The sequence below is a fragment of the Leptodactylus fuscus genome, chromosome 8, assembly GCF_031893055.1.
Source record: "Leptodactylus fuscus isolate aLepFus1 chromosome 8, aLepFus1.hap2, whole genome shotgun sequence".
Classification (NCBI taxonomy): domain Eukaryota; kingdom Metazoa; phylum Chordata; class Amphibia; order Anura; family Leptodactylidae; genus Leptodactylus; species Leptodactylus fuscus.
This window is the reverse complement of record NC_134272.1, coordinates 80,338,855-80,410,943: the sequence shown is the minus strand read 5'-3', so window position 1 is coordinate 80,410,943 and position 72,089 is coordinate 80,338,855.

Below are 72,089 nucleotides of genomic sequence, written 5' to 3'. Positions count from 1 at the left end.
GGTCAAAAAGGGTGTGCAATAAAAAATAAAACATATTCAGCTGTCTCTGGCGCTCCACTGCTGGTGTCGATTTGGTCGATTTCGATGGCAGAAGTCCTTGACCTCACCCCCAAAAGCTGAGACCAATCAGGAGCCTCAGAGGTTGCCGGCAAGGATCGGTTGAGTTACAGTCCTATGAAAAAGTTTGGGCACCCCTATTAATCTTAATCATTTTTAGTTCTAAATATTTTGGTGTTTGCAGCAGCCATTTCAGTTTGATATATCTAATAACTGATGGACACAGTAATATTTCAGGATTGAAATGAGGTTTATTGTACTAACAGAAAATGCGCAATATGCATTAAACCAAAATTTGACCGGTGCAAAAGTATGGACACCCTTATCATTTTATTGATTTGAATACTCCTAACTACTTTTTACTGACTTACTGAAGCACAAAATTGGTTTTGTAACCTCAGTGAGCTTTGAACTTCATAGCCAGATGTATCCAATCATGAGAAAAGGTATTTAAGGTGGCCAATTGCAAGTTGTTCTACTATTTGAATCTCCTCTGAAGAGTGGCATCATGGGCTACTCAAAACAACTCTCAAATGATCTGAAAACAAAGATTGTTCAACATAGTTGTTCAGCGGAAGGATACAAAAAGTTGTCTCAGAGATTTAACCTGTCAGTTTCCACTGTGAGGAACATAGTAAGGAAATGGAAGACCACAGGGACAGTTCTTGTTAAGCCCAGAAGTGGCAGGCCAAGAAAAATATCAGAAAGGCAGAGAAGAAGAATGGTGAGAACAGTCAAGGACAATCCACAGACCACCTCCAAAGAGCTGCAGCATCATCTTGCTGCAGATGGAGTCACTGTGCATCGGTCAACTATACAGTGCACTTTGCACAAATAGAAGCTGTATGGGAGAGTGATGAGAAAGAAGCCGTTTCTGCACGTACGCCACAAATAGAGTTGCCTGAGGTATGAAAAAGCACATTTGGACAAGGCAGCTTCATTTTGGAAACAAAAATTGAGTTGTTTGGTTATAAAAAAAAAGGCGTTATGCATGGTGTCCAAAAAGAAACAGCATTCCAAGAAAAACACATGCTACCCACTGTAAAATTTGGTGGAGGTTCCATCATGCTTTGGGGCTGTGTGGCCAATGCCGGCATCGGGAATCTTGTTAAAGTTGAGGGTTGCATGGATTCCACTCAGTATCAGCAGATTCTTGAGAATAATGTTCAAGAATCAGTGACGAAGTTGAAGTTACGCCGGGGATGGATATTTCAGCAAGACAATGATCCAAAACACCGCTCCAAATCCTCAGGCATTCATGCAGAGGAACAATTACAATGTTCTGGAATGGCCATCCCAGTCCCCAGACCTGAATATCATTGAACATCTGTGGGATGATTTGAAGCGGGCTGTCCATGCTCGGCGACCATCTAACTTAACTGAACTTGAATTGTTTGTCCAAAATACCTTTATCCAGGATCCAGGAACTGATTAAAAGCTACAGGAAGCGACTAGAGGCTGTTATCTTTGCAAAAGGAGGATGTACTAAATATTAATGTCACTTTTCTGTTGAGGTGCCCATACTTTTGCACCGGTCAAATTTTGGTTTAATGCATATTGCGCATTTTCTGTTAGTACAATAAACCTCATTTCAATCCTGAAATATTACTGTGTCCATCAGTTATTAGATATATCAAACTGAAATGGCTGTTGCAAACACCAAAATATTTAGAACTAAAAATGATTAAGATTAATAGGGGTGCCCAAACTTTTTCATAGGACTGTATGTAAGTGATATCAACAGGTCCTCCCCAGTGACCAATCAGGAGCTTCAGTGGTTGCCGGCAAGGATCGGTTGACGTATGTAAGTGATATCACTAGGTCCTTCTCAGTCACCACTGACGATACTGATTGGTCTCTACAGTTAGGTGAGACTGAGGCCTTCTGGCAGTCCGAAGGGACACCCACGGTGGACAATTGAGCTCCGGGACATGCTTTATTTTTTTATTTTACACCTCCCAGACCTGGACAATGTGAATTCTGCATCACTTCCATAGTCATGACCTATGAATATGAATGCAAGGTTCTTAGCGCGCACTTTGATCATATTGTGAGAGCCCATCTGCCCTGATAAGGCGCCCTCATTCACATGGGAATCTACTCTCTACAGACACAGCTACCTTGTGCCTTCATCTGGGTTCTGCAAAATGACATCTTCCCCCTCCTAGATAACTGGTCGTACCCTTTAAGACGCCGCACACTTTAATGCATATTCGCTCCTTTCCGGAATATTATGCTTCCCAATGTAAGATGATATATTGCTGTTGACACTCTTGGCATCTCAATCTGTAAATGTAATTTCTTAATGTAATGATGTGTTCAGTAAACACGACGGAGACATTGACTCTGATACATTCATCCACCGGGGCTGGCAATGGACTAATCTTGTTTGTGGTCAATATAACTCGCTTCCCGGCCACTTACGATGCGATGGGAATGTAAAGTACTTGGAGGCTGCACACGGCGGCTCTCACTGGACATCTCTGGGATCTCTGCAGGATTGCAGGTTAATTGTAACACGGAAACAAAGAAAACTTGTTTGTCGGCTACACTTACACCAGGCCATTATGTCGGCCGGTCGGCTCTGCAGTTTATTGTAAATTGTCTTTATGTTTATTGCTTTTTCTTGCCCTGTAAATCCCGTTATTACGATAGGAGAACATTACGAGGACCTCGGACCTATAAAATATCTGGTTTCCTTTGTCAATGTTTTTGTAACATTTTACAAACTTTTTTGATCTATAAAACAGTCAAAAAAAGTCATCAAAAGTTCTAAAAGTGATAAAAAACTACAAAACACAAAATCTAAGCCTAGAACAGAATGTGGGTCAGGGATCACACAGGACGTACACGCAGCAGGTTAGCAGCCATGAACTCGCCGCCGGCTGACCGCTGTGTTGTACGGTATCGAATGCAAGGCTAAAAACCGCCGAGGTTACAGGAGTGGCCAAAAACACGTAGCTGAATATCTATGATGGAAATTCAGTCTTAAAGGGGTTTACCATTAGAAGCGATAAGTTATGCCATAAACGTCTGAACAGAAGGGGTTAAGACTTCCAGACTACTGCTCCATTCAGAACGGGGGTGAAAGTCCCCTGTTGCCAAGGTCAGCAGTCGGACCCCCAGTGATCTGACAGTTCTCCCTTTCCATAGGGATATCTGGTTTTCTGGGACTGAAGGAAAGGGTAGACCATCAATATGAGATTTCAGAGTATGTCATCCGAACCCTATAAACCAGGGGGAGGGAACATATGGCTCTCCAGCTGTTGCAAAACTACAACTCCCAGCATGCATACTGGCTCTGCTGTTCTTGGAATTCCCATGGAAGTGAATGGAGCATGCTGGGAGTTGTAGTTTCACAGCAGCTGGAGAGCCGAAGGTTCCCTACCCCTGCTATAGACTCTCCAAGTATGTGGGCAACTTCAATGGGAGCTTCTGATGCCTTATAGTATTGCCAACCTCACTGTGAATGTGGGTTATCTGCAAGCTATACCGCCATCACTGAGCGTGCCTCCTGCTCATAAGAGGGTGTCTGCCAGTTCTGGATATTGGAGCCCCGGGCCCCATACAGCTCTGGACCCAACAATCCTTATTATCATCCACAGCAGGCAGCAGAAATACAATACTCCATTACCGTCTTACCAGGACGTGTAAAACAGCTTGTTCTCAGCAAATGTATCCTGGAAATAACCCTTATATATTACACAAGCAGAAGAAGACTGAAGCTGACACCCCAAGTGTATAAAACTATACAAAGTATACATCATACACCATACATGACTTACATCATATACACCGATACATCATACACATTCATCACATACATATGTATCATACATGTCTCTATGTGCTGCATGTTATTTTCCATGAACAAGATGTATGCAAATAAATGGCACCTAGAGGCCCGACCTGTCCTACCCCCAATTTCATGGTCACAATGATATATCGTTATCGTGATGTTTTGTTTTTTTTCACATTACATTTCCTATTTGATCTTCTGTAGATTTAAACATTTATGGAGAATTACTTTTTTTTATCAAGCTTTATGTAAAACTTAAAAAAAAAATTTTTTGACGAGGTTTGTTGTTTTTTTCAATTTCCATTTTTCCATCTATATTTGAAAAAAAATGACTAAAAATCTTGCATTTCAGACTTTGGCCACTAAGCCAAATAATAGGCTGAGACATGATTTTCTGTAGATCTCTTTGCAGCAGTGACCTCACTTACAGCACACTGGTGATCACAGCGATCACGTCTATGTAGATAAGACGCAGAATCCAGCAGTCACAATAGGTGATGTCACATGTTAGCTACACAATTACTTCTATAGGAACACACCCTATTGAAAAGGGTAATGGTAGCGCCCAGTTGTCAATTTATTTAGACATTTTCAGGAGGAGTAACAGAGGAACGGCGGAATGCAGAGTAAACCCACTTTTCCTGAAGGGGATGATGCTGCAATCTGTGTGACTCTGCATATCTGATACTGGTCCGGGCTCACAGCACAGCTCTCAGATCCACTGCCAGGATGGTCCGGGCTCACAGCACAGCTCTCAGACCCTCTACCAGGATGGTCCGGGCTCACAGCACAGCTCTCAGACCCTCTACCAGGATGGTCCGGGCTCACAGCACAGCTCTCAGACCCACTGCCAGGATGGTCCGGGCTGACAGCACAGCTCTCAGACCCACTGCCAGGATGGTCCGGGCTCACAGCATAGCTCTCAGACCCTCTACCAGGATGGTCCGGGCTCACAGCATAGCTCTCAGACCCTCTACCAGGATGGTCCGGGCTCACAGCACAGCTCTCAGACCCACTGCCAGGATGGTCCGGGCTAACAGCACAGCTCTCAGACCCACTGCCAGGATGGTCCGGGCTCACAGCATAGCTCTCAGACCCTCTACCAGGATGGTCCGGGCTCACAGCATAGCTCTCAGACCCTCTACCAGGATGTTCCGGGCTCACAGCACAGCTCTCAGACCCTCTACCAGGATGGTCCGGGCTCACAGCACAGCTCTCAGACCCACTGCCAGGATGGTCCGGGCTCACAGCACAGCTCTCAGACCCACTGCCAGGATGGTCCGGGCTCACAGCACAGCTCTCAGACCCTCTACCAGGATGGTCCGGGCTCACAGCACAGCTCTCAGACCCTCTACCAGGATGGTCCGGGCTCACAGCACAGCTCTCAGACCCTCTGCCAGGATGGTCCGGGCTCACAGCACAGCTCTCAGACCCTCTGCCAGGATGGTCCGGCTCACTTAGCACAGTTATAGGGAGGAAACACCTTGATCCTTAGAATCATGTCCAGGTAAATAGATAGAGACGTCCTGGACACCTTTCCTCTACCCTGACATGTGGTTGTCTCATTATTTGCAGTTTTGCAGCCATTATACAACATTTTCCAAGAATAATAATTGTAAATCTGTAACTTTTGAGCCGAGCGATACCAATTACCGGGCTTCACAGCTCTGTCTGCTCCATGGTGGGTGAACCTCTCATTTACTTACCCGGTCAGTTGTATCTATTGGATGATTGTTCAGTTTTTTGTTTAATTGTGCCATCCATCTGAACTCCAGGTCAAGGATACGTCTTCCGGGGAGAACATCAAAATGAATACATTTCAAAGCGAAATAATTTGTCTCGGTTTGGACTTGAGCCGACCCCGGGTCACTTCACAGTTTGCTGAATTCCTTCCAGTTCCTTACTCTATTGAATTACACATGACTTAATATTAGAGTTTTGTATAAAGTGAGTTCCTCTTGGACTATTTTTAACTGTTACACAATTTTTGTGGACTTCTGCCCATATTCATGAGTTACCGTATTCTTATCTTTAGATATTTTTTAAAAACGTTGCCAAGATGATTTGGAACATTTGTCGTGTTCTGAGAACTTATTATACTTTCCAATCGCTTCTATCTGACTATGGCGGTCAGCTACGGAGGATTCGAAGTCGGAGTAGGTGTTAGGGTTGGATTGTGGAGACATAGAGGAGCTGGAGTTGGTGCTTTGGCCTAACATAGTCCTGATGGTCATCTACTCAGTCTACTTTTCTTAGTGGTCTCTATTGTATTCTTTGTACTCCTTCCGTGCTTTGTTGGAGGTGGACACCCTGAACTGCTCAGTCCAAAAGTAGCTACTATGCCTACTACTCTGGTAGTCACGCCCATGAGGAAGGAATTATCTAACGTACACATTCATTGCACCCCTATCTTATGTCTAAAGGCACAGGAGGGTCGACTTCATACAAAGTTCCTTGATGATATCAGTTCTCCGAAGCTTCAGACTATAGCTGTTGATACACAATACATGACTGTTGACAAACCCCCATTAGATGATTGTTGGCCAACACTCCGCTATCAGCTAAAGCAATGGGCAGAGGGATTAAAACATGTCCAATCCTTTTGTTCTCAGGAAGGATAAGAACATAGATATGCTTGGCCAAGCCAAACCTTGGGTTGGGAGCAATATTGGACTGGTCTACCAAAGTACCAGAAGATTCTCCAGTGGTCTAGGCGTTATCAAAATAATGGTCGAGCAGAATATCTCCAAATGTGAAGGCTACTATAGTCTTTGTCCTAGATGGAGAGGGAATCCCAAAATGGTGGGCCCGAAGAACCTCATTTCAACCCAGGTTAGGTAGCATTCGGTCAACAAACTTGACCCATGAAAGTTCAAGGTCTGCAGAGTAGCTTTGTCACCGAGGCACAAAGTTTATCCTAGTCTGAGTATATATTTTGGACCAATGCCCCAAAGTTATTTCCACTTGAAGATTAGCTGTTTATAGCTACAAGTCTGACTTAGGTTGTGTGGGGTATGAATTATGTACATGGAGATTTCCTTCATCCAAGGTCAGGCATTGAAAATACAAAGCCCCGGCCAAGTCTCTAAACTTTACAGTTCCCTTGTAAGTCATTAAATCATATTGCAAGGTTTATAACAAGCTTCAATTGTCCTGGATGAAGGCTCATGTCTAAAGTTCAAGGATATGTGATCCCATTTTCTGTCTCTTTGGGAGACATTTAATCTATTTAGCAGAGAGAAACATGTAAGGTGAGACTACGGCTCGGGACAGTCAGCACCTAGATCCATCACATCTGTCTGACTTTTACCATCATTAGACAAGAGGTAGACTACAGCACCTGATTTATGGCACCTTGTCCACCCATCGCAATTCTTTAACATGTCATCAGTTCTGGAAACTTTTTTTATTATCTGAGAAGAGGGAATTAACTTCCCAGAAAGGAAAATAATGAAGACTGACTTGTGAGCCGAAAGAACTTTTTTAACAAGATATATTGTATATCCTATTCCGTTCATAGTCGCCCAACTATTAGAAGGCAGAGCTAAATGTGGACTGGGGGAGTGAATGGGCGAATGGTGATGAGCTGCCGTACCAGACATAACCCATGGGGAAGATGTCATACCATTTTATACATAGAAGCCAAAAATACCAATGGGCAATGGGAACAGGGTGGGGAATGGGCAATGGGAACAGGGTGGGGAATGGGCAATGGGAACAGGACGGGGAATGGGCAATGGGAACAGGGTGGGGAATGGGCAATGGGAACAGGACGGGGAATGGGCAATGGGAACAGGACGGGGAATGGGCAATGGGAACAGGGTGGGGAATGGGCAATGGGAACAGGACGGGGAATGGGCAATGAGAACAGGATGGGGAATGGGCAATGGGAACAGGACGGGGAATGGGCAATGGGAACAGGACGGGGAATGGGCAATGGGAACAGGACGGGGAATGGGCAATGGGAACAGGGTGGGGAATGGGCAATGGGAACAGGACGGGGAATGGGCAATGGGAACAGGATGGGGAATGGGCAATGGGAACAGGATGGGGAATGGGCAATGGGAACAGGGTGGGGAATGGGCAATGGAAACGGGACGGTAAATGGGAACAGGGTGGGGAATGGGCAATGGGAACGGGACGGTAAATGGGAACAGGGTGGGGAATGGGCAATGGGAATAGGACGGGGAATGGGCAATGAGAACAGGATGGGAAATGGGCAATGGAAACAGGATGGAAATTGACAATGGGAACAGGATGGGGAATGGGCAATGGAAACGGGACGGTAAATGGGAACAGGATGGGGAATGGGCAATGGGAACAGGGTGGGGAATGGGCAATGGGAACAGGACGGGGAATGGGCAATGGAAACAGGATGGGGAATGGGCAATGGGAACAGGGTGGGGAATGGGCAATGGGAACAGGACGGGGAATGGGCAATGGAAACAGGACGGGGAATGGGCGATGGGAACAGGACGGGAAATGGGCAATGGAAACAGGACGTGGAATTGGCAATGGAAACAGGATGGAAATTGACAAAGGGAACAGGACGGGGAATTGGCAATGGAAACAGGACGGTAAATGGGAACAAGACGGAAATGGGCAATCGGAACAGGACCAATGGTTGTCTTTCACCCATTACGGGTCAAGAAGTTGTTATGTTGTATATAGTTTTTTTTTATGTTAACACAAGATGTCCCATGGATGAGGACATAGATATGGATGGAGGAGGAGCAACCATTTTTTCTCCAGTGCATCCTATTAATATTATAAATGTGAAATGTTTGTGAGTTTGTGACTTTGGATGTTCGGATGTTTGGCGGTCAATCACGCAAAAACCGCTCCACCGATTTGGCTGAAATTTTCCACAAACATAGTCACTACACTCGATTGCGCAATAGGCTACTTTTTGTCACAATAGCGCACATACGTTTTTCCCAGGACCCCCACAAAATCCAAACTCAGATCACTATCTCTGCAATCTCACACACTTTGGACCATAGCAAGCCACAAAATTCATATTACCCCCTACAGCAGAGGTCAGCAACCCCTGGCACACATGCCAAGAGTGGCACTCCTGCCATATTTCACTGGCACGCCAGCAGCACAGGACCTGCAAGAGTTAAATGAAGTCTCTGCTAGAGCTAAGGCATAAGGACACTCCCCTTTGAGAGGGGTGCAGGAAACCCAGGGGGTGGAGCTTAATCGCTCAGGTCTCTGCCTGCTATAGTGATAGCTCCTGCCGAAGTTGCTAGCAAACTGAAAGTAAGAAACACACAGCTCCCTTCCTTTACTTCCTATTCTCATTAATGTCAGGCATTTGGGGTTATTAGTTTAGTGTTAGTAACTCCATGTGCCTCACATTAATAGGAATAAACCCCATCATGTCCCTCATATTAACCCTTGTGTGCCCCATATAAAGATTACTAATATGTGAGACATATGGAGGGACTAATAAAAGACCTCAGTAATGAAGATACTTAATTATTACCTCCAAGTCTCTCACATATCAGTAACTAGAGATGAGCGAGTACTGTTGGGATCAGCCGATCCGAACAGCACGCTCCATAGAAATGAATGGATGCACCTGGTACTTCCGCTTGGACGTAGCCAGCGCGCTTAACGCCCGCGTGCCGGCTATGTCCATTCATTTCTATGCAAGCGTGCTGTTCGGATCGGCTGATCCCAACAGTACTCGCTCATCTCTATCAGTAACTCTTACACTGGGGTTAATGTGAGGGACATGATGGGGTTAATTGCTATTAATTAGAGGCGCTTGGAGTTACTAAACTGTCATGCACAGGGCCAGACTTTATGTTGCTTACTCAAGAGTATCCTGTGCCCAAAACTTACATGTACTGGCGCAAAATAACAACTCATACAATGTCGTATATCAAAGTATATTAACCTGAAATACTTCTGTCCCAAAGACACTATGTACAGTTTATACCAACACCGTATAGCGGCTGAAATACAAATTACATTCAACACAAAAGTCTCACGTATTCTCAGAATTACAGCAAAAACAACAAGATACACAGTTACATTTCATATCCCATCCCTTATACACAGTACGAAAACCTTACCCGCGCCTGTATATACCCACTACTACAATCACCGCAGACGAAGTCGCGGGTACCAGCTAGTCTGAAATAAAGTTAAAAAAAAGTTGCCAATGGTCTTATTGAAATATTTCTGTTTTATACATTTGTCTCTATGGTAACAGACTACAAACTGTAGTCTGATACACAAGACACTTCTAATATGTTCTTACTAACTTCTTGTAAGCCCTAATTTTTTTGTCCTCCCATCCCCAATATCTATTTATCTATCTATCTATCTATCTATCTATCTATCTATCTATCTATCTATCTATCTATCTCTCATACAGTGGGGCAAAAAAGTATTTAGTCAGTCACCAATAGTGCAAGTTCCACCACTTACAAAGATGAGAGGCGTCTGTAATTGACATCATAGGTAGACCTCAACTATGAGAGACAAAATGAGAAAACAAATCCAGAAAATCACATTGTCTGATTTTGTAAGAATTTATTTGCAAATTATGGTGGAAAATAAGTATTTGGTCAGTAACAAAATTTCATCTCAATACTTTGTTCTCTCTCCTTTGTTGGCAATGACAGAGGTCAGACGTTTTCTGTAAGTCTTCACAAGGTTGGCACACACTGTTGTTGGTATGTTGGCCCATTCTTCCATGCAGATCTCCTCTAGAGCAGTGATGTTTTGGGGCTGTAGCTTGACAACACGGACTTTCAACTCCCTCCAAAGGTTTTCTATAGGGTTGAGATCTGGAGACTGGCTAGGCCACTCCAGGACCTTGAAATGCTTCTTACAAAGCCACTCCTTCGTTGCCCTGGCGGTGTGCTTTGGATCATTGTCATGTTGAAAGACCCAGCCACGTTTCATCTTCAATGCCCTTGCTGATGGAAGGAGGTTTGCACTCAAAGTCTCACGATACATGGCCCCATTCATTCTTTCATGTACCCGGATCAGTCGTCCTGGCCCCTTTGCAGAGAAACAGCCCCAAAGCATGATGTTTCCACCCCCATGCTTTACAGTAGGTATGGTGTTTGATGGATGCAACTCAGTATTCTTTTTCCTCCAAACACGTAAAGTTGTGTTTCTACCAAACAGTTCCAGTTTGGTTTCATCAGACCATAGGACATTCTCCCAATACTCTTCTGGATCATCCAAATGCTCTCTAGCAAACTTCAGACGGGCCCGGACATGTACTGGCTTAAGCAGTGGGACACGTCTAGCACTGCAGGATCTGAGTCCCTGGTAGCGTAGTGTGTTACTGATGGTAGGCTTTGTTACATTGGTCCCAGCTCTCTGCAGTTCATTCACTAGGTCCCCCCGCGTGGTTCTGGGATTTTTGCTCACCGTTCTTGTGATCATTTTGACCCCACGGGGTGAAATTTTGTGTAGAGCCCCAGATCGAGGGAGATTATCAGTGGTCTTGTATGTCTTCCATTTTCAAATTATTGCTCCCACAGTTGATTTCTTCAATCCAAGCTGGTTGCCTATTGCAGGTTCAGTCTTCCCAGCCTGGTGCAGGGCTACAATTTTGTTTCTGGTGTCCTTTGACAGCTCTTTGGTCTTCGCCATAGTGGAGTTTGGAGTCTGACTGTTTGAGGGTGTGCACAGGTGTCTTTTTATAGTGATAACAAGTTTAAACAGGTGCCATTACTACAGGTAATGAGTGGAGGAAAGAGGAGACTCTTAAAGAAGAAGTTACAGGTCTGTGAGAGCCAGAAATCTTGATTGCTTGTAGGTGACCAAATACTTATTTTCCACCATAATTTGCAAATAAATTCTTACAAAATCAGACAATGTGATTTTCTGGATTTGTTTTCTCATTTTGTCTCTCATAGTTGAGGTCTACCTATGATGTAAATTACAGACGCCTCTCATCTTTTTAAGTGGTGGAACTTGCACTATTGGTGACTGACTAAATACTTTTTTGCCCCACTGTATCTATCTGTCTGTCTGTCTGTCTGTCTATCTATCTATCTATCTATCTATCTATCTATCTATCTATCTATCTATTTATCTCATATCTATCTATCTATCTATCTATCTATCTGTCTGTCTGTCTGTCTGTCTATCTATCTATCTATCTATCTATCTATCTATCTATCTATCTATTGAGTGTAGGAGGAAACATATGCAAACACAAGGAGAACATACAAACTCCTTGCAGATAGATTTGAACCCGGGACTCCAGTGCTAACCACTGAGCCACCCAACAGGGGGAAATTTTCAATTACATTTGCAAAGCTGCTTCATTTTGCACTGCACATATGACATCATGCACTGGAGCAATAAAACCATCCCTGTTATCCTCCACTAGTCCCTCCATATTCTTTATAATATCCTTATTGACTATTCCTGCACTTTCTGAACTTGCTATAAACTTAGTCTAGTCCTTCATAGCTTCAAAGACAATATTTCACTCTATTCAGAATTTCATTGTGCAAATATTACATAGAAATCCGGGAGGAGCATGCGGGAGATAAAACTAACCTTGTAAGCACCATGTATTGGGAGTTGAATGTTATTTGAGGGTCACGGAGCGCGTGCCATGGGTCATTGGCTCAGCTGCCAAGTTTTTATCTCATGGCTTTATTGCTGATGATAATTTTATTTTTGTCCTCTTATTTGCATATTTTGAAGGCTCTGAATAATAATTCTAATTAAAAGTGGACGTTCTACCATGGGGACCGAGAAACAGAAGACAAGAAACATAAGACGTTCACTGCTCTGATTCAAGGCTTTTATAAGCAGAAGGAACTCCGGAGAAGCAACGTTGTTTTGGATTCTGGAGGTCCCAAGTGCCGTGAGTGCGCTGTTGTTTCCCCCTTTCCCTGTTTATCTATGTATGAGTGAAAAGGGCTGAGCTGCAATACCCCACTAAACCTGTACACAAGTGTGGCGCTGTTTTTGTAAGAAAGCCGCTATGTTTTTCCAATCTTGCACAGCCCCTTTGATATTTATTAAAACCCATAAATTTGTTGTATCTTTATGATGACTCCGGTAGCTACAAAGTCGTGTCCTGATCTGTGACAAGGGGATTATGCAAATAGTATTAAGCGTCTCAGACTACTATAAAAGGAAACAAAGAGAAATCTTGGCAAGCAAATATTGTCTAGTAACATAGCTGGCATGACATAAAAGGAGCAGATGAGCCCTACCGATAAAGCTGTCCGCTGACAGGCACACAGAAGCCATAAAGCACAGTAAACAGTTTACAGAACCAGACGTCCCAGCTATACCAGAAGAAGGAACTGTCCAAGTGCTGATCACAACCAAGAGTCAGCTACATATACTCAAGAAAGGGATCTCCAATCTTGGGTGCTGCTAAATAAGACCTTTCACCACTAGGTCACAGCATTCATCTCTATAGAAGTCTATGGAGAGGGGAGAGGAAGATAATACATGACAGACTGATTTTAGTCTGATCCTAGGGCTTTCTCTTATAGGCAAAGCAACTTACTCACATCAGTGCAGGCCAGTAATTCTCTATATATGTCTTGCATGGGGTAGCTATAGAGCAGATTCTCCTTTACATACTGTATGCAGCATATGGCAGCCAGTCTCTACCCATCAGTTCAGGGACAACTGCAAACTACAGATAAAGCATGTCAAGGGGAAACCCGCACAATATAAGTCTGCACATTGTATACAGCTTACTGTCTTCACACTGTAGCAGTGGCACTGGGAACTGCTGCACTTGAATAGGAGCAGAGCTGATCGGTGAGGGGTCTAAGTATCTGATCGCAACCAATCTCATACAGATGACCTATCCTGTTCCATAAAAGTGAATATGGCAGTCGTGCATCGATGAGCAGTTGCTCCATTGATACAGAGGACCCTTGTTCTTGTGATCCTAGTAGCTGGGCTCTTCCAAGTATATAGCCATACCCTATTAAAATTACCTATAAATTTACATCTATGCAGGAGATTTGGAGCTCCGTATACTGCAATGTGACTGATACAAACTTACTGCAGTGACCTTTGGTGTTAAAAGGTGAAGATTGATTTTGGAGCACCCATGATAAACCCCCCCCCCCCCGTGTATAATATATACCTGTATTACCCAGATGACATCTCCTATCTCCAATATTCCAGGCTGGCGGCATGAGTTAAACTCTTGTCCCCTGTTTTTCTAGGGTTGCATTATTTATTACCCGGGCCGATAGAAGTCTCCACTATAAAGTATGTATGCCGCTTACTTTGTGTTATTATCCAGAGGACTGACAGGACTGAGGCGGCTGACTGACGTTTTATATCCACCGAAATTCATGAGATTCAACGCGAGGCTTAAACTGTTACAGAACTAACTAAAGGTCATTCTTTATATGAGGATTATCTGATTTTTCTTGACAGCGTGGTATACACATGAAACGCAAAGGGAAGGAAATCTTGACAAGAATGTTTCAACGTTTCACCAAAGTATTGGAAACAATGGACTTTACAGTGAGGGAAATGAGGTGAAACAGAACGTGTCGTCTTTAATTGTTACAGTGGCGAATGGAACGCAGATGAGTCATTTATCCCAGAGACGGCCATTAAGGAAGGTTACACTGAGATACAGAAGACTGGAAGCAAAGAGAGATACATTGTAAGGTCCCAGAGCAGTGACTTGGAGTTAAAGGGAGTGTATACCCAGAGTCAGCATATCACCCCAGCCCTGCAGATAGATAGGTTAGTGTCACCAGAGTCAGCATATCACCCAGCCCTGCAGATAGATAGGTTAATGTCACCAGAACCAGCATATCACCCCAGCCCTGCAGATAGATAGGTTAGTGTCACCAGAGTCAGCATATCACCCAGCCCTGCAGATAGATAGGTTAATGTCACCAGAACCAGCATATCACCCCAGCCCTGCAGATAGATAGGTTAGTGTTACCAAAACCAGCATATCACCCCAGCCCTGCAGATAGATAGGTTACTGTCACCAGAACCAGCATATCACCCCAGTCCTGCAGATAGATAGGTTACTGTCACCAGATCCAGCATATCACCCCAGCCCTGCAGATAGATAGGTTAGTGTCACCAGAACCAGCATATCACCCCAGCCCTGCAGATAGATAGGTTAGTGTCACCAGAACCAGCATATCACCCCAGCCCTGTAGATAGATAGGTTACTGTCACCAGAACCAGCATATCACCCCAGCCCTGCAGATAGAGAGGTTAGTGTCACCAGAACCAGCATATCACCCCAGTCCTGCAGATAGATAGGTTACTGTCACCAGAACCAGCATATCACCCCAGCCCTGCAGATAGAGAGGTTAGTGTCACCAGAACCAGCATATCACCCCAGCCCTGCAGATAGATAGGTTAGTGTCACCAGAACCAGCATATCACCCCAGCCCTGCAGATAGATAGGTTACTGTCACCAGAACCAGCATATCACCCCAGCCCTGCAGATAGATAGGTTACTGTCACCAGAACCAGCATATCACAGCAGCCCTGCAAATAGATAGGTTAGTGTGCTTTGCAATGATATTATTGATGGAGGAAGGGGTTCCAGAGGTGAAGATCCTTACCAGTTATTGACACGTAAAGGATCAATGGGATAGTAATTCTCTGTCAAGTTCACTTATGGAAAATTCTGAATGAAGTGGACAATGATCATATATATATATATATATATATATATATATATATATATATATATATATCTTATAGGGTCACGGTGTACCGCAGGGCAGTCAATGTCTTACGGGGATCTCAGTTCATGGACCGTCTCCAGTAGAATCTTTTGACCATCTCAATAGAAGATGTTGAAAGGTGAACATAGCCATGAGATTCAATAACTATGAGCACATTCCCTCATCTCTCAGCCTGGCGTATTATTTCAGGCAGTATACATTTACTTTTTTCTCTTTTCTGACACTTGGTTTCTAGTGTGGGCAAAAGAAAAAGATTCCCATCTGTATGTGTAAAAAGAGTTTCCATTCATCCGCCCATCATTAGTTGTGTGCACGGTTCTCTTATTTTAGCCGTCATGCACTTCCATTTATTGTGCTCTCATGTGCCAGATAATTTTACTGACAAGAGCCCCGAGGTCTAGAGCAAGTCTGATCAATTATCTGATGCTCTGCTAGACATCACAGTGTATTCTGCAGTGCAAGCATTCTCAGCTCCACATCAGCACTTCACTTCCTTTGAACATCATGGCTGTCAGAACTGCTGGAGCTGCCATATTAACAATAAGTAATACAAACTTTACTTTACTTTGACTCAACGTATTTAAGTTACAATAAATGTCATTCACTATTATCCTCAGCATCCACCGGATTAGCTATGGAAGTGTTGTACTAGTTACTTAATGCAAGGAATGCCCTTAAAGCGAACATGTCAGGTGACTCCTGCTGCAAAGCAATATATGATATAAGGAGAGAAGCTGAGCTCTGTGATATATAGGGTTATATGATAGAGGAGAGAAGCTGAACTGTGTGATATATAGGGGTATATGATAGAGGAGAGAAGCTGAGCTCTGTGATATATAGGTTATATGATAGAGGAGAGAAGCTGAGCTCTGTGATATATAGGGTTATATGATAGAGGAGAGAAGCTGAGCTCTGTGATATATAGGGTTATATGATAGAGGAGAGAAGCTGAGCTCTGTGATATATAGGTTATATGATAGAGGAGAGAAGCTGAGCTCTGTGATATATAGGTGTATATGATAGAGGAGAGAAGCTGAGCTCTGTGATATATAGGTTATATGATAGAGGAGAGAAGCTGAGCTCTGTGATATATAGGTGTATATGATAGAGGAGAGAAGCTGAGCTCTGTAATATATAGGGTTATATGATAGAGGAGAGAGGCTGAGCTCTGTGATATATAGGGTTATATGATAGAGGAGAGAAGCTGAGCTCTGTGATATATAGGGTTATATGATAGAGGAGAGAGGCTGAGCTCTGTGATATATAGGGTTATATGATAGAGGAGAGAAGCTGACCTCTGTGATATATAGGGTTATATGATAGAGGAGAGAAGCTGAGCTCTGTGATATATAGGGTTATATGATAGAGGAGAGAAGCTGAGCTCTGTGATATATAGGGTTATATGATAGAGGAGAGAGGCTGAGCTCTGTGATATATAGGGTTATATGATAGAGGAGAGAAACTTTTCTTCATTTTGTAATTGACAAAAATACACTATCAACCCTTCTATTTTTTTTAATCTTTTTTTTTTTTACAGCATTTTTACGCACGTATGCCTAGAGGTAGAAGTTTTCTTTGCGGTAGATAACACCTCTATAGATAACACCACTGCCCCATCATTGCATCCACTACTGACAATACATTAGATCATAGTTTATCTATTCTCCCCTAGACCTCAATGAATCGCTGTCAGACTATTCCTGCCTGTGGCTATAAGACTGCAGTAAAGCATATCATTAAATGCTGTAAAAGAGAAACAGAGTGGCTCAGACAAGATGGCCGCCCCCATAATCATGAATAGAAAATAGAATAAAAAATCTACAGTAAAGAAAAACAGATTTTAAAAAAAAGTAATCGATTCATTTTCTGATTATAATAAGTAGACTTTTTCCAGTAATCTGTGAGGATTTTCCCATCTCTCCACATTGTCCTTGTTTATCGTCCCCTGAGCGGTGGGCAGTCGCCCCGTAACAGGTTTCTTCATGACTCACTGTTGATATTGGTCCTGCAGCTTGTGGCGGCCACCATGGGTAAACCTCCCACCCGTGCTGTGTAAACACTTCATCCTGGTTCACTAAGCTAAAATTTTAATTAGAAGACACAGCGAGCGCTCCTGCCATGTCCAATATAGGATGCCGCGCATTCCAGACTCCAAATATTTTATGCTTCTTACCCCTCACCTCACATCCACTTCATGAGTTGACAAAGCATGCTGTGTACACAAACCTCTAAGACATCTTGCCTTGTGTAAAACGGTAGAAGATTCCAGAATACTAAAGCAAGATCAGGTGCCGTAAGTTTCGTAAAGTGTCTAGCACCAGATATACTGTTAAAGGGGTGCTCCAGAGTACAGGGGGAGGTCCAGACTACTCAACCAGTCTGCTGTTAAAGGGATTCTATAGTTAGAATCCCGTTTTAAGCTAAACCCACGTCGGAATAGCCTTAAGAAAGACTGTTCTTCCCCTACCTTTAGATATCTTCTCCGCACCACCGTTCCTTAGATATCCCTGTTTTCGTCCACACGCTAATTTGTTTTCTTGCAGCACTGTGGGTGTCCCCAATGCTGCGAGAGAACTCGGCAGTGCCGCCTCCATCTTCTTCAGGAATGGTCTCTCCTTGTGTCTTCTTCTGGCGGTGGCTTCAAACTTCTAGGCCTCAGGCCTAGGGCAAAGCTGACGGCACATGTCCACGGCCACAAGAAAATGGCCGCTTACACAGTATTTTAAGTGCCCGTTTTCCTTTGGCCAGCAGGCATGCACAATTGGCTTTGCCCAAGTTTGAAGCCACCGCCAGAAAAAGACACGTGAAGAGCCATTCCTGAAGAAGGTGGAGGCGGTGCTGGAGAGTTCTCTCGCAGCATTGGGGACACCCCCAGTGCTGTTTGAGCGCTGAGGACCGCCCCCAGTGCTGCGAGAGAACTCATTTGCATATCGACGAAAACTTGATTATATACCGAATGGCGGCGCAGAGAAGACATCTAAAGGTAGGAGAAGAATAGCCTTTCCTAAGGCTATTCCTACGTATTAGGGACAAAAAAATTACTCTTAATGATAGGATCCCTTTAAGGCTATTCCTACGTAGGTTTAGCTAAAAACGGGATTCTAATGATAGAATCCCTTTACGGGGGAACTCCAGACTATACTATCAGACTTCTGTTATAGGTGGAGATTTAGGTTACATATTCAGATTCTCTCCCTACAGGACAGATTGCTCTTATGGGTGCGGTTATAGAGGGGGCGGTCCAGACTACACCACTACACTGCTGATAGGATGATACTAGAGAACACAAACACAACCCAAAACCTTAAAAAATATACTTTATACTATATTTCCTTACAGTAGATGTGATTCAGTAAACCATAAGCACATACACACCTCAACAAGAACGCTGGGAACTTTTCATCGGTTGTCTCCCTCTAAGAATATTGCGCTTGATCATCCATAACATAGAATATTCCTTCAGAAACGTCTTTTCCCCGTCACCCTCTAAGCCACCCCCTACATCCAGCATCTGCGCAAAACATTTCAAGCAAGTTCTTAATTGAACGACAATGGATCCTGCCAGAGCGCGGAAACGCGCGGCCTCTTCCTTAAAGTCGCCCATTACTCACAGCCGTCATTTATCTAGCACAAATGGCTATTGTATTTTTGCTAATGAGCTTGCAAAAATATTTGACAAGCAAGCATGTTCCTTCAGTATTTGACAGGAGCAGATCATCATGGAGCGCAAATTGCCCGCAGCTTCTTTCAGCTAATGGATTTTCTATCTGTGTAAACCACAAAGCCTGGGAGGAGAATAAAGAGTTATATTTCATTCTGTATCATAGCATTGCACGCTTGTCAGGGCGGCTAGCACTTGCTGATTTGTGTAAAAATAAAATATTACACTGTCAGAGAAAGACAACAGGCTCCCCCTTAAAAATCCAGCGCCGCTGCAAGGCGCAACATCTCTGCAGGAAGTAATGTACAGCATATCCATAACTAGAAGGAGATATTCCAGGGGAGCCATTTATCATAAGCTTAATTTTAAAAAATATTCCGTTTACGCTAGGTTCACACCTGAGTTCGGGTTTCTATTCGGAGAACCTAATCCACTTAAAAAACCCTGTTCCATCATATTCAGTAAAGTTAACCTGTTGTTCAACTGCAACTGGGTTTGAGCCAATCTTGAGATCGATTTTAAAATCTGATTTCCGATCATTTTCAAGCCGATCCCGATCGTGAAATTTGCTCGGGATCTGATCTTTTCCAAACCCGATTGCTCAACCCTAACTGCAACCACTGTCTCATGCGTCATTCCTGCACATACTGTCAATCGCCCTTCCGACCACCATTACCATTAAAGTTTCAATATAACTTGTATTTTTTTCAATTAAGCCTCAACTAATTCTGAATTTAGGAGTCCAGTGGGCGGTCCTAATCATGGAATAATAGCATTTCCTGTGCATATATCTAGAGACACCTGTCAATCATTGAGTAGGAATGTCCATCAAGCTCCAAAGCCCAGAAGAAGCCGAGGCTTATATAAGTGAGACACCAGTTATACTATATCACAATGCTCAGCTTTGTTGATTTTTTTATATTGTGGTTAGTAAACCTTTATATTTACATAAGTAACGCCGTAATATGATGGTTAGACAATGCCGTATTAGTTTATATGCCTGTTTGCACATATAACTACAGATGTGAGAGATGAGATACAGAACATCACCTGCTGATCCGGGCAGAAGGAACGGAGCACAGAGACATTGTATTGTATGTTGAAGGCCACCTTCTTATTGTATGACAGGAGGCATAGGCTCTGTGGGCCAAGATATTGCTGGAAAATAACACAGATATGAATTGTAAGGCTGACGGTGACTAGACAAGGGAAATGAAAAATGCAAAGTCTTATCAGCTGTTCCGTTATAGTTCTTACATACATATGATCCATTATAATCTTTCTGTTTGACTCAGATGACCGTGACCTATCTATCTGCCAGGCTGGGGTGATATGTTCAGTTATGGTGACCCTGACAAATATATCTGCAGGGCTGAGGGATATGCTGGTTTTGGTGTTGGGGTGAAATGTTGGGTTATGGTGATACTAACCTATATATCTGCAGGGCTGGGGATATGTTGGGGTCTGGTGACACTGACCTATCTAGCTGCAGGGCTGGGGTGATATGCTGGTTCTGGTGACCCTAACCTATCTATCTGCAGGGCTGGGGTGATATGCTGGTTCTGGTGACAGTAACCTATCTATCTGCAGGGCTGGGGTGATATGCTGGTTCTGGTGACAGTAACCTATCTATCTGCAGGGCTGGGGTGATATGCTGGTTCTGGTGACCCTAACCTATCTATCTGCAGGGCTGGGGTGATATGCTGGTTCTGGTGACACTAACCTATCTATCTGCAGGGCGGGGGTGATATGCTGGTTCTGGGGACACTAACCTATCTATCTGCAGGGCTTGGGTGATATGCTGGTTCTGGAGACACTAACCTATCTACCTGCAGGGCTGGTAGTACTTTTCCTCCTTGAGATATATTCAGGATTTATGTATCCATTACTCCTCTATGGAGCATGTTCTAGTCCCATACAACTTGGCCATGACTGTTTCCATTATGCACCAGCTTACATAAAGTGACGTTTGCTTCCATTTAAAGCGAGCAACGGCCATGAGATAAAAACTTTCCTTCCACATCACAAAATCTTGTTACCCATGTAACACCCCAGCAGGGAGCCATCTTACATCACTTTCACCTTGAACATGGCGTTCTCTCTAATTCCATCACCAAATGAAAATGGACACACAATCATCTCATCACGTCCTTGATTTAATGCGCGGCTAAATAGAATTTATGAGGACGGTAATCCAAGTACCGCAAGGCTTGTGATGAAATTAAGCCGCCAAACCATCCAAGTGATTGTAATTGCATTCTATTATATAGCGGAGTTTAAAACACTTTTAATAGAATATACTTTGGTAATTCTGTTAAGAAAAATAGTCTTGGCCTGGGACAGCTCATCAAATATCAGAAATAATATTATATATTAGGTTTAGATTGAGAGCCTCGTAATGACAAGGGTAGCGTGACGTACCGTCAAGTAGAAACCAAGTACATGACAAGTGCTGTGGTTAAAGTAGTCGAATGTTCCTCCTGATACGGAGCTCCAAATCCCATTTACGGCTGTAGAATTGAATATCAGGGACCGTTCACATGAAGGAATTTGCATCTGATTTTGATGCTTCAAATTCTGGCCGAAATCTGCCCCCCTATTGTATTAATAGGAACATGAAAATGAGGTTCTTGGATAATATTTTGATCAAATTGTATAAGCCCATCTGCCAGGACAAGGTGGCTTCTTTGACGCTATGATCACACTAGCATTGCCCAACCGTTGTTCAGGTCCAATGGAGATCTGAACTATGGATAAATGGATTACAAAAAAAGAGGTTACATATGGAGTCCGACAAACCTTTTTGATTATAATAGAATCTGTTGGGTATATGTCGTCTTAAAACGGAAACCGGCAGAAGAAGAAGTTCACCGTGCAGGACTTTACCCTCCACCGATATTTAGGCAGACAATGCAGTGGAGTCTCCAAATGAGAGGTGAACTCTACTAAAATACAAGTCAGCCATACCCTAAAAATGTACGATGCAACAAACACACAAAAATAGTCTTAAAGGGATCTATCATTGGATACCCTTTTTTTCTGACTAACACGTAGGAATAGCCTTAAGAAAGGCTATTCGTCTCCTACCTTTAGATGTCTTCTCTGCGCCGCCATTCAGTAGATATCTCGGTTTTCTTCGGTATGCAAATGAGTTCTCTCGCAGCACTGGGGGTGGTCCCCAGCAATTAAACAGCACTGGGGTGTCCCCAATGCTGCAAGAGAACTCTCTAGCGCAGCCTCCATCTTCTTCTGGAACGCCCTCTCCCTGCGTCTTCTTCCGTCCTGGGTTTCAATCTTCTATGCCTCAGGCAAAGCCGACTGTGCATACCCGCGGCCACAAGAAAATGGTGTTGAGTGCTGGGGACCGCCCCCAGTGCCGTGAGAGAACTCATTTGCATACCAAAGAAAACCCATATTTCTACTGAATATAGGTAGGAGAAGAATAGTCTTTCTTAAAGGGATTCTACCGTTAAAAATCTTTTTTCTGTGGCTAACACGTCAGAATAGCCTTTAGAAAGGCTATTCGTCTCTTACCTTTAGATGGGATCTCCGCCGCGTCGTTCCTTAGTAATACCGGTTTTTAACGGTATGTAAATTAGTTCTCTCGCAGCGATGGGGGCGGGTCCCAGTGCTGAAAATGCGATAAGGGCGTCCCCACCGCTGCCTGAAAACAGGATCCTGCGCCGCCTCTATCTTCTGCTGGATCCTCCCCTTCTTTCTTCGTCTTTCTTCGGTGGCTTCACCTCTGTCGACTGACACTAGTAGAGCCGACTGCGCATGCGCGGCCATAGTTCCGAGGCCGCAATTACGCGTATGCACCGTCGGCTCTACTAGTGTCTCAGTGGCAGAGCCAACTGCGCAGACGTCAGAAGAAATACGAAGAAAGAAGGGGAGGATCCAGCAGAAGATAGAGGCAGCGCAGGATCCTGTTCTCGGGCAGCGGTGGGGACGCCCTCATCGCATTTTCAGCACAGGGGCCCGCCCCCATCGCTGCCAGAGAACGAATTTACATACCGGTAAAAACTGGTATTACTAAGGAACGGCGCGGTGGAGATCCCATCTAAAGGTAAGAGAGGAATAGCCTTTCTAAAGGCTATTCTGAGGTGTTATCCACAGAAAAAAGATTTTTAATGGTAGAATCCCTTTAAGGTTATTCCTACATGTTAGTCGGTATCCAATGATAGGATCCCTTTAATTCATTTAGTCTGGTCCAGAGACAGGAAACTATGCGTAAGATACACTTGTCATTATAGTGTAGGGTCCTTTCTGTTTAGCAGATGGGCTCATACAGTTTGATCAAATTTTTAACCAAGAACCTGATTTTCATGTATTGTTATATACAGTAATGCTCTTGGTACTTGCATGACACAACATACTATAATGGGAATAACTCCAAAGCTTGCACGTCTTTAATGTAGCTTTATTTCCCCCTCCATAGACACAGCATTAAATCAGCTCCTTGAGAGCCCAGTATATTCCCCAACCTTCATGAAAGCAGTTGTAAAACTCTCCATCCTTGAGATCCTTGCCAAGACCGTTGTGAAAATAATATTAGCCTTTGGTGCTCTCATCTTAAATACATGCCAAAGGATAAACACGAATATCTTTGATTTGCATCATTAATGATATTTTTTGCTACTTGGTCGGATTTATAGAGTCATTTGGTCGTCTTCTAATGCATCATCGGAGACATTAAAGGAAATGTGCTTCTTTCAAGTCTCCTTAATTGTGTACCAGTGAAACCCTCTCCGCTCTGCAGGAATGTGATAATCTTACGGATTTCATTTCCATAATAATAGCCGGCTCAAGCTCTTCATATCCACACAATGAGATCCGCTCCTATTGATTAAAGGGCTCAGTACTTTAAACCTGCCTTTTGTGAGAATAAGAGAAATTGTACAGGCTGGACGGAAGATACACTGCAGGGAAATCGCTGTTAGGGTCCATACACATGGCATTGTAATGGACAAGGAGTCCACTGCACGAGAATTCAGCAAATCATCCTAGCCCTGCAGATAGATAGGTTACTGTCACCAGACCCAGTATCTCACCCCAGCCTGCAGATAGATAGGTTACTGTCACCAGAACCAGCACATCACCCCAGCCCTGCAGATAGATAGGTTACTGTCACCAGAACCAACATATCACCCCAGCCCTGCAGATAGATAGGTTACTGTCACCAAAACCAGCATATCACCCCAGCCCTGCAGATAGATAGGTTAGTGTTACCAGAACCAGTATATCACCCCTGCCCTGCAGATAGATAGGTTACTGTCACCAGAACCAGTATATCACCCCAGCCCTGCAGATAGATAGGTTACTGTCACCAGAACCAGCATATCACCCCAGCCCTGCAGATAGATAGGTTACTGTCACCAGAACCAACATATCACCCCAACCCTGCAGATACATAGGTTAGTGTAACCAGACCCCCACATATCACCCCAGCCCTGCAGATAGATAGGTTAGTGTCACCAGAACCAGAATATCACCCCAGCCCTGCAGATAGATAAGTTACTGTCACTAGAACCAGCATATCACCCCAGCCCTGCAGATAGATAGGTTAGTGTCACCAGAACCAGCATATCACCCCAGCCCTGCAGATAGATAGGTTAGTGTCACCAGAACCAGCATATCACCCCAGCCCTGCAGATAGATAGGTTACTGTCACCAGAACCAGCATATCACCCCAGCCCTGCAGATAGATAGGTTAGTGTCACCAGAACCAGCATATCACCCCAGCCCTGCAGATAGATAGGTTACTGTCACCAGAACCAGCATATCACCCCAGCCCTGCAGATAGATAGGTTACTGTCACCAGAACCAACATATCACCCCAGCCCTGCAGATACATAGGTTAGTGTAACCAGACCCCCACATATCACCCCAGCCCTGCAGATAGATAGGTTACTGTCACCAGAACCAACATATCACCCCAGCCCTGCAGATACATAGGTTAGTGTAACCAGACCCCCACATATCACCCCAGCCCTGCAGATAGATAGGTTAGTGTCACCAGAACCAGAATATCACTCCAGCCCTGCAGATAGATAAGTTACTGTCACCAGACCCAGCATATCACCCCAGCCCTGCAGATAGATAGGTTACTGTCACCAGAACCAGCATATCACCCCAGCCCTGCAGATAGATAGGTTACTGTCACCAGAAGGGGTTAGGGTCACTATTAAACTTAGTAGGTTTCTTCCAGCCACAGAATAACATGGAGACACAGTCCATAAGTGATGTTTGCTTTTCAGCATCTTATTTAGTCCTCTCTTCCTTTCCACCATGGTGTATGTGGGACTTGGTCTCTCTCAGCTACTATTGGAAAAACAGGAGACTTTTTGGCCATACATACCAAGGTTTCCTCTTGGGTATTGTAGTGGAGATGTTCAGTTACATTTAAGGATTTTTCTGTCAGTAATGGGATTTGTTGGCATGGGACTGCCTGTTGTGTCCTGTCTACCACTAACTAATAGAGATGAGCGAACACTAAAATGTTCGAGGTTCGAAATTCGATTCGAACAGCCGCTCAATGTTCGTGTGTTCGAACGGGTTTCGAACCCCATTGTAGTCTATGGGGAACAGATACTCGTTAAGGGGGAAACCCAAATCCGTGTCTGGAGGGTCACCAAGTCCACTATGACACCCCAGGAAATGATGCCAACACCTCTGGAATGACACTGGGACAGCAGGGGAAGCATGTCTGGGGGCATCTAACACACCAAAGACCCTCTATTACCCCAACATCACAGCCTAACAACTACACACTTTACACACTCAATACCACCTCTCTGACAGTAGGAAAACACCTTGAAACATGTGTATTTGGCACTTGCAGTGAGGAGAGCTTGTCACCAGCAGTGAATTTGGCCCTTGTAGTAAGTTGAGGTTGGCACCAACATTTGTTTTGAAAATCAGGGTGGATTGAGCCTCTAACCAGCAGAGTTTGGGCAAATTCATGGTGGAGGGAGCCTCTAAAAACCCCAGTTTGGACCAATTCATGGTGGAGGGAGACTCTAAAAACCCCAGTTTGGACCAATTCATGGTGGAGGGAGACTCTAAAAACCCCAGTTTGGACCAATTCATGGTGGAGGGAGCCTCTAAAAACCCCAGTTTGGACCAATTCATGGTGGAGGGAGCCTCTAACCAGCCCAGTTTGGACCAATTAATGGTGGAGGGAGCCTCTAAACAGCCAAGTTTTGGGAAATTCATGGTGGAGGGAGCCTCTAACCAGCCCAGTTTGGACCAATTCATGGTGGAGGGAGCCTCTAAACAGCCCAGTTTGGGCAAATTCATGGTGGAGGGAGCCTCTAACCAGCCCAGTTTGGACCAATTAATGGTGGAGGGAGCCTCTAACCAGCCCAGTTTGGACCAATTAATGGTGGAGGGAGCCTCTAACCAGCCCAGTTTGGACCAATTAATGGTGGAGGGAGCCTCTAACCAGCCCAGTTTGGACCAATTAATGGTGGAGGGAGCCTCTAACCAGCCCAGTTTGGACCAATTAATGGTGGAGGGAGCCTCTAAACAGCCAAGTTTTGGGAAATTCATGGTGGAGGGAGCCTCTAACCAGCCCAGTTTGGACCAATTCATGGTGGAGGGAGCCTCTAAACAGCCCAGTTTGGGCAAATTCATGGTGGAGGGAGCCTCTAAAAAACCCAGTTTGGACCAATTCATGGTGGAGGGAGCCTCTAATTAGCCCAGTTTGGACCAATTAATTGTGGAGGGAGCCTCTAACCAGCCCAGTTTGGACCAATTAATGGTGGAGGGAGCCTCTAACCACCCCAGTTTGGACCAATTCATGGTGGAGGGAGCCTCTAACCAGCCCAGTTTGGACCAATTCATGGTGGAGGGAGCCTCTAAACAGCCAAGTTTTGGGAAATTCATGGTGGAGGGAGCCTCTAACCAGCCCAGTTTGGACCAATTCATGGTGGAGGGAGCCTCTAAACAGCCCAGTTTGGGCAAATTCATGGTGGAGGGAGCCTCTAACCAGCCCAGTTTGGACCAATTAATGGTGGAGGGAGCCTCTAAACAGCCAAGTTTTGGGAAATTCATGGTGGAGGGAGCCTCTAACCAGCCCAGTTTGGACCAATTAATGGTGGAGGGAGCCTCTAACCAGCCCAGTTTGGACCAATTAATGGTGGAGGGAGCCTCTAACCAGCCCAGTTTGGACCAATTAATGGTGGAGGGAGCCTCTAAACAGCCAAGTTTTGGGAAATTCATGGTGGAGGGAGCCTCTAACCAGCCCAGTTTGGACCAATTCATGGTGGAGGGAGCCTCTAAACAGCCCAGTTTGGGCAAATTCATGGTGGAGGGAGCCTCTAAAAAACCCAGTTTGGACCAATTCATGGTGGAGGGAGCCTCTAATTAGCCCAGTTTGGACCAATTAATTGTGGAGGGAGCCTCTAACCAGCCCAGTTTGGACCAATTAATGGTGGAGGGAGCCTCTAAAAAACCCAGTTTGGACCAATTCATGGTGGAGGGAGCCTCTAATTAGCCCAGTTTGGACCAATTAATTGTGGAGGGAGCCTCTAACCAGCCCAGTTTGGACCAATTAATGGTGGAGGGAGCCTCTAACCACCCCAGTTTGGACCAATTCATGGTGGAGGGAGCCTCTAACCACCCCAGTTTGGACCAATTCATGGTGGAGGGAGCCTCTAAACAGCCCAGTTTGGGCAAATTCATGGTGGAGGGAGCCTCTAACCAGCCCAGTTTGGACCAATTAATGGTGGAGGGAGCCTCTAAACAGCCCAGTTTGGGCAAATTCATGGTGGAGGGAGCCTCTAACCAGCCCAGTTTGGACCAATTAATGGTGGAGGGAGCCTCTAAACAGCCAAGTTTTGGGAAATTCATGGTGGAGGGAGCCTCTAACCAGCCCAGTTTGGACCAATTAATGGTGGAGGGAGCCTCTAACCACCCCAGTTTGGGCAAATTCATGGTGGAGGGAGCCTCTAACCAGCCCAGTTTGGACCAATTAATGGTGGAGGGAGCCTCTAAACAGCCCAGTTTGGGCAAATTCATGGTGGAGGGAGCCTCTAAACAGCCAAGTTTTGGGAAATTCATGGTGGAGGGAGCCTCTAACCAGCCCAGTTTGGACCAATTCATGGTGGAGGGAGCCTCTAAACAGCCCAGTTTGGGCAAATTCATGGTGGAGGGAGCCTCTAAAAAACCCAGTTTGGACCAATTCATGGTGGAGGGAGCCTCTAATTAGCCCAGTTTGGACCAATTAATTGTGGAGGGAGCCTCTAACCAGCCCAGTTTGGACCAATTAATGGTGGAGGGAGCCTCTAACCACCCCAGTTTGGGCAAATTCATGGTGGAGGGAGCCTCTAACCAGCCCAGTTTGGACCAATTAATGGTGGAGGGAGCCTCTAACCAGCCCAGTTTGGACCAATTAATGGTGGAGGGAGCCTCTAACCACCCCAGTTTGGACCAATTCATGGTGGAGGGAGCCTCTAACCAGCCCAGTTTGGACCAATTCATGGTGGAGGGAGCCTCTAAACAGCCCAGTTTGGACCAATTAATGGTGGAGGGAGCCTCTAAAAAACCCAGTTTGGACCAATTCATGGTGGAGGGAGCCTCTAATTAGCCCAGTTTGGACCAATTAATTGTGGAGGGAGCCTCTAACCAGCCCAGTTTGGACCAATTAATGGTGGAGGGAGCCTCTAACCACCCCAGTTTGGACCAATTCATGGTGGAGGGAGCCTCTAACCACCCCAGTTTGGACCAATTCATGGTGGAGGGAGCCTCTAAACAGCCCAGTTTGGGCAAATTCATGGTGGAGGGAGCCTCTAACCAGCCCAGTTTGGACCAATTAATGGTGGAGGGAGCCTCTAAACAGCCCAGTTTGGGCAAATTCATGGTGGAGGGAGCCTCTAACCAGCCCAGTTTGGACCAATTAATGGTGGAGGGAGCCTCTAAACAGCCAAGTTTTGGGAAATTCATGGTGGAGGGAGCCTCTAACCAGCCCAGTTTGGACCAATTAATGGTGGAGGGAGCCTCTAACCACCCCAGTTTGGGCAAATTCATGGTGGAGGGAGCCTCTAACCAGCCCAGTTTGGACCAATTAATGGTGGAGGGAGCCTCTAAACAGCCCAGTTTGGGCAAATTCATGGTGGAGGGAGCCTCTAAACAGCCAAGTTTTGGGAAATTCATGGTGGAGGGAGCCTCTAACCACCCCAGTTTGGACCAATTCATGGTGGAGGGAGCCTCTAAACAGCCCAGTTTGGGCAAATTCATGGTGGAGGGAGCCTCTAAAAAACCCAGTTTGGACCAATTCATGGTGGAGGGAGCCTCTAAACAGCCCAGTTTGGGCAAATTCATGGTGGAGGGAGCCTCTAACCAGCAGAGTTGGGGGAAATCAGGGTGGAGGGAGCCTAGTATTAGCAGAATTGTGCAACGCTTATGGTGGATGAGTATGAGGATGCGGAGGAATTGGAGAGGTTGAGTACAGACATGGAGTTTCATGTTGGGGTGCTTTACACAGGTGGGCAGTGGGCACAAAAATGACGGCTCTACCCAGTGGTGGTTCATTTTTATCAAAGTGAGCCGGTCGGCACTCTCAGCTGACAGACGGGTGCGCTTGTCAGTGATGATGCCACCGGCTGCACTGAACACCCTCTCAGATAGGACGCTGGCGGCAGGACAGGACAGCACCTCCAAGGCATATAGGGCAAGTTCAAGCCACAGGTCCAACTTCGACACCCAATACGTGTAGGGCGCAGAGGGGTCGGAGAGGACAGGGCTGTGGTCGGAAAGGTATTCCCGCAACATGCGCCTATACTTCTCACGCCTGGTGACACTAGGACCCTCCGTGGCGGCACTTTGGCGAGGGGGTGCCATCAAGGTGTCCCAGACCTTAGACAGTGTGCCCCTCGTTTGTGTGGACCGGTGAGAACTTGGTTGCCTACTGGAGGAACTGCCCTCCCTGCCGCCAACGTCACATGCTGGAAACATCTCCATCATATTCTGCACCAATTGCCTGTGGCAAGCATTGATGCGATTGGCCCTCCCCTCTACCGGAATAAAAGACGAGATGTTGTTTTTATACCGGGGGTCAAGGATAGCAAAGATCCAGTACTGGTTGTCCTCCATGATTTTGACAATACGCTTGTCGGTTGTAAAGCACCCCAACATGAACTCAGCCATGTCTGCCACAGTGTTAGTTGGCATGACTCCTCTGGCCCCACCGGAAAGTTCAATCTCCATTTCCTCCTCATCCTCCATGTCTACCCATCCGCGCTGCAACAATGGGACGATTCGAAGTTGCCCGGAAGCCTCCTGTATCACCATCACATCATCGGACAACTCTTCTTCCTCCTCCTCCTCCTCCTCCTCCTCCATTAAACGCAGTGAAGCGGACAGATGTGTGGACCTACTCTCCAGCTGTGACGGATCGGATGCTATCCCTAACTCCTCTGTGTGATCTGAGTTATCCCTGATGTCAATCAGGGATTCTCTCAGAACACACAAGAGCGGGATTGTAAGGCTCACCATCGCATCCTCAGAGCTCACCCTCCTTGTGGACTCCTCAAAGACCCGTAGGATGTCACAAAGGTCTCTCATCCATGGCCACTCATGGATGTGAAACTGAGGCAGCTGACTTTGTGGCACCCTAGGGTTTTGTAGCTGGTATTCCATCAAAGGTCTCTGCTGCTCAACCACTCTATTCAACATCTGAAACGTTGAGTTCCAGCGTGTGGGGACGTCGCACAAAAGCCGGTGTTGTGGCACATGCAGGCGTTGCTGGAGAGATTTTAAGCTAGCAGCGGCTACTGTCGACTTGCGAAAGTGGGCGCACATGCGCCGCACTTTCACCAGTAGCTCTGGAACATTGGGGTAGCTCTTTAGGAAACGTTGCACCACTAGGTTGAAGACGTGGGCCAGGCATGGAACATGTTGGAGTCCGGCAAGCTCCAGAGCTGCTACCAGGTTCCGGCCGTTATCACAAACGACCATGCCTGGGCCCAGGTGCAGCGGCTCAAACCATATTGCCGTCTCATCGAGGAGGGCATCCCTCACCTCGGAGGCAGTGTGCTGTCTGTCCCCCAAGCTGATCAGCTTCAGCACAGCCTGCTGACGTCTACCAACGCCAGTGCTGCAACGTTTCCAACTCGTAGCTGGGGTCAATCTAACAGCGGAGGAGGAGGCGGTGGCGGAGGAGGAGGCGGTGGCGGAGGAGGAGGCGGTAGAGGAGGAGGAGGAGGAGGGGGGTGTTCTTCTCGTGTCCCTGCCAGGAATGTTAGGCGGGGAGACGAGGTACACCGGGCCAGTTTGGGAAGCAGTCCCAGCCTCAACTACATTCACCCAGTGTGCCGTCAGTGAAATGTAGCGTCCCTGTCCGCATGCACTTGTCCACGCGTCGGTGGTCAAGTGGACCTTTGTGCAAAGCGCGGAACTAAGGGCCCGCCTGATGTTGAGTGACACGTGCTGGTGCAAGGCGGGGACGGCACACCGGGAGAAGTAGTGACGGCTAGGGACGGCATAGCGAGGTGCCGCAGTTGCCATCAGGTCCAGGAAGGCGGGAGTTTCAACAAGCCGGAACGCCAACATCTCCTGGGCCAGCAGTTTAGCGATGTTGGCGTTCAAGGCTTGCGCGTGTGGGTGGTTAGCAGTGTATTTCTGCCGCCGCTCCAATGTCTGAGAGATGGTGGGTTGTTGTAAAGAAACGCCTGATGGTGCCTTTGATGGTGCAGGAGAAGGAGATAAGACAGGACCAGGGGAGGATGAGGTAGAAGTCAACAAAGTGGCGGAGGCAGATGAAGTGGTGTCCTGGCTCGTCCTCTGGAGTGCATCGCCAGCACAGTCAGCAGTGGCAGTGGCAGAGGCAGAGGCAGAGGCAGTGGCAGTGGCGTGAACGGCAGTCGGCCTTTGTCCTGCCGTTGCTGCCTGCCACTGATTCCAGTGCTTGGATTCCAAATGACGGCGCATTGAAGTGGTGGACAGGTTGCTCTTCTCAGAGCCCCTAATCAATTTCGAGAGGCAAATTGTGCAGACAACACTATATCTGTCCTCGGCGCATTCCTTGAAAAAACTCCACACCTTCGAGAAACGTGCCCTCGAGGTGGGAGTTTTTCGGGGCTGGGTACGAACTGGAACATCTTGGGAGATTCCGGGTGTGGCCTGGCTTCGCCTAAGCTGCTGACCTCTGCCTCTGCCTCTAGCTACCCTTTTTGGTGCTGCACCTGCCTCAACATCCACACTACTTTCCCCGCTTGACATCCCCCCTGTCCAGGTCGGGTCAGTGTCCTCATCATCCACCACTTCCTCTTCCAACTCCTGTCTCATCTCCTCCTCCCGCACAATGCGCCGGTCAACTGGATGCCCTGACGGCAACTGCGGTCACATCATCGTCGATGAGGGTGGGTTGCTGGTCATCCACCACCAAATCGACGGAGATGGAGGAGACTCTAGTGTTTGAGCATCTGGATACAGATGCTCCTCTGTTAGGTTCGTGGAATCGTGACGTGGAGAGGCAGGTTGAGGGACAATGAAAGGAGCGGAGAACAGCTCTGGGGAGCAGGGACAGTTTGGGTTATTGTTCTGTAAAGCTTCGGAATTTGGGAGGAAGGAAGACAAGACTGTTGGGTAATAGGAGGAGAGGAGGCAGAGTCTGACTGGCTGCTGGACAATGTGCTGTAAGCGTTCTCTGACAGCCATTGCAAGACCTGTTCCTGGTTCTCGGGCCTACTAAGGTTTGTACCCTGCAGTTTAGTTAATGTGGCAAGCAACCCTGGCACTGTGGAGTGGCGCAATGCTTGCTGCCCCACAGGAGTAGGCACGGGACGCCCTGTGGCTTCACTGCTACCTTGCTCCCCAGAACCATTCCCCCGACCTCGCCCACGGCCTCGTCCACGTCCCTTTCCGGGAGCCTTGCGCATTTTGAATTCCTAGTTAGAAATTGGCACTGTATACCAGTAGTAAAAATTGTGGGTGCACGTAACCCCAATATATTCTTTGAATTCCCAGTCAGACACTGGCACTATATGGCAGTAGCAAGAAATGAGGGTATTTGTATTCCCAATATACTCTTTGAATTCCCAGTCAGACAATGGCACTGTATACCAGTAGTAAAATTGTGGGTGCACGTAACCCCAATATATTCTTTGAATTACCAGTCAGAAACTGGCACTATATGCAGTAGCAAGAAATGAGGGTATTTGTATTCCCAATATACTCTTTGAATTCCCAGTCAGACAATGGCACTGTATACCAGTAGTAAAAATTGTGGGTGCACGTAACCCCAATATATTCTTTGAATTCCCAGTCAGACACTGGCACTATATGGCAGTAGCAAGAAATGAGGGTATTTGTATTCCCAATATACTCTTTGAATTCCCAGTCAGACAATGGCACTGTATACCAGTAGTAAAAATTGTGGGTGCACGTAACCCCAATATATTCTTTGAATTACCAGTCAGAAACTGGCACTATATGGCAGTAGCAAGAAATGAGGGTATTTATAACCCCAATATATTCTTTGAATTCCCAGTCAGACAATGGCACTGTATACCAGTAGTAAAAATTGTGGTGCACGTAACCCCAATATATTCTTTGAATTCCAGTCAGAAACTGGCACTATATGGCAGTAGCAAGAAATGAGGGTATTTGTATTCCCAATATACTCTTTGAATTCCCAGTCAGACAATGGCACTGTATACCAGTAGTAAAAATTGTGGTGCACGTAACCCCAATATATTCTTTGAATTCCCAGTCAGAAACTGGCACTATATGGCAGTAGCAAGAAATGAGGGTATTTATAACCCCAATATATTCTTTGAATTCCCAGTCAGACAATGGCACTGTATACCAGTAGTAAAAATTGTGGGTGCACGTAACCCCAATATATTCTTTGAATTCCCAGTCAGAAACTGGCACTATATGGCAGTAGCAAGAAATGAGGGTATTTGTATTCCCAATATACTCTTTGAATTCCCAGTCAGACAATGGCACTGTATACCAGTAGTAAAAATTGTGGGTGCACGTAACCCCAATATATTCTTTGAATTCCCAGTCAGAAACTGGCACTATATGGCAGTAGCAAGAAATGAGGGTATTTATTCCCAATATACTCTTTGAATTCCCAGTCAGACAATGGCACTGTATACCAGTAGTAAAAATTGTGGGTGCACGTAACCCCAATATATTCTTTGAATTCCCAGTCAGAAACTGGCACTATATGGCAGTAGCAAGAAATGAGGGTATTTGTATTCCCAATATACTCTTTGAATTCCCAGTCAGACAATGGCACTGTATACCAGTAGTAAAAATTGTGGGTGCACGTAACCCCAATATATTCTTTGAATCCCAGTCAGAAACTGGCACTATATGGCAGTAGCAAGAAATGAGGGTATTTGTATTCCCAATATACTCTTTGAATTCCCAGTCAGACAATGGCACTGTATACCAGTAGTAAAAATTGTGGGTGCACGTAACCCCAATATATTCTTTGAATTCCCAGTCAGACACTGGCACTATATGGCAGTAGCAAGAAATGAGGGTATTTGTATTCCCAATATACTCTTTGAATTCCCAGTCAGACAATGGCACTGTATACCAGTAGTAAAAAATTGTGGGTGCACGTAACCCCAATATATTCTTTGAATTACCAGTCAGAAACTGGCACTATATGGCAGTAGCAAGAAATGAGGGTATTTATAACCCCAATATATTCTTTGAATTCCCAGTCAGACAATGGCACTGTATACCAGTAGTAAAAATTGTGGGTGCACGTAACCCCAATATATTCTTTGAATTCCCAGTCAGAAACTGGCACTATATGGCAGTAGCAAGAAATGAGGGTATTTGTATTCCCAATATACTCTTTGAATTCCCAGTCAGACAATGGCACTGTATACCAGTAGTAAAAATTGTGGGTGCACGTAACCCCAATATATTCTTTGAATTCCCAGTCAGAAACTGGCACTATATGGCAGTAGCAAGAAATGAGGGTATTTGTATTCCCAATATATTCTTTGAATTCCCAGTCAGACAATGGCACTGTATACCAGTAGTAAAAATTGTGGGTGCACGTAACCCCAATATATTCTTTGAATTCCCAGTCAGACACTGGCACTATATGGCAGTAGCAAGAAATGAGGGTATTTGTATTCCCAATATATTCTTTGAATTCCCAGTCAGACAATGGCACTGTATACCAGTAGTAAAAATTGTGGGTGCACGTAACCCCAATATATTCTTTGAATTACCAGTCAGAAACTGGCACTATATGGCAGTAGCAAGAAATGAGGGTATTTGTATTCCCAATATATTCTTTGAATTCCCAGTCAGACAATGGCACTGTATACCAGTAGTAAAATTGTGGGTGTATATAGCCCCAATTCTATTGCTAGGGGACTTGCAGGGTATTTCTGGGGTGAAGGTGGGGGGGGCACACCGTTGGAACGGGTATCGGGGTATATATCGGGTATACGGGAATACACTGACAGTGTATTCCATTCAGGATCCTGGGAAAGCTGGGTTGCGGCGATTGAGCCCGTCAGTGCCACGTTACACTGACAAGCTTCTCCCTGGAATTTAGCTCTTACAAGAGCTGTTGGTTGTCTTCTCCTTCCTATCCTAGCCTGTCCCTGCCTACCCAGAATCTAAGCCCTAGCTAGCTGGACGGAAACCTCCGTCCTCGGTGAATTGCAAGCTCAGAATGACGCGAAGCTGGGCGTCGCTGTTCTTTTAAATTAGAGGTCACATGTTTTCGGCAGCCAATGGGTTTTGCCTACTTTTTTCAACGTCACCGGTGTCGTAGTTCCTGTCCCACCTACCCAGCGCTGTTATTGGAGCAAAAAAGGCGCCAGGGGAAGGTGGGAGGGGAATCGAGTAATGGCGCACTTTACCACGCGGTGTTCGATTCGATTCGAACATGCCGAACAGCCTAATATCCGATCGAACATGAGTTCGATAGAACACTGTTCGCTCATCTCTACTAACTAAACCTAAAGAGCTTACGATTAGAGATGAGCGAACACTAAAATGTTCGAGGTTCGAAATTCGATTCGAACAGCCGCTCAATGTTCGTGTGTTCGAACGGGTTTCGAACCCCATTGTAGTCTATGGGGAACAGATACTCGTTAAGGGGGAAACCCAAATCCGTGTCTGGAGGGTCACCAAGTCCACTATGACACCCCAGGAAATGATGCCAACACCTCTGGAATGACACTGGGACAGCAGGGGAAGCATGTCTGGGGGCATCTAACACACCAAAGACCCTCTATTACCCCAACATCACAGCCTAACAACTACACACTTTACACACTCAATACCACCTCTCTGACAGTAGGAAAACACCTTGAAACATGTGTATTTGGCACTTGCAGTGAGGAGAGCTTGTCACCAGCAGTGAATTTGGCCCTTGTAGTAAGTTGAGGTTGGCACCAACATTTGTTTTGAAAATCAGGGTGGATTGAGCCTCTAACCAGCAGAGTTTGGGCAAATTCATGGTGGAGGGAGCCTCTAAAAACCCCAGTTTGGACCAATTCATGGTGGAGGGGAGACTCTAAAAACCCCAGTTTGGACCAATTCATGGTGGAGGGGAGACTCTAAAAACCCCAGTTTGGACCAATTCATGGTGGAGGGAGCCTCTAAAAACCCCAGTTTGGACCAATTCATGGTGGAGGGAGCCTCTAACCAGCCCAGTTTGGACCAATTAATGGTGGAGGGAGCCTCTAAACAGCCAAGTTTTGGGAAATTCATGGTGGAGGGAGCCTCTAACCAGCCCAGTTTGGACCAATTCATGTGGAGGGAGCCTCTAAACAGCCCAGTTTGGGCAAATTCATGGTGGAGGGAGCCTCTAACCAGCCCAGTTTGGACCAATTAATGGTGGAGGGAGCCTCTAACCAGCCCAGTTTGGACCAATTAATGGTGGAGGGAGCCTCTAACCAGCCCAGTTTGGACCAATTAATGGTGGAGGGAGCCTCTAACCAGCCCAGTTTGGACCAATTAATGGTGGAGGGAGCCTCTAACCAGCCCAGTTTGGACCAATTAATGGTGGAGGGAGCCTCTAAACAGCCAAGTTTTGGGAAATTCATGGTGGAGGGAGCCTCTAACCAGCCCAGTTTGGACCAATTCATGGTGGAGGGAGCCTCTAAACAGCCCAGTTTGGGCAAATTCATGGTGGAGGGAGCCTCTAAAAAACCCAGTTTGGACCAATTCATGGTGGAGGGAGCCTCTAATTAGCCCAGTTTGGACCAATTAATTGTGGAGGGAGCCTCTAACCAGCCCAGTTTGGACCAATTAATGGTGGAGGGAGCCTCTAACCACCCCAGTTTGGACCAATTCATGGTGGAGGGAGCCTCTAACCAGCCCAGTTTGGACCAATTCATGGTGGAGGGAGCCTCTAAACAGCCAAGTTTTGGGAAATTCATGGTGGAGGGAGCCTCTAACCAGCCCAGTTTGGACCAATTCATGGTGGAGGGAGCCTCTAAACAGCCCAGTTTGGGCAAATTCATGGTGGAGGGAGCCTCTAACCAGCCCAGTTTGGACCAATTAATGGTGGAGGGAGCCTCTAAACAGCCAAGTTTTGGGAAATTCATGGTGGAGGGAGCCTCTAACCAGCCCAGTTTGGACCAATTAATGGTGGAGGGAGCCTCTAACCAGCCCAGTTTGGACCAATTAATGGTGGAGGGAGCCTCTAACCAGCCCAGTTTGGACCAATTAATGGTGGAGGGAGCCTCTAAACAGCCAAGTTTTGGGAAATTCATGGTGGAGGGAGCCTCTAACCAGCCCAGTTTGGACCAATTCATGGTGGAGGGAGCCTCTAAACAGCCCAGTTTGGGCAAATTCATGGTGGAGGGAGCCTCTAAAAAACCCAGTTTGGACCAATTCATGGTGGAGGGAGCCTCTAATTAGCCCAGTTTGGACCAATTAATTGTGGAGGGAGCCTCTAACCAGCCCAGTTTGGACCAATTAATGGTGGAGGGAGCCTCTAAAAAACCCAGTTTGGACCAATTCATGGTGGAGGGAGCCTCTAATTAGCCCAGTTTGGACCAATTAATTGTGGAGGGAGCCTCTAACCAGCCCAGTTTGGACCAATTAATGGTGGAGGGAGCCTCTAACCACCCCAGTTTGGACCAATTCATGGTGGAGGGAGCCTCTAACCACCCCAGTTTGGACCAATTCATGGTGGAGGGAGCCTCTAAACAGCCCAGTTTGGGCAAATTCATGGTGGAGGGAGCCTCTAACCAGCCCAGTTTGGACCAATTAATGGTGGAGGGAGCCTCTAAACAGCCCAGTTTGGGCAAATTCATGGTGGAGGGAGCCTCTAACCAGCCCAGTTTGGACCAATTAATGGTGGAGGGAGCCTCTAAACAGCCAAGTTTTGGGAAATTCATGGTGGAGGGAGCCTCTAACCAGCCCAGTTTGGACCAATTAATGGTGGAGGGAGCCTCTAACCACCCCAGTTTGGGCAAATTCATGGTGGAGGGAGCCTCTAACCAGCCCAGTTTGGACCAATTAATGGTGGAGGGAGCCTCTAAACAGCCCAGTTTGGGCAAATTCATGGTGGAGGGAGCCTCTAAACAGCCAAGTTTTGGGAAATTCATGGTGGAGGGAGCCTCTAACCAGCCCAGTTTGGACCAATTCATGGTGGAGGGAGCCTCTAAACAGCCCAGTTTGGGCAAATTCATGGTGGAGGGAGCCTCTAAAAAACCCAGTTTGGACCAATTCATGGTGGAGGGAGCCTCTAATTAGCCCAGTTTGGACCAATTAATTGTGGAGGGAGCCTCTAACCAGCCCAGTTTGGACCAATTAATGGTGGAGGGAGCCTCTAACCACCCCAGTTTGGGCAAATTCATGGTGGAGGGAGCCTCTAACCAGCCCAGTTTGGACCAATTAATGGTGGAGGGAGCCTCTAACCAGCCCAGTTTGGACCAATTAATGGTGGAGGGAGCCTCTAACCACCCCAGTTTGGACCAATTCATGGTGGAGGGAGCCTCTAACCAGCCCAGTTTGGACCAATTCATGGTGGAGGGAGCCTCTAAACAGCCCAGTTTGGGCAAATTCATGGTGGAGGGAGCCTCTAAAAAACCCAGTTTGGACCAATTCATGGTGGAGGGAGCCTCTAATTAGCCCAGTTTGGACCAATTAATTGTGGAGGGAGCCTCTAACCAGCCCAGTTTGGACCAATTAATGGTGGAGGGAGCCTCTAAAAAACCCAGTTTGGACCAATTCATGGTGGAGGGAGCCTCTAATTAGCCCAGTTTGGACCAATTAATTGTGGAGGGAGCCTCTAACCAGCCCAGTTTGGACCAATTAATGGTGGAGGGAGCCTCTAACCACCCCAGTTTGGACCAATTCATGGTGGAGGGAGCCTCTAACCACCCCAGTTTGGACCAATTCATGGTGGAGGGAGCCTCTAAACAGCCCAGTTTGGGCAAATTCATGGTGGAGGGAGCCTCTAACCAGCCCAGTTTGGACCAATTAATGGTGGAGGGAGCCTCTAAACAGCCCAGTTTGGGCAAATTCATGGTGGAGGGAGCCTCTAACCAGCCCAGTTTGGACCAATTAATGGTGGAGGGAGCCTCTAAACAGCCAAGTTTTGGGAAATTCATGGTGGAGGGAGCCTCTAACCAGCCCAGTTTGGACCAATTAATGGTGGAGGGAGCCTCTAACCACCCCAGTTTGGGCAAATTCATGGTGGAGGGAGCCTCTAACCAGCCCAGTTTGGACCAATTAATGGTGGAGGGAGCCTCTAAACAGCCCAGTTTGGGCAAATTCATGGTGGAGGGAGCCTCTAAACAGCCAAGTTTTGGGAAATTCATGGTGGAGGGAGCCTCTAACCACCCCAGTTTGGACCAATTCATGGTGGAGGGAGCCTCTAAACAGCCCAGTTTGGGCAAATTCATGGTGGAGGGAGCCTCTAAAAAACCCAGTTTGGACCAATTCATGGTGGAGGGAGCCTCTAAACAGCCCAGTTTGGGCAAATTCATGGTGGAGGGAGCCTCTAACCAGCAGAGTTGGGGGAAATCAGGGTGGAGGGAGCCTAGTATTAGCAGAATTGTGCAACGCTTATGGTGGATGAGTATGAGGATGCGGAGGAATTGGAGAGGTTGAGTACAGACATGGAGTTTCATGTTGGGGTGCTTTACACAGGTGGGCACAAAAATGACGGCTCTACCCAGTGGTGGTTCATTTTTATCAAAGTGAGCCGGTCGGCACTCTCAGCTGACAGACGGGTGCGCTTGTCAGTGATGATGCCACCGGCTGCACTGAACACCCTCTCAGATAGGACGCTGGCGGCAGGACAGGACAGCACCTCCAAGGCATATAGGGCAAGTTCAAGCCACAGGTCCAACTTCGACACCCAATACGTGTAGGGCGCAGAGGGGTCGGAGAGGACAGGGCTGTGGTCGGAAAGGTATTCCCGCAACATGCGCCTATACTTCTCACGCCTGGTGACACTAGGACCCTCCGTGGCGGCACTTTGGCGAGGGGGTGCCATCAAGGTGTCCCAGACCTTAGACAGTGTGCCCCTCGTTTGTGTGGACCGGTGAGAACTTGGTTGCCTACTGGAGGAACTGCCCTCCCTGCCGCCAACGTCACATGCTGGAAACATCTCCATCATATTCTGCACCAATTGCCTGTGGCAAGCATTGATGCGATTGGCCCTCCCCTCTACCGGAATAAAAGACGAGATGTTGTTTTTATACCGGGGGTCAAGGATAGCAAAGATCCAGTACTGGTTGTCCTCCATGATTTTGACAATACGCTTGTCGGTTGTAAAGCACCCCAACATGAACTCAGCCATGTCTGCCACAGTGTTAGTTGGCATGACTCCTCTGGCCCCACCGGAAAGTTCAATCTCCATTTCCTCCTCATCCTCCATGTCTACCCATCCGCGCTGCAACAATGGGACGATTCGAAGTTGCCCGGAAGCCTCCTGTATCACCATCACATCATCGGACAACTCTTCTTCCTCCTCCTCCTCCTCCTCCTCCTCCATTAAACGCAGTGAAGCGGACAGATGTGTGGACCTACTCTCCAGCTGTGACGGATCGGATGCTATCCCTAACTCCTCTGTGTGATCTGAGTTATCCCTGATGTCAATCAGGGATTCTCTCAGAACACACAAGAGCGGGATTGTAAGGCTCACCATCGCATCCTCAGAGCTCACCCTCCTTGTGGACTCCTCAAAGACCCGTAGGATGTCACAAAGGTCTCTCATCCATGGCCACTCATGGATGTGAAACTGAGGCAGCTGACTTTGTGGCACCCTAGGGTTTTGTAGCTGGTATTCCATCAAAGGTCTCTGCTGCTCAACCACTCTATTCAACATCTGAAACGTTGAGTTCCAGCGTGTGGGGACGTCGCACAAAAGCCGGTGTTGTGGCACATGCAGGCGTTGCTGGAGAGATTTTAAGCTAGCAGCGGCTACTGTCGACTTGCGAAAGTGGGCGCACATGCGCCGCACTTTCACCAGTAGCTCTGGAACATTGGGGTAGCTCTTTAGGAAACGTTGCACCACTAGGTTGAAGACGTGGGCCAGGCATGGAACATGTTGGAGTCCGGCAAGCTCCAGAGCTGCTACCAGGTTCCGGCCGTTATCACAAACGACCATGCCTGGGCCCAGGTGCAGCGGCTCAAACCATATTGCCGTCTCATCGAGGAGGGCATCCCTCACCTCGGAGGCAGTGTGCTGTCTGTCCCCCAAGCTGATCAGCTTCAGCACAGCCTGCTGACGTCTACCAACGCCAGTGCTGCAACGTTTCCAACTCGTAGCTGGGGTCAATCTAACAGCGGAGGAGGAGGCGGTGGCGGAGGAGGAGGCGGTGGCGGAGGAGGAGGCGGTAGAGGAGGAGGAGGAGGAGGGGGGTGTTCTTCTCGTGTCCCTGCCAGGAATGTTAGGCGGGGAGACGAGGTACACCGGGCCAGTTTGGGAAGCAGTCCCAGCCTCAACTACATTCACCCAGTGTGCCGTCAGTGAAATGTAGCGTCCCTGTCCGCATGCACTTGTCCACGCGTCGGTGGTCAAGTGGACCTTTGTGCAAAGCGCGGAACTAAGGGCCCGCCTGATGTTGAGTGACACGTGCTGGTGCAAGGCGGGGACGGCACACCGGGAGAAGTAGTGACGGCTAGGGACGGCATAGCGAGGTGCCGCAGTTGCCATCAGGTCCAGGAAGGCGGGAGTTTCAACAAGCCGGAACGCCAACATCTCCTGGGCCAGCAGTTTAGCGATGTTGGCGTTCAAGGCTTGCGCGTGTGGGTGGTTAGCAGTGTATTTCTGCCGCCGCTCCAATGTCTGAGAGATGGTGGGTTGTTGTAAAGAAACGCCTGATGGTGCCTTTGATGGTGCAGGAGAAGGAGATAAGACAGGACCAGGGGAGGATGAGGTAGAAGTCAACAAAGTGGCGGAGGCAGATGAAGTGGTGTCCTGGCTCGTCCTCTGGAGTGCATCGCCAGCACAGTCAGCAGTGGCAGTGGCAGAGGCAGAGGCAGAGGCAGTGGCAGTGGCGTGAACGGCAGTCGGCCTTTGTCCTGCCGTTGCTGCCTGCCACTGATTCCAGTGCTTGGATTCCAAATGACGGCGCATTGAAGTGGTGGACAGGTTGCTCTTCTCAGAGCCCCTAATCAATTTCGAGAGGCAAATTGTGCAGACAACACTATATCTGTCCTCGGCGCATTCCTTGAAAAAACTCCACACCTTCGAGAAACGTGCCCTCGAGGTGGGAGTTTTTCGGGGCTGGGTACGAACTGGAACATCTTGGGAGATTCCGGGTGTGGCCTGGCTTCGCCTAAGCTGCTGACCTCTGCCTCTGCCTCTAGCTACCCTTTTTGGTGCTGCACCTGCCTCAACATCCACACTACTTTCCCCGCTTGACATCCCCCCTGTCCAGGTCGGGTCAGTGTCCTCATCATCCACCACTTCCTCTTCCAACTCCTGTCTCATCTCCTCCTCCCGCACAATGCGCCGGTCAACTGGATGCCCTGACGGCAACTGCGTCACATCATCGTCGATGAGGGTGGGTTGCTGGTCATCCACCACCAAATCGAACGGAGATGGAGGAGACTCTAGTGTTTGAGCATCTGGATACAGATGCTCCTCTGTTAGGTTCGTGGAATCGTGACGTGGAGAGGCAGGTTGAGGGACAATGAAAGGAGCGGAGAACAGCTCTGGGGAGCAGGGACAGTTTGGGTTATTGTTCTGTAAAGCTTCGGAATTTTGGGAGGAAGGAAGACAAGACTGTTGGGTAATAGGAGGAGAGGAGGCAGAGTCTGACTGGCTGCTGGACAATGTGCTGTAAGCGTTCTCTGACAGCCATTGCAAGACCTGTTCCTGGTTCTCGGGCCTACTAAGGTTTGTACCCTGCAGTTTAGTTAATGTGGCAAGCAACCCTGGCACTGTGGAGTGGCGCAATGCTTGCTGCCCCACAGGAGTAGGCACGGGACGCCCTGTGGCTTCACTGCTACCTTGCTCCCCAGAACCATTCCCCCGACCTCGCCCACGGCCTCGTCCACGTCCCTTTCCGGGAGCCTTGCGCATTTTGAATTCCTAGTTAGAAATTGGCACTGTATACCAGTAGTAAAAATTGTGGGTGCACGTAACCCCAATATATTCTTTGAATTCCCAGTCAGACACTGGCACTATATGGCAGTAGCAAGAAATGAGGGTATTTGTATTCCCAATATACTCTTTGAATTCCCAGTCAGACAATGGCACTGTATACCAGTAGTAAAAATTGTGGGTGCACGTAACCCCAATATATTCTTTGAATTACCAGTCAGAAACTGGCACTATATGGCAGTAGCAAGAAATGAGGGTATTTGTATTCCCAATATACTCTTTGAATTCCCAGTCAGACAATGGCACTGTATACCAGTAGTAAAAATTGTGGGTGCACGTAACCCCAATATATTCTTTGAATTCCCAGTCAGACACTGGCACTATATGGCAGTAGCAAGAAATGAGGGTATTTGTATTCCCAATATACTCTTTGAATTCCCAGTCAGACAATGGCACTGTATACCAGTAGTAAAAATTGTGGGTGCACGTAACCCCAATATATTCTTTGAATTACCAGTCAGAAACTGGCACTATATGGCAGTAGCAAGAAATGAGGGTATTTATAACCCCAATATATTCTTTGAATTCCCAGTCAGACAATGGCACTGTATACCAGTAGTAAAAATTGTGGGTGCACGTAACCCCAATATATTCTTTGAATTCCCAGTCAGAAACTGGCACTATATGGCAGTAGCAAGAAATGAGGGTATTTATAACCCCAATATATTCTTTGAATTCCCAGTCAGACAATGGCACTGTATACCAGTAGTAAAAATTGTGGGTGCACGTAACCCCAATATATTCTTTGAATTCCCAGTCAGAAACTGGCACTATATGGCAGTAGCAAGAAATGAGGGTATTTGTATTCCCAATATACTCTTTGAATTCCCAGTCAGACAATGGCACTGTATACCAGTAGTAAAAATTGTGGGTGCACGTAACCCCAATATATTCTTTGAATTACCAGTCAGAAACTGGCACTATATGGCAGTAGCAAGAAATGAGGGTATTTATAACCCCAATATATTCTTTGAATTCCCAGTCAGACAATGGCACTGTATACCAGTAGTAAAAATTGTGGGTGCACGTAACCCCAATATATTCTTTGAATTACCAGTCAGAAACTGGCACTATATGGCAGTAGCAAGAAATGAGGGTATTTATAACCCCAATATATTCTTTGAATTCCCAGTCAGACAATGGCACTGTATACCAGTAGTAAAAATTGTGGGTGCACGTAACCCCAATATATTCTTTGAATTCCCAGTCAGAAACTGGCACTATATGGCAGTAGCAAGAAATGAGGGTATTTGTATTCCCAATATACTCTTTGAATTCCCAGTCAGACAATGGCACTGTATACCAGTAGTAAAAATTGTGGGTGCACGTAACCCCAATATATTCTTTGAATTCCCAGTCAGAAACTGGCACTATATGGCAGTAGCAAGAAATGAGGGTATTTATAACCCCAATATATTCTTTGAATTCCCAGTCAGACAATGGCACTGTATACCAGTAGTAAAAATTGTGGGTGCACGTAACCCCAATATATTCTTTGAATTCCCAGTCAGAAACTGGCACTATATGGCAGTAGCAAGAAATGAGGGTATTTGTATTCCCAATATACTCTTTGAATTCCCAGTCAGACAATGGCACTGTATACCAGTAGTAAAAATTGTGGGTGCACGTAACCCCAATATATTCTTTGAATTCCCAGTCAGAAACTGGCACTATATGGCAGTAGCAAGAAATGAGGGTATTTGTATTCCCAATATACTCTTTGAATTCCCAGTCAGACAATGGCACTGTATACCAGTAGTAAAAATTGTGGGTGCACGTAACCCCAATATATTCTTTGAATTCCCAGTCAGAAACTGGCACTATATGGCAGTAGCAAGAAATGAGGGTATTTGTATTCCCAATATACTCTTTGAATTCCCAGTCAGACAATGGCACTGTATACCAGTAGTAAAAATTGTGGGTGCACGTAACCCCAATATATTCTTTGAATTCCCAGTCAGAAACTGGCACTATATGGCAGTAGCAAGAAATGAGGGTATTTGTATTCCCAATATACTCTTTGAATTCCCAGTCAGACAATGGCACTGTATACCAGTAGTAAAAATTGTGGGTGCACGTAACCCCAATATATTCTTTGAATTCCCAGTCAGAAACTGGCACTATATGGCAGTAGCAAGAAATGAGGGTATTTGTATTCCCAATATACTCTTTGAATTCCCAGTCAGACAATGGCACTGTATACCAGTAGTAAAAATTGTGGGTGCACGTAACCCCAATATATTCTTTGAATTCCCAGTCAGACACTGGCACTATATGGCAGTAGCAAGAAATGAGGGTATTTGTATTCCCAATATACTCTTTGAATTCCCAGTCAGACAATGGCACTGTATACCAGTAGTAAAAATTGTGGGTGCACGTAACCCCAATATATTCTTTGAATTACCAGTCAGAAACTGGCACTATATGGCAGTAGCAAGAAATGAGGGTATTTATAACCCCAATATATTCTTTGAATTCCCAGTCAGACAATGGCACTGTATACCAGTAGTAAAAATTGTGGGTGCACGTAACCCCAATATATTCTTTGAATTCCCAGTCAGAAACTGGCACTATATGGCAGTAGCAAGAAATGAGGGTATTTGTATTCCCAATATACTCTTTGAATTCCCAGTCAGACAATGGCACTGTATACCAGTAGTAAAAATTGTGGGTGCACGTAACCCCAATATATTCTTTGAATTCCCAGTCAGACACTGGCACTATATGGCAGTAGCAAGAAATGAGGGTATTTGTATTCCCAATATATTCTTTGAATTCCCAGTCAGACAATGGCACTGTATACCAGTAGTAAAAATTGTGGGTGCACGTAACCCCAATATATTCTTTGAATTACCAGTCAGAAACTGGCACTATATGGCAGTAGCAAGAAATGAGGGTATTTGTATTCCCAATATATTCTTTGAATTCCCAGTCAGACAATGGCACTGTATACCAGTAGTAAAAATTGTGGGTGTATATAGCCCCAATTCTATTGCTAGGGGACTTGCAGGGTATTTCTGGGGTGAAGGTGGGGGGGCACACCGTTGGAACGGGTATCGGGGTATATATCGGGTATACGGGAATACACTGACAGTGTATTCCATTCAGGATCCTGGGAAAGCTGGGTTGCGGCGATTGAGCCCGTCAGTGCCACGTTACACTGACAAGCTTCTCCCTGGAATTTAGCTCTTACAAGAGCTGTTGGTTGTCTTCTCCTTCCTATCCTAGCCTGTCCCTGCCTACCCAGAATCTAAGCCCTAGCTAGCTGGACGGAAACCTCCGTCCTCGGTGAATTGCAAGCTCAGAATGACGCGAAGCTGGGCGTCGCTGTTCTTTTAAATTAGAGGTCACATGTTTTCGGCAGCCAATGGGTTTTGCCTACTTTTTTCAACGTCACCGGTGTCGTAGTTCCTGTCCCACCTACCCAGCGCTGTTATTGGAGCAAAAAAGGCGCCAGGGAAGGTGGGAGGGGAATCGAGTAATGGCGCACTTTACCACGCGGTGTTCGATTCGATTCGAACATGCCGAACAGCCTAATATCCGATCGAACATGAGTTCGATAGAACACTGTTCGCTCATCTCTACTTACGATGCTCTCTCACAAGCTGGTGCCCTCAACTGTAGATGGTTACCAACTAATTAAAACAAGACCAAACGCTGTCCAAAGACTAAGCTATTTCCACCCGCCTTATAGAAAACTTCCATAGGAATGGCTGATTAACTCTTCAGTAACCAGAGTAATGCTTGAGGAGTGCAAAAACCAGCGTGAGACGCCACGTCCTTCAATATGGCAGCTCCATGCCCAGAGAAGAAACAGTGATGATGATAGCCTAATGATATCCTGGATTTATTGGCCCAATTGTAAGAATATAAGTGCCCTATGTCCTCATATTTAGCTATTCTCCATTGTGGTTATGCCCTCATTCTCTATTGGAGTGAATTTGACTCTTTGTGCCTGTGGAATTATTTGCCCAGAGGAAAACCTCTTACACACCATACAGTATTAATAAGAGCGCTTTGCTCAACCCCCAGGAAAATCAATATTAGAGCAGGTCAGATTTCAGCGGAGGACCCTTTGCTCACATTTAGATGTGCTTGAAACACTTGCTGTGATGCGCACCTGGTAACTTACATAATTCCGACAGAGCAGCCACCGCCGAGCAAATCCACCGCTGATTGTAAATGGAAGGCGTAGGAAAGTAGGTTAAGTATAAAGACTTGTAGTCCATAAATGAGCCATAGAGAGCACCTGCTGGTTTAAGAGTACAATGTTGTCAGCGGCAGATGCTAGAGCAACATGTAGGGGAATCTCTTTCATCCAATCCAAAGTTTAGCAGTTTTTTTTATGGGTCAGCCATTATAAGAACCTTGTCTAACTGTGCAGTCAATCAGTGGCGTAACTAGGAATGGCGGGGCCCCGTGGTGGACTTTTGACATGGGCCCCACCCCGACCAACACCGACACCGAAGACCTCGACCGACCCCCTCCTATGCATTCCTGCACGCTCTATTATCCCCCATAGTGGCCCCTGCACACAGTATTATCCCCCATAGTGGCCCCTGCACACAGTATTGTACCCCATAGTGGCCCCTGCACACAGTATTATCCCCATAGTGGCCCCTGCACACAGTATTATCCCCCATAGTGGGCCCTTTACACAGTATTATGCCCCATAGTGGCCCCTGCACACAGTATTATCCCCCATAGTGGCCCCTGCACACAGTATTGTACCCCATAGTGGCCCCTGTACACAGTATCATGCCCCATAATGGCCCCTGCACACAGTATTATCCCCCATAGTGGTCCCTGTACACAGTATTATCCCCCATAGTGGCCCCTGCACACAGTATTATGTCCCATAGTGGCCCCTCTACACAGTATTATTCCCCATAGTGGCCCTTGCACACAGCATTATGTCCCATAGTGGCCCCTGTACACAGTATTATGCCCCATAGTGGCCCCTCTACACAGTATTATGTCCCATAGTGGCCCTTGCACACAGAATTATGTCCCATAGTGGCCCTGCACACAGTATTATCCCCCATAGTGGTCCCTGCACACAGTATTATGCCCCATAGTGGTCCCTGCACACAGTATTATACCCCATAGTGGCCCCTGCACACAGTATTATGTCCCACAGTGGTCCCTGCACACAGTATTATCCCCCATAGTGGCCCCTGTACACAGTATTATGCCCCATAGTGGCCCCTGTTCACAGTATTATGCCCCATAGTGGCCACTGTACACAGTATTATGCCCCATAGTGGCCCCTGCACACAGTATTATCTCCCATAGTGGTCCCTGCACACAGTATTATCACCCATAGTGGCCCCTGTACACAGTATTATCCCCCATAGTGGCCCCTGTACACAGTATTATCCCCCATAGTGGCCCCTGCACACAGTATTATGCCCCATAGTAGCCCCTGCACACAGTATTATGCCCCATAGTGGTCCCTGTACACAGTATTATCCCCCATAGTGGCCCCTGCACACAGTATCATGTCCTATAGTGGCCCCTGCACACAGTATTATCCCCCATAGTGGCCCCTGTACACAGTATTATGTCCCATAGTGGCCCCTGCACACAGTATTATCCCCCATAGTGGCCCCTGCACACAGTATTGTACCCCATAGTGGCCCCTGCACACAGTATTATCCCCCATAGTGGCCCCTGCACACAGTATTATCCCCCATAGTGGGCCCTTTACACAGTATTATGCCCCATAGTGGCCCCTGCACACAGTATTATCCCCCATAGTTGCCCCTGCACACAGTATTGTACCCCATAGTGGCCCCTGTACACAGTATCATGCCCCATAATGGCCCCTGCACACAGTATTATCCCCCATAGTGGTCCCTGTACACAGTATTATCCCCCATAGTGGCCCCTGCACACAGTATTATGTCCCATAGTGGCCCCTCTACACAGTATTATTCCCCATAGTGGCCCTTGCACACAGCATTATGTCCCATAGTGGCCCCTGTACACAGTATTATGCCCCATAGTGGCCCCTCTACACAGTATTATGTCCCATAGTGGCCCTTGCACACAGAATTATGTCCCATAGTGGCCCTTGTACTCAGTATTGTGCCCCATAGTGGCCCCTGCACACAGTATTATGCCCCATAGTGTCTCTTGTACTCAGTATTGTGCCGCATAGTGGCCCCTGCACACAATATTATGCCCCAAAGTGGCCCTTGTACACAGTATTGTGCCCCATAGTGGCCCCTGTACACAGTATTATGCCCCATAGTGGCTCCTGCACACAGTATTATCCCTCATAGTGGCTCCTGCACACAGTATTATGCCCCATAGTGGCCATTGCACACAGTATTATGTCCCATAATGGCCCCTGCACACAGTATTATGTCCTATAGTGGCCCCTGCACACAGTATTATGTCCTATAGTTGCCCCTGCACACAGTATTTTGCCCCATAGTGACCCCTGTACACAGTATTATGCCCCATAGTGGCCCCTGCACACAGTATTATCCCCCATAGTGCCCCCTGTACACAGTATTATGCCCCATAGTGGCCCCTGTACACAGTATTATGCCCCATAGTGGCCCCTGCACACAGTATTACGCCCCATAGTGGCCCCTGCACACAGTATTATCCCCCATAGTGGTCCCTGCACACAGTATTATCCCCCATAGTGGCCCCTGCACACAGTATTATCTGCCATAGTGGCCCCTGTACACAAAATTTTGTCCCTTTGTGGTCCCTGTACACAGTATTTTGCCCCATAGTGGTCCCTGCACACAGTATTATTCCCCATAGTGGCCCCTGTACACAGTATTTTGCCCCATAGTGGCCCCTGCACACAGTATTATGCCCCATAGTGGCCCCTGTACACAGCATTATGTCCCATAGTAGCCCCTGCACACAGTATTATGCCCCATAGTGGCCCTTGTACTCAGTATTGTGCCGCATAGTGGCCCCTGCACACAGTATTATGCCCCAAAGTGGCCCTTGTACACAGTATTATGCCCCATAGTGGCCCCTGTACACAGTATTATGCCCCATAGTGGCTCCTGCACACAGTATTATTCCCCATAGTGGCCATTGCACACAGTATTACCCCCCATAGTGGTCCTTGTACACAGTATTACCCCCCCATAGTGGCCCCTGTACACAGTATTATCCCCCATAGTGGCCCCTGTACACAGTATTATGCCTCATAGTGGCCCCTGCACACAGTATTATCCCCCATAGTGACCCCTGCACACAGTATTATGCCCCATAGTGGCCCCTGCACACAGTATTATGCCCCATAGTGGCCCCTGCACACAGTATTATGCCCCATAGTGGCCCTGCACACAGTATTATCCCCCATAGTGGTCCCTGCACACAGTATTATGCCCCATAGTGGTCCCTGCACACAGTATTATACCCCATAGTGGCCCCTGCACACAGTATTATGTCCCACAGTGGTCCCTGCACACAGTATTATCCCCCATAGTGGCCCCTGTACACAGTATTATGCCCCATAGTGGCCCCTGTTCACAGTATTATGCCCCATAGTGGCCACTGTACACAGTATTATGCCCCATAGTGGCCCCTGCACACAGTATTATCTCCTATAGTGGTCCCTGCACACAGTATTATCCCCCATAGTGGCCCCTGTACACAGTATTATCCCCCATAGTGGCCCCTGTACATAGTATTATCCCCCATAGTGGCCCCTGCACACAGTATTATGCCCCATAGTAGCCCCTGCACACAGTATTATGCCCCATAGTGGTCCCTGTACACAGTATTATCCCCCATAGTGGCCCCTGCACACAGTATCATGTCCTATAGTGGCCCCTGCACACAGTATTATCCCCCATAGTGGCCCCTGTATACAGTATTATGTCCCATAGTGGCCCCAGCACACAGTATTATCCCCCATAGTGGTCCCTGTACACAGTATTATCCCCCATAGTGGCCCCTGTACACAGTATTATGTCCCATAGTGACCTCTGTACACAGTATTATCCCCCATAGTGGTCCCTGTACACAGTATTATACCCCATAGTGGCCCCTGCACACAGTATTATGTCCCATAGTGGCCACTGCACACAGTATTATGTCCCATAGTGACCTCTGTACACAGTATTATCCCCCATAGTGTCTCCTGTACACAGTATTATCCCCCATAGTGGTCACTGTACACAGTATTATCCCCCATAGTGGCCCCTTTACACAGTATTATGCCCCATAGTGGCCCCTGTACACAGTATTATGCCCCATAGTGGCCCCTGTACACAGTATTATGTCCCATAGTGGCCCCTGACCACAGTATTGTACCCCATAGTGGCCCCTGTACACAGTATTATGCCCCATAGTGGCCCCTGTACACAGTATTATGCCACATAGTGGCCCCTGTACACAGTATTATCCCCCATAGTGGCCCCTGTACACAGTATTATGTCCCATAGTGGCCCCTGCACACAGTCTTTTCAGACCCCAGATTATAATAATCAGAAACCCAGGGGAGGATACAAACATAAAAAAGCTGTTACGTTCCTCTCCTGAGCTCCAGCACACTCCCGCCTGATGTCGGCCATCTTCAATGATGGAAGAGACATCACTTGAGCTGGGGCTTGCATCGCAGTGCACAAGTATGCCACGAGTAGGCCCAAAGCCTTCTGGAGCCAGAAGAAGTGAGTAACAGTGATTTTTATGTTCCCTCATCTGTCCTGGGCCTCCAATCATTATCTGAGGCCGGGCCCTGTGGCAGTTTCTACCATTGCTACCCCGGTAGTTACGCCCCTGCTACAAGCTCAGTCCCCTTTACTTATACCAAAAGTACTTGAGATTCAAGATATGACCCCTGGTGTCTTCTATATTCGGTGGCTTTTGATGACTCAGTCTTCAGTCTTCTTTGAGGTAATATGTTGTGTATAGAAGAGAGGCCGCGCAATGTTATTGTCCCCATCACAGAGACTGACCCCCATAACACTTAGGACAGGATTTATGTGTGATGTACTCTTGGTATATGGCACCTCCCATAGTCCCCAATCCTGCCACCATGTACACTTGGATCAGCAGCTGAACCTAGTTCTGGATTACTTAGCGGCGGCGACCACTCCCATCACGGCTAGTATGTAAAGACAGATCCAAATAAAAGACAAAAAACACCATATAGATTTTTTTTTTTTTTTTTTTTATTGAGTAGCAACATTGTAATAAAGTTATTACTGGACCTTTAACATAGAATAAATGGGTCACTGACTGAGAGGTCAGGCCGGTGGATACCATGGAGCTCGCTGCATTCTGACCACCATGTCCTGAGATGAAAGCCATCTGACCCAAAGGATCCAGAGGAAGGCGAAACGAACTCCCCGGAGCGTTATACCTCAGGGGGGCAAAAAATTCCTTCCTGACCCCACGTGTGGCGATCGGATATCTCCCTGGATCCAAACTGTCCTGCTGCATACTGCTTTATATTTGTATATTTTTTTTTTGTTTTGAAGATCTGACCCTGTAAGGAAAGAAAGAGACATCCTGCTCCTAGGAGCTTACAATCTAATACAATACACATTCTGCCCTTAACAGCTTACAATCTAATACAATACATAATGATATGATATTAATTATGTTAACCACTTCCGGACCGCCCATAGACTATATGACTATATAACCACTTCCCTGCATTCTCGATCGCCGTGTATACAGAGCTCAATGAGCGCTGTACACACGACTATGGGCGCCGCCATGATGCGGCTGCCCTCTGACCCGGCGGTCACGTGTTCTGCCGGGCTCAGTGTCTTACAAGAGCTGCTGGGTCCTACAGGACCCAGATCAGCTCTGTAAGTGTAAAAAGCAGTGTGCAGGAGGCTGGATTCTTCCTGCAACTGAGGCTAAATGTAGCAGCCTCAGTTACAGGGGAAATCAGCCTCCCTAAGAAAAAAAAAAGTGATCAGATGTCCCCAAAGGTCTCTTATGACCTTATGGGGACACAATCTGAAAAAAAAAAAAAAAAAAAAAAAAAAAATTAAAAAATTAAAATTAAATAATTTAAAAAAATAAATAAAATAATACACTAATAAAACACCGTTATGAAAAGTTATAGCCCCACCCCCGACCACAACATGCAAAATAAAAATTATCGTAATGGAGAGGAAAAACTATTTTATAAAGTTTTTCAGTGGTACTTTGTGTTATTAAATTAAAAATAATCATAAAGTGAAAACCAGACACAATTTCCCTCCTATTTTTTTTTATATTTTCCCGGATATAAAAAAAATTAAAACACATTCGAAAGTAAAAACAACATAAAAATAAAGCCCTATGTGTCCCCGAAAAAAGACGCAAAAATTAGCTGAAGGAGACATACGAGAAAAATGTTACAGCCCTCAAAACCGCACATACAAAAATCCCAAAAATGTGTCTGGTCCTGCACCACAAATTGGCCCGGTGCTGAAGTGGTTAATCACAATCACAAAGCGCTGGCAGGCATTAAGACCCCAAAGACTATAATGGGGTCCGCATGGTCACCTGACAGACACCCAGTGGACTCCATTATAGTCAATGGGGTCTGCCCATGTGCCTTTGTTACCGTAGAATCAGTGATCCAGCCTCTGTTGTTCAGGTCCGCCGGCGTCCTGAGTAACGAAGAGAACAACGCTTGTATGAACCTAATGTCAGCAAGATTTTGGGGGGCTAATGGTTCAGTTCTGTGCCGCACCACGCAAGCCTCAGCCTGGTCTACCTGCTCATACTGTCCTCTTCAAGCTATTAAGCTCAAGTGACCCAAGATGGTGTCAGTGCACAACGTTACACACTCCATTCTGATTGTGATGTCATGCGGAATGTGTGATGTCAGCAGCCTTGTCATGTCGTCATAGCTGCCACTGTTGTTCTATGAATACTGACTCAACTAGAAACGTATCGTGTACTAACAGCTCGCTAGTAAATGGCAAAATAAAACTAAATTTTATTGCTATTCATTAAAGTATGGGATCCTAAATACGGTGATATAATTGTCAATTTCAACACAATAAATGAACAGAGAAAGATAGAAATTGATACAAATAGAGAAGCAGCCAGCATGGCCATGAAGCCCTCTCTGCAGGGCCCCACAGTAATATATGAGGCCAGTGGTGGAACTAGGAATGGCGAACTTTTGACATGGGTTCATCAGGGATTCTGTTCCGAACAGCACGCTCCCATAGAAATGAATGGAAGCGGCCAGCACGCGGGGGGTTAAGTGACCGGCAACCAGCAAAGCGTACATGCCAGGTGCTTCCATTCATTTCTATGGGAGCGTGCTGTTCGGATCGATTGATCTGAACAGTGTTCGCTCATCTCTACAAGTAACCACGGTACTATTCCGTTATCGGGCCAGCAGCAGCGCATTTCAGCACCAGCTTTCGGGACAGCAGTTCAGTTCAGCAGCGGGAATTACAATGACATCCGAGGACTGCTGGCCCGATGCTTGTGCCCAGTAGCCAGTACATCAATGACCCCCCCTCCATCTCCTCCTCCTTCCAGTGCTGCCCCCCAGCTCTCCTTACATCTACCCCGTACCCTCTCCCCGCCACATGACTAAGCCGATGCTGGCCCGATGATAGAGGCCGTGCTTGTGTGTAGTAGGCAGTACATCGATCGATGCCCTCATCCTCCTCTTCCTTCCAGTGCTGCCCCCCAGCTCTTCTTACATCTGCCCCGTACCCTCTCCCTGTAATAGGCCTCACCGTAAATCTTGAGCAATGAATGCTACTAGATAGCCGCCGGACGCTGCAGAAAGTTTGTCCCTCCGGCTCGCTGTAGCTCACCGTTCCTATAGTCGGCGTGTTTCTTGTCAGGGCCTGGATTGAGCCCCGGTGTCTTTCCTTTCGGTCTCGGTACTAGCGCTGAGGTGAGGCCTAGTCGTGTGGCGGGGAGAGGGTACGGGGAAGATGTAAGGAGAGCTGGGGGGCAGCACTGGCAGGAGGAGAAGGATGGGGGAGGGGGGTCATCGATGTACTGGTTACTGGGCACAAGCATCGGGCCAGCAGTCCTCGGATGTCATTGTAATTCCCGCTGCTGAACTGCTGTCCCGAAAGCTGCTGCTGAACTGCGCTGCTGCTGGCCCGATAACGGAATAGTACCGTAACCACTTTTCAAAATCCCACAATGCCGCCACCCTATCCTAGACTGACCGAGGCCTTATCCAAATGACCCATAAATAACCCAAATCTGTTATTGTAAAAAATATAAAGTGCGGCTCAATAAAACATGGCTCCATAAACTCCTAAATTCTATGGAGTCTAAGGGTAAGTTCACACGGGATTTTTTGTACCGGCTTCCAGTTGCGCACTCCACACCAGATTAGGCCCAATGAATGGGCCTAGTCGGGAGGAGGGAGTGTCTTCAGGCCGAATCGCGAGGCAAAACGGCCTGAAAAATGAGCACCTCGCTTCTTTTTCCAGGAAATGGCACAAACTGGCTCTCAGGAAAAAACACCTGACCCGCACCCATTGATTTCAGAAGATGGAAACCTGATAATGGAGATCGAACGCTGGTGTGAACCCAGCGATAACTAAACTTGCCAACTTTTTGTATACGTCAGACGCAGTATTAGGCTCATGTCAACGGATCCTTTTTTTAATTAAAAAAAAAAAACTGATGCAAACTGATGTCAATTCATTCATCAAAAAACTGATCCGTTAACAGATGTGAATCAGTTTTTTATGTTTACCTCTGCCACCCCCACATGTGCTTCATCTAATACTATCAGGGGCAGCACATGAGGGTGCAATCATTAGGCTAGCACACGTTGGGGGTGCAATGAATCACTAATGGCTGCCCCCTTTGTCAATAGCGTAACTAGGTATGACGGGGCCCCTTGGAGAACTTTTGACATGCCCCCCCCTTCCTCCCGAAGACCCTAACCGATCAATCCCCACCGTACCCTGCATTCCTGCACACACTATTATGCCCCAAAGTGGCCCCTGCACACAGTATTGTGACCCATAGTGGCCCCTGCACACAGTATTATGACCCATAGTGACCCTTGTACTCAGGGGTGATCCTGCCCCTTTCGCCGCCCGAGGCGAACTACAGAAAGCGGGCGGAGCGGGGGTGTGGCTTAGCGGAGGGGCGTAGCGACTCGAAGGGGGCGGAGCGGGGTGTGGCTTAGCGGAGGGGCGTAGCGCCTCGAAGGGGGCGGGGCTTAGCGCCGTTCGCCGGCAGAGAGCAGGCCCGGAGACTGCCTGCGCTCTGCTTGAGCGTGAGGGGAGGCTGCTGGAGCAGCGCTGCTCCAGTGGCCTCCCCAAACCACCGCTCGGTGCTAAGCCAGTCCAGGACAGCTTGTCCTGGGCTGGCTTAGGTTAGCAAAAATGCCGCCCTCCCTGAGGCCCTGGCATAGCGCTGCCTGAAGCGCTCGCTTCAGGTCGCCTCATGGGAGGTGCGGCGCTGCTTGTACACAGTATTATGCCCCATAGTTGCCCCTGCACACAGTATTATACCCCACTGTGGACACCCATAAACAATTATTATACTCTGGGTTCTTTTCAGACCTCAGAGTATAATAATCAGAGAATAACTCTGTTATTCACCTATCTCCCGTCTCCTATGCTGTCGGCCTCCGAAGTAGTCGATCTTCAATGATGTCAGACGTCACATGACCCAGGACGCAGGCCGGGGTCATGAGACGTCAAACGACTAGGCCAAAGTCTGCACGGATCGTGGAGAGGTAAGTAACAGTGTTTTTTATGTTTCTTACCTCTCCCGATCCACCAATCATTATACTCGGGGGTCCGAAAAGACCCCCGAGTATAATGATAGCAACGGTAGCGTCTGTCACCGGGCCCCTAATGTCCCGGGCCTTGTGGCATCTGCCTCTGCTGCTATGGTGGTAGTTACGCCTCTGCAGTCAATGAAATAAAGGTAGCACTCCGACATGGATTGTATCCTCTTGTCCATTAGAAAGGCACCTGATGTATATTGTATCTTCTTACCATTGGCTTATTCACTCCTTGGGTCCTCAGCTGTGTCATGTGATCAGAAATAAGACTTCTTATGTGTGGACAGGAAGTTATTGTTTCCATTCATTCATATGATACACACATCATGGCTGTGAAAGGAATGAAAGGAGAAATTGACTTTCTGCCCACATGTAAGATGTTGAGTCACTTGAAGAATCAGAGTGTTGGTCACGTGACACAGCTAAGGACCAGAAAGGATATGATAACTTACAAACTAAAATGAAGTCGGGCACCTTACATCTCTTGCTTCGTCATACATGTGCCAGATTCTGGATTGGGCTTGCCATGAGGTATCTTGACCAGTTGGACATCAGTGAAACCAGGGTAGCATGAAGACTATGGAGACTAGGACTGCTGATAGGAGCCTTCACAAGTAGTGTGCGCTGCTTTATAACTTTAGTTTTTCCTTAAGACTGAGGCCCCACGTTGCGAAAAACGCAGCTTTTGTTGTTGCAGATTTTGCTGCCGTTTTCAAAGCCAAGAATGGCTACAAAAGGAATGGGAAATATATAGGAAGTTCTTACACTTCTACCTTCAGCTCAATCCAATCCTTGCATTGGCTCCAATTGGCCACAATGTGGGGCCTTAGCCCTAAGGGGTATTCTAGCGTGAAGTAGTAATACCGTGTCCACATGATAGGTGGAACGTTGCTGATCTGTGGCGAGGACCTGTGTCTTAAAATTTTTCCCCCCATTGTATAATGCAACAGGCCACCCCCATATACACATATTTGGCAGCTCTTGACCAGGTTGGGTGGCTGCTTCAGGGACATACAGTAATTACTGGCTACGGTTTCTGCAAACCTTTGCACCGCACTATACCAAGTCTGACATTTTTTGAATTTGATAATTTTTGTTTCTTTAATTTCTAGTCTACACGGCGTGGACCATAAGTCTTTCAGCGGTGAGGAAACTAAACAGCATAATTGGCCTAAGAAGTTATTGAAGATTAAGTTGTCGAGAAGAAGACTGTTATCGGCAAATTACAGCTCGCCACTTAAAGAACGTAAGCAGTTCTCCGATGACAACACTTCAATGAAGATCTCACTTATGAACCTTTCTATTTTCCTTCAAGAAGATCAGAAGTAAATTCATCACTTGTAAACTTTTAATTGGAGGAGAAGAAGGTTACCGTCAATGTCTGAATGCTCGGAGTGAAGTGGAGCGTATTGTATTACCTGAAAGTGAGATCATTAACGCCTTCTTGTGATAATTACCCACCTCGGCCTGATCATAATCACCAGCCGTGCGCTCCGGATTTACATTGTAACAATTATTGTATTTACAGAAGTCTTCTTAATATCTTAATGTCATAGGATAAAATATTTTATTTTAATTAAAGTATCTGCGTGAAGGATTTAGAGGACGTGGTTAAAATTAGAGTTGAGCAAAATTGAACCAGATTCTGTTTACATTTTCCAAAAGTTTTGGGCTCGAAGTGAACTGAAAAATTTCGGCACCCATGAAACAATATTGTACTCTGGGGACTCTTAAGAGCATTATAAGTGGAGGCCCAGGTATACTCACCTTGTCTAACCTCTCCAGGTCCAGCAAGATCCGACACCGCTCTAAAGTCCTCTTCTGACCTCTGGCTGACAACAGGCAATGCTCAATCCTATAATTGGGTCTCAGTGGTCACACTTTGACCCAACATCATAACATCAACAATTCCCCCACGTGACCGCTGATGCCTAATCACAAGAGGCCAGAAGTTGCTGAAGAGGACTGCAATGGAGTGCGAGATGCCATCAGGGGGCCAAGGAAAAGCAAGGGAAGGTAAGAATCAGGGTTTGTTATATCTCTGCATCTCCCCTTGGTCTCCACTTATTATTCTCAGAATATAATAGCACTTTTGGTTTGTGTTGAACAATGAACTGGAGGACTGAACTTGTCCAAATGGATTTTGTGAGGTTCACTAATCTCTAGTCATTGTATACAATGCACAATGTGAACCAAAGCCACAGACTATTGTGAACAGGTGGATATGGACGCACTGTGCTATCGATCTGGTTTGATTTTGGGCCACTCCTAGGAGTATTGTCTAAGTAGCCTCCATGGTATTCACTTTTAACTTTGCTGCTGGGAGGCTACCAGGCCGCTACCTCTTGGAGGTACTTGAAGTCTATGACATCTGCTCATCCCATGTATTCTTGGCTCATCCAAGTTTGCTTGTATATTGGGAGGTCGTTGGGGAACATTGTTCAGCTGACATCTATTCCAGGTGTATGGCCAGCTTGTTTCCTCCAGAAGGGATTGCTAGACTGCAAATCCATCCATTTGCTTGTAAACAATAATTTATTTGGAGTAAATCCTTATCATTAAGTTTCATGCCGAAATTTTTTGGCTGGGCATTTGTACTTGTCCCCGCCTAACACTCTGAAACTCTTATTTCTTTTTGCCTCCTATATAATTACTTTTTTCGGCCACATTGGGATATCACAGTTTGTTCCTACTCAAAATTAAGATGTGACATCTTATGGGAATGAAAAAAAAATCATTCCAAATGCCACGGCAATTATTGGGCCTGTAAAGGTCAGCGCACATTACTAACACAATGGAGTGCCGAGCCCTGCACGTGTACGATAATATGTCACAGTCCGCAGCTGCAGGAGGAGAGCGATACTCAATTATCAGCCGGCACTCCAAGCACGTCTTATTTGTGGGGAATTACATTTAATGAACTTAAAAGGGCAATTTTTAAGAATTTACTTAGTGCTTAACCCTGCAGCCGTAGGCCAGGGCGACAAAACAGCTACTAGTAGAGCAACGGTCATGATAAAAGTCACATAACCTTGAAAAGCTTCCCGATGGGGAAGAAAAAGTGGTGACCAAATCGCAGGAATTTTAGCGGGTTCCAGTTCTTGCAATTGTTGCAGAACAAGTAAAAATAATACCGTAACCTAATATTGTTGTGCAAACAAGAAATCACGCTCTACCATGTGATCTCAGATTCATCCTCCTCTTGTGTTCTTCTGTCTTACCTCTTTTGTAAAAATGCCTCCTCTGCCTCTCACAAAACCTGCTCCCTATAGCCCCCGCTCTCACATACTACCCATAGTTCCCTCATCTTTTACAGTCAGGTCTTTATGCCGCCATTACTTTCCCCAGTGTTATCAGCAGCAGTTGGTGCAGCTTCCAGGACCTTTGCGGACATCTTCCTCACAGTCTAAGGTCCAGGAAGGTTAATTTTAGTATTAGTTCTGAAGTGTTTTGCAGAAACAGGAAATAGACGTGTGTAGGTACAAGGCATGGGTACAGGTACCGGACATGTGTACAGATACTAGGCATGGGTGCAAATACTAGACATGAGTACAAGTGCTGGATATGGGTAAAGGTACCTGACATAGTTACAGATGCTAAGCATGGGTACAGGTACTGGGCAAGGATACAGGTGCCAGAGAGGGGCACCAGTACTAGACATGGGTACAGGAACTGGACATGGGTACAGGTATCAGGCTTGGGCATATGTACTAGACATGGGTATATGTGCAAGAAATGGGTACAGGTACTAGACATGGGTAGAGGTGCTAGGTCTGGGTACAGGTATTGGACAAGGGTACAGACATTAGACATGGGTACAGGTACTGGACATGGGTACAGGTACTAGGTCTGGGTACAGGTACTGGACAAGTGTACAGGTATTAGACATGGGTACTGGTACTGGACATGGATTCAGGTATTAGACGGGTACAGGTACTAGACGTGTGATACAGGTATGGGACACGGGTACAGGTACTAGGCATGGGTACAGGTACTGGACATGGGTACAGGTATTAGGCATGGGTACAGGTACTGGACATGGATTCAGGTATTAGACATGGGTACAAGTACTAGACATGTGTGGTACAGGTATGGGACAACATGGGTACAGGTACTGGACATGGGTACAGGTATTAGACATGGGTACAGGTATTAGACATGGGTACAGGGGTACAGGTATTAGGCATGGGTACTGGTACTGGACATGGATTCAGGTATTAGACATGGGTACAAGTACTAGACATGTGTGGTACAGGAATGGGACATGGGTACAGGTACTGGACATGGGTACAGATATTAGACATGGGTACATGTACTGGACATGGGTATAGGTGCTAGGCATGGGTACAGGTATTAGACATGGGTACAGGTATTAGACATGGGTACAGGTACTAGACATGTGTGGTACAGGTATGGGACATAGGTACAGGTACTAGGCATGGGTACAGGTATTAGACATGGGTATAGGTACTGGACATGGGTACAGGTATTAGACATGGGTACAGGTATTAGACATGGGTGCAGGTATTAGGCATGGGTACATGTACTGGACATGGGTATAGGTGTAAGGCATGGGTACAGGTATTAGGCATGGGTACAGGTACTAGACATGTGTGGTACAGGTATTAGACATGGGTACAGGTACTAGACATGTGTGGTACAGGTATTAGACATGGGTACAGGTACTAGACATGTGTGGTACAGGTATTAGACATGGGTACAGGTACTGGACATGGGTACAGGTATTAGACATGGGTACAGGTATTAGACATGGGTACAGGTATTAGGCATGGGTACATGTACTGGAAATGGGTATAGGTGCTAGGCATGGGTAGGGGCACAGGTACTATCCATCAGTAGTAGAAGATTCTGAATCTACTTTGATGACTATCTTGAATAGCTAAAACCCGTCTGGAATGTCACTTTAAGGACAACTGCCAAATATAAAAAGCTGCAGAGACATAATGTATATACCTACAGGAAAACAACTTTGTTGAGGTAGAAATGTTATTCCAAGTCCTTAGGGTGATAATGTAGATGCAGGATATGGTTTTGTGCTCTCAGTGACCAGAAATTCACAGCAATTTGTTTTATTTCATGGTAAATTAACTTCTTGCTATGGCGCAATGTAACCTAGAAGAGTGATTTAATTTAATGTACCTGCACGTTGCACCATCTGCTCATCTGTCTAAAATAAACCCCAAAAAACAACAGCTTGCGAAAAGTCACTTTCATGGAGATGGGGGTTTGGACAACATCTTCTATTTATCTAATATTTCCTGCGAGGGAGGGGCAGATCTGATTCTCCTCATTGCCAGAAACGATCTGCTTGTTCTACATAATATTTTATTACAGTGGAATATATTTAGTCAGACAAGAGATGGAAAAGGGCTGTAGGGTCAAAACTCAGAATCGGCCCTACGTGGCAAAGTAATAAAAGATTGGCTAATTGCATGTGCCACTAGGGGGAGCTCACTGCATAGCAAATGTGTCAGGAACTCCTTCGAGCAGTAGGAGAGAATATGACTACCTGTGGGCTACCTGGGAAACATGTGATGAATTTGTAAGAGGATGATTGGCTGAAATAAACCAACCACAACCATGAACCGCCCCACCCCTTCCTTAGGAGGAGACAACTAGTTCCTCCTCCCCGGGCGAGGAGAGCGGAGGTGTAAGAAGAAGTACCTGGTTAGGCTGACAGCTAAGACATGGCATTGTTGCAGTCAGGAGATGGGCCATTGCCCTGCTCACTATTAGGAACCAGTATGTGTGACAGAGGAAAAAGTAATTTGGGTGGACTTCATAGCTACCATACAACCTATGATCCATAGTCCATGTTGGATACCCTTTTAGGAACCTGTACTCCACACTAGGGCATTTCAGGTATTTTTGAAACTTTTGTGAGAAAATTAGAGCAAATTTTTTGTGGCAAGGATTGTCCCAACAAGGGAGACCCTTGAACCATCAGTCAGCCTCAGCTAGACATGTGACCTCAATTACATTGAAGATTGCTCTTGGTTACTTGCCTTACATCAAGAAAATGGTGAGTTGTTACATTGTTCACTGTTGTCTTCTGAGTCCTCCATCCATCCAGTATTCACCATCAAAGGCACTCCAGCCACCATCAGGCTCTGGGAGGCTTACTACATGGAGGCGCCCTAGGGATACCGCTACCACCATTATCCATACTGTAGGCCCCTGTGTCAGCCCCGAGGATCACTGGAAGGTTGAGCCAACTACAGCCAATGTGAACCTGACTGTGACTGACTTCGACTACTACTCTCAACTAGAGGTGGGCAAAGCTTACGAGATCTGATCCGTTTTGGGCCAAACTTGTGTGTCACGAGCCATAAGTACCATGATTATACTCTGTGGTCTATACTCACCTCGCCTTGTGTTAAAGCATCATGACATTGGCGAGCCTCATGTTCCCAATCACAAGCCTAAGCATTGACCCCAGGGAATGACACATTAGCCATACACTGGAAGAGGCCATCGGGATGCTGGGTGTTGCAAGGATGCTCAGGTTTTCAAACATCCCAAGCATGGGTAACAGCCCTTCCAAGGATGCCCATGAAGTCCCATCTAGACCAAAGATTTAATTGGGACAATATTATAAGGAACCAATTGATTACCAATATTTTTAGATTACCTATATGAAAACAATGGTGGATTAATTAACTTGGGCACATCAGATAGACAGCGCCTCTCACTGGCCAATGCTTTTTGATGATATCCTTTGTTAGGTGTAAGTGGACACAAAGGGAATGTGGTCTGTCTGTCTATCTATCCATCCATCCATCCATCCATCCATCCATCCATCCATCCATCCATCCATCCATCTATCTATCTATCTATCTATCTATCTATCTATCTATCTATCCTATCTATCTATCTATCTATCTATCTATCTATCTATCTATCTATCTATCTTCTATCTGTCTAATCTATCTCCTATCTATCTTCTATCTATCTATCTATCTATCTATCTATCTATCTATCTATCTATCTATCTATCTATCCTATCTATCTATCTATCTATCTATCTATCTATCTATCTATCTATCTCCTATCTATCTATCTATCTATCTATCTATCTATCTATCTTCTATCTGTCTAATCTATCTCCTATCTATCTTCTATCTATCTATCTATCTATCTATCTATCTATCTATCTATCTATCTATCTATCTATCCATCCATCCATCCATCCATCCATCCATCCATCCATCCATTATCCATCCATCTATTATCTATCTATCTATCTATCTATCTATCTATCTATCTATCTTATCTATCCCACATATCATGAATGAATAATAGAATACCGTATTTTCCGGACTATAAGGCGCACATAAAAACCTACGATTTCCTCAGAAATCGTAAGTGCGGCTTATAGTCCGGTGCGGCTTATATATGGATGGAAGCGGCTGCAAAGTCTGCGTGCCGCTTCCATACATACATAAAAGGCACCGTAAGGGTGCATTCACAGTACGGAACGCCGGCGTGTATCACAGCAGTACACGCCGGCGTTACAGCAGGGCTGCCGGACACTTCCTATTCATTTCTATGGGAGCAGGCATGCGAGCGCTCTATGAATGGAAAAAAGCAGTCCATTCATTTCTATGGGGAGCGCTCGCATGCCGGCTCCCATAGAAATGAATGGGAAGTGTCCGGCAGCCCTGCTGTCACGCTGAAACAGAACGTGAAACTTACCGAGCGGTGCAGGGCGGGCGGGCAGGCATTCAGGCCTCCTCTTCCTCCGATGTTCCGTCCTTCTCCGGCGCTCGCTGATAATGGCCGGGGCGCATGCGCAATATCATAATGCTTCTACTACTGCGCATGCGCCCAGGCCATTATCAGCAAGCGGCGGAGGAGGAGGACGGAACATCGGAGGAAGAGGAGGCCTGAATGCCCGCCCACCCTGCACCGCTCGGTAAGTTTCACAACATTACGGTTGGGCTCTATCAGCATGATTTTGCTGATAGAGCCCCTCCTCGCCTGCCGAGCGCTTCCAATAGAAGCGGCTGGCACGCGGGGGGTTAAGCGGCCGCTGGCAAAGTCTGCCTGCCGCCGCTTTCAAGAACATATAATGCGCACCGGACTGCGGCTTATAGTCCGGTGCGCCTTATATATGAACCGAGATGGACTATAAGGCGCTCATGGGCAATGCGGCTTATAGTCCAGTGCGCCTTATAGTCCGTAAAATACGGTAGGTATAGCCATGTACCACGGGATATTTTGTACTTTGTGGCACATCAAACATTGACATGAAAACAAGAACAAAATCGGATTAAAGTCGCTACAAACAATTTTCTCGATCTCATCAGACGCCTTTCTCTCCTGCAGTTCTACGCCTGGCGGTTTTGATGACAGTCACAACACTGACATACTCTAAGAACCTGACAAATCCTAGATATGACAGAGCTCTGCTTAGTGGCTTAGGAAGAAAGGTTTGGCTTTTTTTTTCATACTTCAAGAAAATTTCATCCTGTTTATTTCCCAAAAACTTCTTTGTACCTGAGAGTTAATGGAACGTCTCCGAAGCTTCGGTTCATTATAAGCAGATGAATGGTTGCAGGTTCTTTGCCAAGACAAATAATAACGTATTTTTGTGAACGGTTCCAGAACAGACTTCACTAAACCCTTAATTTTACACCTTCAGTTCACTTTGTAGAATTATTTTGCGGCTACTTAGAACTTTTACTGAATTCATTTTGTTTTACACAGGGATTTTCATTCAGGCAGGGCTTTGGGTAGACTATAGATACGGAGTCTGTTTGCATGTCCGAGAGTGATATCCATAGGCTATGTCCGTGTATTATAGCTCAACGCTTTTTAAAGGGGTAGTCTCAACACAGATATGTTTGGCATATCCATAGGATATTGCAGGTCATCATGTAGCCGATGGCGGCCTGTATTATGCTAGGAGTGACCGGCCATCTCACTGCTGGTGGTGCAAAAGACTTGTAAAGTGACCAAGGACAGAACCAACAGAGGCTACTTCCGTTGGAGTAGTCGCCATACGTATGAGTGGGGAGAAGCTACTATGCCGCCATACAGTGACAATACAATAGGAAGGGTAATGGCAAGGTGCACGGTGAGAGTGAGGCCAATGCCCTTGTCAGAACTGGCATAAATGATGGCTGAAATTGACGCTAGCTATGACCTGGTGTAGATTTCCATCTAGCCCCATAGCTCCATTGGCCCCATTGGAGGATGTCCCTGTTTTATGATGAGGTCCGCCTCTTGTCATATATGAGGCACATTCTCCGGTGGAACAGGAGATATTAAGTCCAGAATCGATTATATCTTCTCCAAACTTCTTAATATACATTGATCAAGGTCTTTGTAATGAAAACCTTAGTTGTATATACTTGTCAGCGAATTGTATTGTTGATGTGTGTATGATGTATTCAAGAGTTTTTGGGGATGACGATCCCGATTTTAATTACTGGTGGTCATAGGAGAACCCTCTTTGTCACACCCTGGAACCAGCCACTCCATGGAATAAAAAATGTAACATCGAAGGTTTTTCTGATTTTTCTCCCCTTTTATTTTACAACTGTTTTGCTTGTCTATATCCCTTTAATTTCTCTCTTTTGTTGCCCACCACCAGGCCACATCCCCAACACCCATTAGGGTCTGTTTTCATGTAAATCCAGAATACCTCTCAGTATATATTTGATGTCTGGGAGGAAACTGTGAATACAGGGAGAACAGACAAGCTCCTACCAGATGTTGCTCCTGGTCAGATGTGGACCCAAGACCACAGTGCTGCAAAAATTCTGGTCTAACACAGGCTATCAGATTTATCACCCAATGCCACCCACTGTGGTCAGTCTGAGGCATCTTCAGGCTGTCTAGTCTACGTTTTCACTGTCTAAAAATTAGGACTAAAAGTTCTGCTCCATTGTGCTTGGGACAGTATTAATTCTGGCCAGATTTCATGGGTACCCACTGTCCTGGCACCTGCACCACCCTAAATATAATGGGAGTGGAGATGCTGATTGTTATTTACACCCTAACCGTCACATTACACAACCTTGGCACAGGACGCGTATGGCGGTGAGGCGCAGAGCAAGAGTCAGCTTTAACTGCAGGTGGCAATTTCTTTTAATTAATTCCTTAGGGGGAAATTGCCCTTGTAATATGTTGTTAGGTTCATCTTCTGGTAAGACGTCTTGTACACCATGAATTTGTTCACATGACGTGTTGTTTCCGGATAAAATACTCCTGATGAGATTTATAGCTAGAATTGTACTAGGTGACGTAGACACGTGGAACATAGTAAGCCTAGTGATTTACAGCCAGCGCGGATTATTCTAAATATAGAAATCATGCCTAGACAAAACACTTCGAGGGCTCACAATGGGTTAAATAAAGAAAAAGAAGCAATATTATCCTCAACAATACTCCCGTTCCTGCATCAACGGGGCTCGGGTCCTCTGCTAGCCTCTACTTTCTGTTTCTTCTCGAAACACTACCAATGGATGAGATGGGTCTCTGCGTGGTAACACAGCCAAACCGATTGCACATTGGATTTTTTGCATTAATTGTGGATGATAAGCTTGGTGCTTCCGTGCACGAGTCTAAGCTTATACCACTTATTTTTTGGCCTAGTCTAGTCTCATATGGTGTTCGGGTTGGGAACATGGTCCTTATCCATTTGCAGCCCAAATATGGCCCAACTGGACTGAACCGTGCGGGGGCTGGAAAATGAGACACACAGACATCTCGGACGCAGTTGTGTGCAACCACAATTTTTGCACAATATAGGTACACCATATTGGCAAGGGAATAGGTAACCCCAGGGTCTGGTGAAACTGATAACTGAATCTACTATGACTACACCATTGGTCTTACCTCTGTGGAATTGCAAGTGATGGGTTACCCTACAGCAGATGAAGAGGGCAATAGCCAATACCTGCTTGATCAATAGGATCAACATATCACTCGATAATAAGACATTCTGAGTGGGGTTGAGGCGATCTTGAGATTTCAGGATCAATTTTAACCCCTTAACGACCGGCCCATAGGGAATCTACGTCGGCACTTGCAGGTCCTTCCTGACTGCCCTATAGGAAAACTACGTCGGGCAGTCAGGGAAGGATTCCCTGTAAGTGCCGACATAATTGGATGGGATTTTAGCTGTATCTAACAGCTAAGACCCCATTCCATAACCCCCCATCGGAGGGGTCTCCGATCGGGGGGTTTTAACCCCTTCAGTTCCGTGATCAAACATGATCATGGAACTGAAACGGTTCCGTGACAGTGCCGGCGGTATCGGCACCCCCCGCGGCGAGATCTGAGGGTGCCGATATACAAAACATGCAGTCTGGGGTCTGGCCAGTGACCCCAGGCTGCTAAAGACCCCCAATACCTGGTTGATCCTGCCCGGGGTAAGAGGAAGTCAGACGCAGGCAGCCCCTGCGACTGACTTCCTCTAGACGCTGCAAGACACTGACTGCTGTGTCCTGCAGCGTCTAATACAGAATTAGTGATGCTTTTATCAAAGCATCACTAATCCAAGTGTCCTAAAGGGACACATGAAAAAGTAAGAGAAAAAAAGTGAAAAATAAATAAATAAAGTGTCTGATAAAAATGAATAAACTTATAAAGCCCCAAAATTCCCTTTTTTCTATAGAAAATGAATTATATTTAAAAAAACCCTAAAAGTTAATAAAAACAATACATATTTGGTATCGTCGCGTCCGTAACAATCTGAACAATAAAACTGCAACAATATTTAATGCATACGGTGATCGTCGGAAAAAAAACCCGGAAAAAACCCGCCGGAAGTAGTGATTTTTCGCCATCTCACCTTACAAAATATGCTATAAAAAGTGATCAAAAAGTCATAATCACCGCACAACAGTACCAATAAAAAGCGCACATTGTCCCGCAAAAAATAAGCCCTCAACCAACACTGTCAACCAAAAAATAAAAATGTTACGCCTCTCAGAAGATGGTGATACAAAAAACGTTGATTTATGTCCCTAAATGTGTTTTTATTCTACAGAATTAGTATCGCATTAAAAAATAACATAAATGAGGTATCGCTGTAACCGTACCGACCCGCAGAATAAAGGTCACATGTTACTTATACTGTACGCTGCATGGCGAAAAATTTAAAAGGTAGAATGCAATGCCAGAATTGATTTTTCTTTAGAAAATACAGCAAAAAAAAGAGTTAATAAAATGTATTCAATAAGTTGTAGGCACCCAAAAATGGTGTCATTACAAAATGCATCTCATCCCGCAAACAACAAGCCCTTATATGGCCATGTCACCAGAAAAATAAAGAAAATATAGCATCTAGTAATGTGAAGACAAACAACCCCAAAATCGCCAAAATCATTAGAACACAACTGGCTGCGGCAGGAAGGGAATATATAAGCTGTGCGAGCGAATATCAGGGGACTCCCCAGATTTACAGCTTGTGAGGGAACAGACACCAGAAGTGACCCCCAAAGTGACCCCCAGTTTGACTCCCCCAATCATAGGAGCTACTGGGACATAGTAGGGAATTTGGTGTTCCCAATGTCCTCCGCACAGCTTATATATTCCCTCTTTGCCATCCGCTGTGCAGTCACGTCTGGGATACTAATACTCACTACACCCCCTGATAAATTCTTTGAGGGGTGCAGTTTTCAAAATGGGGTCACTCCTTTGGGGAATCCACTTTTCTGGTACCTTACAAGCTCTACAAACATGACATGGCGTCCAGATACCAAACATCTGAATCTGTGCTCCAAAAGCCGCATCGCGCTCCTTCCCTTCTGCGCCCTGCTGTGTACCCCAACTGCAGATTATGCCCCATGTATGCCACATGTATGACACTGGTGTACCCAGGATAACGGACGTAATGTCATATGTGGGTATAAACTGATATTAGGGCAAAGCCAGACACAGAAGGGAAGAACGGTTATTGGGTTTTTGGAGCACAGACGGTTTGGTTTTTGGATGCCATGACACTTTTGCAGAGCTGAAGCGCCAGTAAAGTGGAATCCCCTGATATGAGACCTTATTTTGGAAACTACACCCCTGAAGGATTCATTTATTATCCATAAATGAATACGCGGCTGATTGTGAAAGGTGAAAGGTGAAAATGACCATTTTTCCAGGAATCCGTCATTTCAGTGCATAATATGTTGTGCCCGCCTTGTATCAGAGATGAACGCTCTGAAAGCTGTTGTGCCCGGGATACCCGCTTAACAGTGTTTGGAGTGTCTCTGCTGACATAAGTCGGGCACAACATATCAGATACTGAAATGGCGAATCTCTGGAAAACTTCATTTTTAACTTCTCATTATCAGCCGCAATTTCATTTCTGGAAACCAAATAAATGCAACACTCAAGGGTTAAAAATTCTCGCTACACCACTTGATAAATCCCATCAGTGGGCTAGTGTCCAAAATGGCGTGACATGTCTGCGGATTCCACTTTATTGGCAATTCAGGGGCTTTGCAAAAGTGACGTCCAAAAACCAAACTGTGCGCCAAAAACCAAAATAGCGCTCCTTCCCTTCTGTGCCCGGCTGTACCCAAACAGCTGATTCTACCCACACATGGCATTAAGTCCGTTATCCAGGGTACACCAGTGTCATACATGTGGGCATACACCGCCATTTGGGTACACAGCAGGGCGCAGATGTGAAGGAGCGCTATGTGCTTTTGGAGTGCAGATTTAGATTGTTGGTGTTTGGACACCATGTCATATTTGCCGAGACCCTAAAATTTCCCCTACAAAATAGGGTCACTTCTTGGCGAATTCCAGTTTACTGTCACCTCCAGGGCTCTGCAAAAACAACATGGCGCCCCAAAAGTCCCTCTAACTCTGTACCCCAATAGCTAAAAAGCGCAGTGCTCCTTCCCTTCTGCGCCCTGCTGTGTGCCCAAGCAGCAGTTTACACCCACATATATAATTTTCTGCCCCTCGGGATGGCCCCTTAATAGTTTTAGGAGTGCAGGTCTCTGACAACACAAAGTGGGTGCAACGTATTGGGCACCGAGATGGCAGATTTCTTTAAAAATTTCAATTTTCATTCTGTACATTAATTTTTGGTAAGCATTTTTAGGCTCAAAATGATAATACCCCTTGATACATTCCTTGATGGGTGTAGTTTTTAAAATGGGGTCACATCTGAGGACTTTCCATTGTATTGGTACTTTAGGGGCTCTGCAGATACGACATGGCACCTGAAAACTATTCCAGCAATATCTGCCCTCCAAAAGCCAAATAGCGCTCTTCCCATTCTGAGCCCCACTATGTTCCCATACAGCAGATTATGGCCACATATGGGGTATTACCGTGTTCAGGAGAAATTGTGTAACAAACTGTGGGGGGCATTTTCTCTTTTAACCCCTTGTGAAAATTAAAACTTTGGGGATAAAGGGACATTTTAGTAATTTTTAACCTACACATCCCAAGGTTAGTAAAATCTGTGAAATGGCTATAGGGTCAAAATGCTCACTATACCCCTCAATGAATACCTCAAGGGGTCTAGTTTATAAAATGGTGTCATTTATGGGGGTTTTCAATTGTTTTGGTAACTCAAATCTTGTTTGAATGTGCAATGGGCC